The sequence below is a fragment of the Heterocephalus glaber genome, unplaced genomic scaffold (genome assembly GCF_053883595.1).
Source record: "Heterocephalus glaber isolate CG9 unplaced genomic scaffold, H.glaber_assembly_v1.0 deba00001532, whole genome shotgun sequence".
NCBI classification, from domain to species: Eukaryota; Metazoa; Chordata; class Mammalia; order Rodentia; family Bathyergidae; genus Heterocephalus; species Heterocephalus glaber.
Window position 1 is genome coordinate 1416191 of NW_028258330.1, and position 69799 is coordinate 1485989.

General features: G+C 52.5%; 2 protein-coding genes, 1 long non-coding RNA gene and 1 other non-coding gene across 8 annotated transcripts; 1 reads left to right on the plus strand and 3 right to left on the minus strand.

Annotated features, from left to right (window-relative positions):
• Positions 1-442: 442 nt before the first annotated feature.
• Positions 443-2535, minus strand: Nxt1 (nuclear transport factor 2 like export factor 1). 4 transcript variants are annotated; one of them, XM_004840909.4, is made up of 2 exons: positions 2382-2535; positions 443-1207 (listed from the first exon to the last, which is right to left on the minus strand). In XM_004840909.4, the coding sequence occupies exon 2, from the start codon at positions 1144-1146 to the stop codon at positions 724-726; it is 423 nt and encodes a 140-aa protein (XP_004840966.1). In that variant the 5' UTR covers positions 1147-1207; positions 2382-2535; the 3' UTR covers positions 443-723. The 4 variants fall into 4 exon arrangements, with proteins under 4 accessions (XP_004840966.1, XP_004840967.1, XP_021110787.1 ...); XM_004840910.4 differs by lacking the exon at positions 2382-2535 and adding an exon at positions 2048-2102; XM_021255128.2 differs by lacking the exon at positions 2382-2535 and adding an exon at positions 1883-2059.
• Positions 2536-2572: 37 nt separating this feature from the next.
• Positions 2573-45978, plus strand: LOC101701443 (uncharacterized). 2 transcript variants are annotated; one of them, XR_015441939.1, is made up of 5 exons: positions 2573-3956; positions 4704-4790; positions 12476-12568; positions 18768-18900; positions 28657-45978. It is a non-coding gene; the product is annotated as an uncharacterized LOC101701443 (long non-coding RNA). The 2 variants fall into 2 exon arrangements; XR_205068.4 differs by lacking the exon at positions 28657-45978 and having other exon boundaries at positions 18768-18963.
• A 21446-nt stretch (positions 45979-67424) lies between these two features.
• On the minus strand, positions 67425-68217 carry LOC147824614 (ribosomal protein uL16-like). The gene has a single exon (XM_087188567.1). It carries the CDS (start codon positions 68215-68217, stop codon positions 67885-67887), a length of 333 nt encoding a protein of 110 aa, XP_087044693.1. The 3' UTR covers positions 67425-67884.
• A 61-nt stretch (positions 68218-68278) lies between these two features.
• Positions 68279-68413, minus strand: LOC147824615 (small nucleolar RNA SNORA70). The gene has a single exon (XR_015442119.1). It is a non-coding gene; the product is annotated as a small nucleolar RNA SNORA70 (small nucleolar RNA).
• Between the last annotated feature and the right edge of the window lie 1386 nt (positions 68414-69799).

Genomic DNA, 69799 nt, shown 5'->3' on the forward strand with positions numbered 1-69799 from the left:
AGGTGTGACAGGCACTTCTCCAGGATTTTATGCAATCAGGGTTGGCCTGGGAGCTCCCTGAAGCAGCAGTCTCTTTCTCAGTTTAAGGCATCTGCTCTTGTAAAAGCAATTACTAGCTAACTCTGTAGTTCATCTGCTCTCATCATTCAACTCTGAGTTCAGATGCAAAGGGGGTGCCCAGCCACCTGCTCAATGATTCCCAGGTAAAGGAAAGTGATCCATGGATCAAGACAGCCAACCCTGCCCTAGGACTCTGGTGTACCAGGCTGGGGTGCTGCACAGGGTTCTAGTGTGCAGCGGGCTGTGATCCCCAGCTCCAGGTTACCGGAGTGCACACAGTGCTGGGGGGTAAGGACCCATGCCCCTGCAGGTGCCTCCGCCCTTTAACCCTCCTCCGGCTCAAGATCTAGTAGAGCACTTCAAGCACAGGGAGAGAAGCAACTTGTTAATTGACTTTTTATTTTCCAAATTTCCAGAATCAGATCTCTACTAGGCAAATAGAAAAATAGAAAACTTTTACTACTTTTAAAAGGCAACTATAATAAACAAGAGTATACTCAGGAAAGGGGTGCCTGGGATGAAAACAAACGTAGGGAGTTCGGCCTCAGCACAGTGTGATCTGTGGCATCGTGGCAACAACAGAAAACAGTGTCCCCACGTCCCTAGAGCTGAGACAGGGCTCTCCACAGAGCTGGGCCTGCAGCACAGGCCTTTCTCACCCCACTAGCTAGCCCAGTCTTGGAACCGGAAACAGTCACTTGCGATTTTCCACACCGTGTTGTTGGGAGAGGCCTGGGCAGTGAGGATGAAATTCTGGTTGAAGTCCCGCTGTTTGTTGCCCTCAAACTTCACTGACCCACAGATGACAACAAGGACCGTGGTCTGGCTCGGGGTGGCCTCATCATGGACGGGCTGGCAGTCAACCACATTGATCTGGAACTCACTGGAGGGCAGCATTTCAAAGAACTCACTCAAAGACTCCTGTCCGGAAACAGCGTTTCCATTCCACACCAAGGTGGCCGTGCCCATGTAGAGGCGGGACAGCAGGCGCCGGCGCTTATCCATGGTGGTGTAGTAGACGTTGACAAACTCCTCAGCTGCTCTGCAGGCCTGGTCCACGTAGGTCTTGAAGTCCACAGATGCCATTTCGGGGTGTGAGGAAGGAGACCTCTCTTGGGGCGTCGTCTCTGACCTGGGGAGCCAGGGTCTGTGGAGCAGAAAGGGCGGTAACTTGTGTGAACACTAACATTCCACCTGCCCTGACAGTGCATCTTACTGTGGCAAATGGCTGTGCAGCTGCAACACCCCATTTCCTTAAAAAAACAAAAAATCAAAACCCAAAGCACCAAGAAATATTGACATCTGGGCTTTCCATAATGGGTGAAACTGTTATGTTCTTTTTTCATGGTTAAAATATTTGAGTAACGTTTTCATTTCAAAGCGCCCTCCATTCAGACTGTAGCCTTAATATTAGAAAGTCTCAGTTTGCTCACTGAGGGCTGGGGAAATCAGCTTGTTGTTTTTGAGAGCGAGTGTTGCTCAGGCCGACCTTAAACTCACCATGTAACCCAGGCTGGATTTCCCATTTTTTCCGTTTCAGACGGGGGTCTCACTATGTAGTGCAGACTGCCCTTGAACTCCCGAGATCCTCCTGCCTCACCCTCCCAACGGCTGGGATTACAGATGTGCACCTGGCATAAGAGCGGGGAACTCTTAAGGCAAAAGGATGTGAGGGAGCAGGTCCTAGAAACGAGCAATCAAGAGCCAAGCTAAGACGTCGGTCCCTGCTCTCCAGCTCTGAACTGTTATTTGCTAGGTGCTCTACACTGCTGGCACCACACTGGGACAAGGGCCGTGCTGCCGCCTGAGAGGGGAAACTCACACATGCCTCCCTCAGCGCTGCCAGAGAGCAAGTCGGGAAAATTCTGCCAAGACTATGACGTTTTTCATCTGCTTCCGCGCCCCTGTACTTCCAGAATTAAGACCGCAAGAACACAGCTCCCCGGCGCTCGTCCCGCCACGCCCCCTCCCTGTCCGGTCCTGGTACCTGTTACCAATCCCGGTCCCCTTCTCAGCCAGGGTCTCCCCGGTCCCGCCCCCCCACCGTGCAGCCCCGCCCCAGCATCCCGACCACGCCCCCTACTGAGCACCCCGCCCCCGTCCCCCGCACGACTCGCTCAGGGCGGGGACGCGGTCCAGCTCCGTCAAGGAGACGCGGGTGGGACTGAAACAAAGCAAGAGGCCAGGCAACAGACCCCTCCTGCCCTTGGCATAGCGGGTCGCCGCACTGAATGCACCTCCCCCTGGGGGGCGGGAAGCGCCTCGCTCGGAAGCTGGCGCCACGCGTGGGAGACCGGCCTCCTCGACTCCACTGCCCCTACCTGTGTCGCGCCTGCCTGTCTCGCGAGGCCGCCCCGAAGATCGCCTGCCAGGCGCCGCTCTTCTCCGCCTCTTGCTTCGGTCGGGTGCCGACCGGCCGCCTCTTCCCCGCCGTTTCCTCCAGAGGCTCCGCCCGGCTCGCCGGTTTGGGGCGGAGAACGCGCCCGCACGCTCCGCGGTTCCCGCGCGCGACCCGCCCCTCCTAGTCCCGCCCCTTCGTGATGGACAGCCAGCTCAGCCAGTGGGAGGGCGCGTCGTAGGGCTGTGGCTTCTAGAGAGGCGCCTTCTAGAGAGGCGCCTTCCAGAGGACGCATCTTCCCAGAAGACCCCGGCAAATCCGAAGTCGAGTTTTTATTGGTTGAGTCGATTAGGTGGGATTTCTGATTGGATTAGGCCCGGGATCAGATCCCATCCCCGGAAGTGGGAGTGGTTCTGCTCTCAGTCTGGGTCTCGAGCAGCTGTGTGGTAGGACTGTGGAACGGGTAGCGGCCGCCAGCTAAGTCCTTTACACTCTCCGTGCCCTCCGCGCCCTCGGCTCTCCTGGGCCCAGGCGTTCTGTTGAGGTTTCCGGGGTCTCCACCGAGCCATACCCTCTGCGCTCACCTTCACGGCGTAAGCCACGTGGAGCTGACGTCCTGAGGGCGTCGGGCGGTGGACCAGGCGGTCCTAGGAGAGATAGGCTGGGGGCCGCTGCCCCGAGCCCAGCTACACCGCCTGGCGGTTGCGGTTCTTCTACTGTCAGCCGCGCTAGGGCACATCTGGAACCAAAGCTGCATTTCACTGAGTGTTAAGAGCAGCAGGGCCGGAGATTTAGCTCGGTGGTTCCGTCGCCTGCCTCTCAAGCGCAAGGTCCCGAGTTCGATACACGGTGCCAAAAAAGAACAGCAGGCTCCACAGACAGAACCATTCACTGCTGGGACCTGGAAAATGTAAAGTGTACATGAAAAACAAAACAAAAGCCTGTTTACAAAATCCCCAGCTTCATCTGCAGGTCGAAGCCGAACAGTTTAACCTGTCCCCTCTGGGCGTCCCGGGGCTCCCACCCCCTACCCGCCTTAGACCTCGGTGGTTGGGACGTTTTGGGGACGAGGGGGAAGGGCTATTCAGTATAGCCCACCTGGTTCTGGCAGGAAGGCGACAGCCTGTGTTAAGACACAGAGCTCGGTGGGCCGGGGATTTAGCTCAGTGGTTTCGCCGCCTGCTGCGCAAGCACAAGGACCCAAGTTCAATCCGGGGTACCAAAAAAAAAAAACAGAGCTCGAGGCGGGGATGGGCGTCTTGGCAGTAGTAGTCACCAGAATGTCTTTACTGTATGTATAATCGCCCCGGATAGTGCTGAGAGTTCACTTTACAGCATCTATACGCTGCCCAGGGATGGACATGGAACCGGAGCCGACCCACTTCCAGGCCTGGTAGGCTGGTGTAGAGCTGCTCCCCTTCCTTCTGGTGTCCTATCCCCTCTTCATTCCTGAGAACTCTGGGACGGATCGCTATTCCTGATTTTATGGATGAAGAAGTGAAGAGACAGAAATTAAACAGCCAGCCTGGAGTTACAGAGGCCTTTCAAGCCTAGAAGTGTAGGTTGGGGGAACTTTATCCAGCACTCAAGACTTGTGAGAACACAAGCCTCTACCCTGCGAGGCCCGAGCCAGGGCTGGGATAGGAGGACAGGAACCTTCAGGGTTCTGTCTCCAGCATCTGAGATGTGCCAGGCCAGTAGCAGCAGTAAATGCTGCTTGCACACAGAGGCCTGTTCTCTTCCCATTCCAGCAAAGAAGAGCCCTCCCAACAGCCACCCTCTTTCTTAGAAGCAACCCTGGTTTCTACTTCCTCTGAGTTTGAGTCTTGGGTTTGGAGAGGTGTTGGGTTGAAGCAGGACTTAAAGGTTGCTAACAGAGTCTTGTAACATGCTGGTTACTCAGGAATCCACCTGCCTTTAAGGCTGACCCCGCCCCTCCATACTGACAAGGTAAATAGTTACATTTCTGTAAATGAAGTTTTATACCCCTGAGGAGCTGTATGCTCTCAAAAGGTACAGATAAAATTGACAGCTATATTCTATAAACAAAGTTTATGACACCGTCCTCATATGATTCCTAAGATGTTGTCTTCTTAAAAGGCTAAATTACTAAACTGTCTGGCAAACTCACTTGCTATGTCACCAGAAAGACCAAACCCATGCACCCCTACCCCATGTTTAAAAACGAATTTTTCTTTGATTCAATGCTCTTCCTTTGGACAGGACTCTGTTAAGCCAGTGTTCACCTTAAATAAATCCTCCTGATTCCCATTGGTCTCTCCTGTCTCTTGGAATTCTGCAATAGGGTGAATTTCCTGGCAGGACCTAAGAGCAACAGCTGCTTCTGAACTGGGGCCCCAACAGTCCAGAGAACATGGATGAGCCCAACTTGGTGAGTATCTGAGTTCGCTCTTGCTTACAGAGTGGTGGGCAACATACTGTCTGCAATGCCACCTGTCATCACCCCTCCTGTGCTAGGCTACTGTTTTGCCAGGGCACTAATTAAAACAGCAGAAACAAGATCCAAAGCAAGAAAGATGACTGGGAGAAGTTGTGTGTGCTCTGCTCCAACTGGTCCTTACCAGGGCTCTCTGCCCCTCTCTACTGAGTGGTGACCTTATACACAGTTTCAGCACCTGGTGAGGCCCACTACAGGATGGGATGAGGTACCCGTGGCTATAAGGGACCAACTACTGGCAAGGTGGTCCCTGAGCCCAGCTGGGGGCTGTGGGAAGTCCAGTTAGGAACACTCAGCCTGGAGAAGGTGCTTGCTAGGAGATTCCAGGAAAGGAGCCTTTTCTCTCTCCTTTCTGGACCTGGGATGTGTGGATGGTACTGCTGCAGCTACTTGCCACCCACAGGGGCCCCCCACAATGAGGAGGCAGACAGGAAAGGTGAGACAAGGTCAAGCCCTTGGTAACTCTTGGGAACCAAGTCAGCCCTCATAGTCTCAAGAGCCAGTGTCGCAAGATGGACATAACCTTGGTTACCTGCAGCTCAGCTAGTGTAGCTGGAGCATTTGCAAGGCGACTGGCCAGTGAACTGAACTTCTGCCTCCTCTGTAGAGGGGGCAGTGATAGTATCTGTTTCCTAGGGCTGATGAGGATGGAGGAAACAGCTCACAGGAAGGGCTGAGCTCAGGAGCACTGGGGAAAGTTACGAAGGCAGAATTGAGCTTGACATTTTGAACAACAGCAGCCTCCTCATTTGGCAGCAATCCTTCTAACAACTGGCTTTTAAACTTGGGATGAGTGAACTGACAAATTGGTAGGATTTGTCATCAAATCACAGGGCACCTTCTGAAGATGAGCCTGGCTTAAGCAGCTGTGGCCGACTGGTGCAGTTTGCAGCAAGGCCATTGGGGAGGAAAGCGCATCTGGTAACAAGCTCCACCCAAGTCCCTGGCAGCTCCAAAGATGCCTGACTTAAGGATCTTTAAGTGTGTAAACACTAAGCTGAGCCTCTCCCCCAAGTTGTGTGGTTCTCCAGGGCAGGATCGAGATGGCGTTTGTTTGCAGCTGCGTGTCTTGGAGCCAGTCAATCTGCGGGACCAGCTGAGCAGTTGTGCCTCTGGTGTACAGGTGTGGAGCCCGCCTCTTGCTCTGTCTCTGCTTTAGTAGGACCATGTGAGTGACTGTAGGCCAGGGTAAGCCCGGGCAGCATTCCTCTGAGCTCAGTTGTGGCTCCACTTTTGGGAAGACCCCCAGGGGCCATGGAAGAAGCACACCCAGGGGCTAGATAGTGTGTTGTGAAATCCGAGCTCTGCCTTGTCTCCTGGCTTACTGCAGTGGGAAGTGGGGTGTGGGCTCTCAATGTCAGGTGGTGGCGCAGGGACAAGGCACCATTTGGAGCGTTTGTCCAGTCTGCGACAGCACCCTTGTCAGAGAATCTAGGAATTGCTGCTGATGGGGCTCAGGTGGTCTCTTGCCAGCTCAGCCACCAGCCTTCCAGAGTTGTGGGTGGGTCAGATACAGCTGCAGAGCCTTTGTATGGGGTCAGAAAGGAATGTGGATATTTATCAATATTTCCAAGTAACAAAACAATTCTGACCGATTTAAGCTGAAAGGTGTTTATGGGAAGACTGTGGGTGCTTGTAGAGCCAACAGCAGGCATTGGCAAGGCAGCTCCAGGGGTGTGGGAGCAAGAACTGGGCAACAGGTGCTTCAGGGGCTGGGGTGGGTGGACTGATGGAACTGTGAGCAGATCCCAGCACATGGGCACTCATGCATATATACCACTCACTCATGCACATTCGTGCATGCCCACACAGGGAACACGCATGCTGTCATACACATGTGCACCCACACACACCACTTGGCGCACACAAAGGAACATGCATGCTCTCATAGCTGTACACAGCTCATACATGCATCCACATACACACATGTGCACACGTGCATACCACTTACACTCAGGCACATGCATACCACATGCTCACACAAATATCCCCACATATGGGAATGTGCATGCTCTCACACACACACATGCACACTCATACGCATGCACACACATGGAGTGTGACTGCCTTAATTCCCAGTGGTTTCTTTTTCCTTATTGTGGTAGATCAGATTTACCAAAACGGATAACAAAACCTTTCCAGTCTCACACCCTCCTCCAAAATCTCACCCAATGAGGAGGCCATGTTGGGTCCTCCCATGGGCCAGGTAGGCCTGTGTGAGAGGCGAGTATAGAGGAAATGGCACTGGATGGTAGCTGCAGCTGGCCATGATGGGAGATGTAGCCTCAGTCCTGCTCTCAGTAGGCCTGTGCCTGGAGCTGAGCTTTGAGGAAGTGCTACTGCCTGGTGCCCTGCTGTATGACTGAGCTGCCTTGGAAGTGGACCAGCTGGGTGGCCCACACTGTTATGGCCTGAAGAGCACAGCCCAGAGAGTTGTTGAGTTTCACAGGCACATTTTCCCCAGTGACAGCCACAGCTCCCCTGCTGTGGTCCCCAAGGCTGCAGGAGAAGCTTGGTGCCAATGATGCCCCATTCCTAACATATGTCCCTGTGAACTGGGTTTGCCACTTGCTGGTAAATGGTCCCTCAGGACTTCTGGGGGTCTGCCACAACATGGAACTCACTGCTGTCCTGCGGCTGCCCCCCAAGTCCCTACTGTGGGTTATCAATTTGGGAGGAGAAATGGTTGATTTTGGCTGTGGTTTTAGACCAGGACTGTTCAGCACTGTTGTGGTTGGGCCTGTTGCCACCCAGTGCCTCAGCAGGAATGTGTGGCAGGGGAGGCTGCTCACCCTCATGGTGGCCAGGAAGCAAGGGGAGTGAGGAGGAGCCAGCGTCTCAGTGTTCCCTCAAGGACCCCGCTCCCAAAGGGTCTTCGACTCCCTGAAGTACCATGGGCTGGAGACCAAGCCTTCTGAACATGGGCCTTGGGGACATTACAGAGCCAGGCTGCAGCTCTACATGAGCACAGGTCAGGGACATAAAGGACATAAACCAGGCCAGGGCATCAAGTGGGCAGGGCCGGAAGGACCCATTTCCCAGGAAGGGAAGCATGGGTGCGGGAACTGGATGCTCCTGCCAAGTCCAGTTGCCCACAGCACTCTCCTTCCCCTCTTCATGTGTGTGTCTCCTGGTATCAAATGTCACACCATTGTCTTGTGGCTAGGAGCCTCCTTTGTCTGACGATGCCAATGTTTGCCTTGTTGGTGTCCTGCTGACCTTGCTCTCCAGGACGGTCTCGCTTCCCTACTCCTAAGTAGGTTCCTGAGTTTTTGTGTCTGAGACACCTGGTGAATGTCTTAGTTTGGATTCTCCCGGAAGCAGACCTGGAGCAAAGATTCCACTCATCATTGGTTTGGCTGTCTAGGAGAGTAGGGAATGGAGATGGAAAGGTCAGATTCTTCGGGCAGCCACTGCTGTGGGTGCCGGAAGCCCAGTCAGGCTATGGAACTCAGCAGAGAACAGCCTAGGACATGGGCTGAAGGGGGGGAAGTGGGCCACTGGGCGCCCACACCCCACTCCTGAGGGCATCGTTGCCTGGGGACTTCTGGCTCATCTGGCAGGAGGGGTGGACACACTTTCCTTCAGCATCCGAAGATAGCTGGAGCCCAGTGACATGGGAAACCCCAGGTCTGCTTGGCACTGGTGGGTCACAGGAGGAACTCTAAGCAGCTGGCAGGTGGGCCTGGGATGGCCCAGCACCTTAGTGTCCTGCAGAGGCAGCCCCAAGGTCACACTGAACATGGTCTTTGAGATGGCCCTTTCATCTGACACCCGGCCACACTGGCCAAACACAGGACTCGGTGGGGAGGGACTGTGTGACCTGTTAGCCAGGTGCTCGGTGCTGGGACGATGGAGGGAAAGTGAGATGTCGTGGCGTCTTGGCCCTCAGGGAGTGGCCCTGGGGTGAGCTCAGGACAGATGTACATGTGAGGGAGCTGCACGTGTGAATCAAAGCCCAGTGAGCTGTTACACACACCTGGGCTGGCAAGGGTCGAATGGTGGGAAATAAGTGTTGGTGAGGGGATGGGGAAGGGAAGGTGATGCATCCATTGTGGAAAATGGCCTACAATCCCACTGTGAGACAGTCACCAGTGACCTGCTGTCCTCCTGATGGGTGTGTGTCTCAGCGAGTGCTTGTACATGAATGTTCACTGTGGCCCAGAGTTGGAGATGGTCCAGATGTCCATCATGGTGAATGGATAAACAGTGTGGTTTTTCCATTCAATGGAGTTTAATTCAGCCATAAAGAATGAACGAATGCATGAGTAAATGAGGTCCTGACCCATGCTGCAATGTGGATGACCCTTGGAAGCAGGCGAAGTGAAAGAACCCAGAGAGACACAAAGGCCACCTGGCATATGAGTGCATGTATAGGAAGCACTGGGGTCAGTGACCCATAGATGGGTGTGACGGGTGTCCTCCAGGGGAGGGGGAAAGGGCAAGCAGAAGAGCAGCTGTGCTTAGAGGATGGAGGTGCTTTGGAGCTAGACAGAGGTGGGACAGCACTGTGAAGACACTACATGCCACTGTGTTAGTTACTTTATCGTCACTGGGACACAATACCTGACACCCACAAGTTAAGGAAGGAGACGTTTCAGTCCATAGTTGGCTGGTTCAAAGGCTGGAAGGCACGGCAGAGGGGCCTGGTGGAGGACAGTGGCTCAGGCATGGCGGCCAGGAAGCAGAGAGAGAAGGGAGGAGCTGGGGAGAGAGATGCACCTTTCCATCTCACACAGGAGTGACTGCCTCTTCCAATCAGACAACACCTCCTAACAAGTCAGTGGCAGCTCCCACGATCCAGTCACCTTCGTGCACCCCATCTTTGAATGCATGAGGCTTTGGGGGGACATGTAGATATAAACTGTAATAGCCACTGAATTCACTTTGAAACAGCTCATTTTGTATTACATGACCCTCATCTCAATAAATCATTAAACAGAGGAAAGACAAAGTGCTTCCCTCAGTGCTCTGCTGTGTGGTCCCTGCTCCCAGGTCCTTCCTCCAGTTCTGGCAGCCTCCAAGGCCAGCTTGGTGGGTCAACTTCTCAGGCTCCTGGGTGTCTGTCTCTGTGTGCTGTTTGTGGCCTCATTGAGTCACTCACACCCTACAGCTGCCTGTGGCCTGGGGCTTGGCCCGGTTGTCTTTCTGGAGGCCTTGGAGCAATCCATGTGTGGAGCAGAGAGAACGTAGGACCTTGAACCAACTGGGCCTGCAAGGGCTTGTGAGAACTGTCTCACCCTCCTGTGTGCCCACTCCCTGAGGCTGCACATGGGTAGATGGGTGAGGTCTGAGCAGTGGGTGCAGCTCTGGGCTGGGCCAGGCAGCCCCAAGCCTCCTGTCTTCTGTCCTGTCCTGTCTGGGAACTGGCTCTTCTAAACCTCGCTGCAACGTGCTGTCTCAGGGATGTGCACAGGGCCTAGCACGATAGTCCCGAGATAGAGACTTGATAGCCAAGGTGCCGACTCTTCAAGGGACCAGGAACTTCAGCCTGCCAGAGACCCCACAGGGGTGTTAGCTGGGGAGAGTTGGGGCTCCTTGCTCAGAGGCTTAGGCAGGGTGCCCAGTGCAGCTCCACTGCAATCATGGGAGAGATTCCCATGGGAAGGAGGACCAATGTTGGAGGTGGGAACTTCAGACAGGCAGGAAGGAGCTGGCACCGTCACCTGGCAGCTGGGCTCAGTCCTGGGGAGCTGAGATGGTGTGGGGCATGCTCAGAGGTGCTGCCTGGGTGCAAAGCTCTGTGTTTAGAACCAGCTCCCATCTGCCCTTGGCAAAGGTGCCTGCCAGGTGAGCCTGCAGCTGGAGCAGAGCAGTTCTCAGATTCGAGCCCACCAGATCCTCCGCACGAGGTACCTGATGCAGTACTGGTACAGATGTGGTTTGGGTTACCTCGGGCCTCAGAGTCCCTGAAGCGGCGGGTACACACCTGCCTGACAGGTCCAGGAACCCACTCAGAAGACCGCTGCTCTGGACCAGAGAGGGAAACTCCCAGGCACAGGTGCTCCCGGCTTATTTGATAAAAGGAAGATTTATTTTACACCCTGTGGCAGCACCAGCTTCACTGCTGGTTGTGGGTTTCCCATTTTGAAGCTGTTCGGATCGGGCCTGCTGGTCCATTCCGAGTTGCTGTTCAGAGTACTGGCCACATGAGAGTGCTCTTGCCTTTGCAAAGAGGCACTTGTTCCTTTTAGGACTTGGCTTTAGAACCCAGATATCCAAGGATTTTTTTTGTCTTTAAAAAAAATTACATCTTTATTTTTTAAAAAACATTTTTATTAGTACGTGTTTGCCATACATAATGATCACATTCATCATGGCAAATTTGTAGTAGCTGTACATAACATACCTTAATTCTTTTTTTCCAGTTCTTCCTTCTCTTCAATCCTTCTTCCCCTCCCCAATTAGAAAAGCCCTGTTTCCATTTTCCCCCTTCAATTCTCTCTCTTTTTAAATCCCTTTCCCCTCCTCCTGCCTTGTTCTCTTTCCCATTTGAACAAATTCTTCCTACTTTTCAATATCTATCCTCCGTTTTGTTCCTTACTTACCCTTTGGGTTTCTCACACAAGAGAAAAAATGCGGTATTTAAACTTGTGTATCTGATTTATTTTACTTAAGATTATGGTCTTGAGATGCATCCATTTACATACAAATAACTCAAGTTTATCCTTCTTTATGGCACAGTAGTACTCTGCTGTATATAAACACATTTTCTTTATTCATTCATCTGTTTATGGGCCTATGAGCCGTTTCCAAGATTTAGCTATTACAAACTGTTCTGCTATAAACATGGGTGTGCATAGATTACTGTGATATGATGACTTTTAACTCTTTTGGGAAGATTCCTAGAAGGGAAACAGCTGAGTCGAATGGAATGGGGCTTTCTGTTCATCCTTTCTCTCAGAGGAGGCTTTGCCAGCCTTTTGAGTTTGCCTCTTTGCCTTTCCAAAGAGCAGAGCTTGCACTGCTTGGTGCTATTTGCCATCTCTGGAGACTGCCTCGGAACACTGCTTGGTTGGCATTTTGAGCAAACAGCTGGTGTGCAGAACTCCGTCCCAGGCGTGGTTTGGAGGCGGTGGTGGAAGAGCATTCAGAGGGGCTGGCATGAGGAGTGGACAGGCTCTGGGTGCTGGCTTTTGTCCCCTGGATGGTCAGCACTTGTCAGCTGGCACCCACCGACTGTGGGCAGTCACAGAGGCCCCTGGGCACTGTCCTCGAGACAGCATTTCCCTCTTCTCCCTGTTTCCAGCCGAAGGCTCCTGGAGGGCTCAGAACAGCGAGGAGTCCCATCCTCTGGGGGCCACAGGGACACCTTGAGGAGAGCTAGCTGTGCCTCAGCTTGAGAAGTTGGCTGACTGTCTCATAAGCCAGCTGTCCTTGTCACAGAGGCCTTGAAGTTGTATGAGGTTGATATATCCAGCATTGAATCACACTCGTTACTTAGAATTTAGAGGGAGCCAGTGTTTGTGTTGGGACCTGGGCTGGAAGAGAAGCAAGTGTAGGAACAGGGGCATCTGATGCCCCTTAGAAACCTTTCTATACTCTGATAAGTGGACCATGAGCTAGAATTTTGGCTTGAATTCTAAATGAAATTAAAGACAGCCTGTGCTTCTGCTCAGGGTGGAGGACAGAAACCTTACTGGAAAGAGGACCTACACCCTAGCCGGCTGCTGACAGCTACCATCTCTACCCTGTGAAGCCAGATCCCTTAGGTGAGTGAGAACCATGAGTCTACCCTGTTTCCATCCTTTGGGCTTACGTCCTCCCCCAGAGCGCATGTACATACACACACACACATACACACACACACACACACACCTCTGCCTCACCTTAGTGGGGCCTGGGACTCCTTGGAACATGGAACTGGGCGGAGCTGGGCTCAGTGGGACACCCTCACCCCTTCACGAAACCTGGCTGTGATGGTTACACAGTTGTGCAGCTCTATCTTGCACAGACCCTGTCTTCATGGGGGGAAAGTGGACATGGGGCTCTGAGAACAGCGTGAGATGAATCTGAGCCAGTGTTTGGGCTCTCTTGAGCGCAGCTGCCCAGGAGTGTGGAACTCAGGGTTATACAAATCTGTAAGTTCCAAGGCGGGGGTGAGGGGTGGGGGGTAGGTAGGGGTGGCTTTAGAAGGAGTGGGGAAGCTTCTGTAGACAGAGGACTAACTGGGGAGCACGAATGCAGTGTGGGGAGCTGTGTGGGACTCCGTGCAGGATGGCAAGTGCAGGAGCCTGTGATTGCACGCAGAAGGCAAAGCCATGGGAACGGCTGGCCTGGTTGGCTTCGTTTCGGTCCCTTGGTACAGCAAGAGGTCTGAGTTAGAGGAGGTCTTACTGCAGGCAGCCCCATACTCAGAGCACAAGTTGTTCTAGGATCTTTGTGTTGTTCACATCAGCCAGTGGGTGAGCTGTTTGCTCTTCCCAGTCTCTTCATGTCTGTCAAATGTTAGAACTCACTATACTCCTGCAGGAGGCAGAATGGAGGACAAGCAACCTGGAGAAATAGAGCAGTTTTCAGGGCTACATTTAGCTCAGGAAGTGTGAAGGGTGCCTGTGAGCCACAGCCCACACAGTTACTGGGGATGCTTGGGGCAAACCTGTGGGTGGCTAGTGGAGGATGACCAGAAGGAGCAATCCGGGATATTTTGAGATTGAGGGTAGAGGGCTACAGCTGCAGTTCCAGAAAAGAGCAGTGGTCAGGATCTTTTCCACACTCCAAGAACCGAGGCCTGCAGCCTCTGCAAGCTGGGAGGAAGCATCATTGGAGTCAAAGAGAGGGAGCAGCCTGGTGGGACCACCCAGGTCTCCAGGTCTCCCTGGCCAGACGCGCTGTCGCCTCCCACCTCAGATTCTGCAGCCTTGGTGATTAACCATCGAGAGCTGCTCCAAAGCCTCTCTCTGCAGGCCCATCAGCTGGAGATTTCCTTAAGTGACTGCAAAGAAAGCAGCACTGAGTGGCTCATGGGCATAGAGCACCTTGAGGGCACACTTGGCCCCCAACCCCACATCAGAGGCTGGAGGGTGGTGTGTGGCAGGCCAGTCCCAGGCCAAGGCTCAGGAAGTCGCATTGCTAGTCGTGCTGTTATTCAGCCAGGGATTGGTGGGAAGCAGCAGAAGACTCCGGCTCCAGGAGGGGAGGACAAATGAAATGGGAGGCTGAATTATTCATCATTATTTACCTCTCTGGAGCAGGCTGGAAAGGCTTATTTAGCAGAGGAATGAAGACAAGAAAAATGGAACCCAGCTGGCACTGGAGAGGCAAAGACAAATGACAGCTGGGGTCTGAATTATTTATTTGTCTTTATTCATATATTTGGTTGTTCTTTATGGATCATAGATCTTATAGTTGAATCCATGTTAGATGGATCTGAAAAATATAGCAAAAATATGAAGTGGAACCCACGGGGTGTAAAATTCATGAATTCAAGAGAAAGTGCTGATTACCAGAGTGGGTATAATGAATACTTTTTAGAAAATTAACTGATTAATTTATTTATTTTGAGACAGGGTCTCAATCTGTAATTCAGACTGATCTTGAACTCACTATGCAGCTCAGGCTGGTCTTGAACTCATGGCAATCCTCCTGCCTCAACTTCCAGTGTACTGGGATTACAGGTGTGTGCCACCATGCCCGGCTAGTAGTTAATATTTTTAATGAAAACCCTGCAGGATTTGTTAGGGGATGGTGGAGCCACAGCTTGTGTGATTGTCTGTCAACTGCCACCACCTTGTTTGCAGATGGGACTTGGGAGGGAGGGTAGCTCCGAAATACAGCCCCAGCTCTGTGACGCTTTGGTTATTTCTCAGGGAGAGGAAGTCAGGTACACGAAGAGCTCTGCTGTTCTTCGGCCCCATTGTGGAGCCCCCAGCAGGCTGCAACTGGGCCTTCACCACCTGAAATAAGCACCTGCACCTTCCTACTGTGTACCTGCCTGGCTCCGGACAGAACGGGATGCCTGGATGGGAACCAGTGCAGGTGGTTGGCCCAGGGGGATGGTGCGGATGTTGACGAGGAAGGATTTTTTCTCCTGGGGCCTGGTGTTTCTTCAGAAATTAGTGATTTTCTGCCAAGTAAAGGTTTGTGCAGATGTCAACAAAATCTCACAATTACCCAGAGATGAAGCTAGAGGTCTGGACATTTCTGTGGCGAAACGAAGAGGCTGAATCTTTCGGTTTTAGGGTTTCTGGTGGAAAGCAATGGGATTCACTAGGATTCTGTAGTGATGGCTTTGAATGAAGCTGTTGGAGAGGAAAACGAGACGATGGTCCCAGAGAGGGTCCTGGGGAGACTGCGTTGGTCAGAAGTGGCACCAGGGGGCACTGGAGAAATAGGAAGGAGGAGAGGAGGTTGGCCTGTTTCCATTAATCCCTCCAGTATCTTCTGGTCAGTCAGGCCCAGAACAGCAGCCTTGGCCCCTCTGCCTCCTTCCTGTCCCCAGACTCCGCCATGGTTCTCCTGTAGGATTTTTCGGTAAACTTTGCTTAAGGAAAAACAAAGAAACCCATGCAAACCATTGCACCAGACCTCAGAGAAGCCATGTTGCTCCAGAGGACGATGCTGACAGTGGGGACTCTTGCCCCAGCCACCAAGCCCTCAGGCCACCCACATCTCTGCTTAAACCTCCTGGCCCTTTCCAGAGCTGCCGACTGTGCCATCTCAGTTCTAGCCCAGGTGGACGGGGCCTCTGGAAACACCCAGGGCCACATCCCATGTATGTGTGAGCCTTTGTCACCCTGCCCACCCCGCCCTTCCTGTGTCGGGCCCAGGTATCCAAGCATCTTCCATTCTTCTGCTGGAATGTGTGTGGCCCCTAGCAACCTGCACTCCAAAGAACGCAGGGCCTCTCTCTTCCACTGCCGGCCCCCCTGGATATGGGCGTCACCCTCCTAGGGCATCTGTACCTGCTTATGATGCTGTCAGTATCTGATGTCATGGAAGTGACCATCATGTTGCCCCCTCCAGGGACACCTGGCATGGGGAGATGCATGGAGCTGGGTGATCACTTGTGGTTGTGTCCTGGGCTGGGCCCCGGGGCCTGCATCCAGACTTACTGGACATGGACTGCATCTTTGGGGGCCACAGCCCTCCCTGGAGTATCATCTCCTCATCTTCATTGTGCATGTGTATACACTCATATACTTATTTATACACTACGGTATGTGTACACACGTGTGGTTGTAGTATGTGCAGATGTATATGGTGTATAAGCCTGCATGCTTATGGGTGTGTATACACAGGTGTATGTGCTCACATGGGTGTGTACACACATATAGAGATGCTATAGTATGTGCACATATATATGTGCTTGTTTGTGTGCATAAAGATTAAAGACAAAACCACCTCTGTTTAAGTGTACAAAGTCATGGTGCAGGCCATGGAGACCCCCTTTTCCCTCCATTTTCAGGATTTTAAGATGACAATAGTGGTATCAGCCAGACTGGGCCCTTGTAGGTGCCTGGAAGAGTGGGCCTGTGTTTCTCCTTCCTAGTCCTGTGTGTGGTACGGACACTGGGCCCAGGGCCCAGGTCCCCGGGTCCCTGGCCCACTGTCTCAGGATGCAGCTCCTGGCCAGAACTCAGTGCCTCACTCCGCCTCTCCTCACAGAGCTTGGGTGGCCATGATTGCAGATTCTGTGCTCTATAGAGACCGGCTGCTGTGGCTTAGATAGGGTGTGTGTTTAAGGCCTAAGCATTCTATGTGACTTAGGTGTCATTTTACATCAGGTACACGAGAGTCAGTTGGGACCAAGACTGGGCTCTTGCTGTGGAGATGTGTCTGAGAAAGTGTCCACACCTCTGTGAGCACAGAGAGCTGTGAGCACAGTGAGCTGGGAGATTTGTTTTCTCTGAGCTGGTGGAACCCAGTGCCTCAGGTGTGCCAGGCCAGGACTTTCCCGCTGAGCAACATCCCCAGTTCTGGAAGAGAGTTTTAATCCAGACAAATATAGTTGGCACAGCTTCTCTCAAAGTAAAAATACAACAGGACACCTATGTCCTCCAAGCTGCCCTGGGTGCTGGTTGGCATTGGAGATGATGCTCTGGAAGAACCCTGCGGCTGTTGTGGGGAGAGCAGGAGCCAGCCTTGAAAACCCAGAGTTTGCACTGGTCATGGGGACACTTGCACATGCGTGTTTGCTCACATGAGCATGTCTCCTGAGAGCACTGTGCACATGTGCGCTTCATGGACAAGGCTGGCTGTGCATTGTGACTCCCAGCAGCCCAGTGACTCCCAGTGGCCCGCCCATGCCCTTCGTGTCCACCGCCCTCCTTGAGTTCTGCATCACACTGAGACACACACGTCCCTCTCGAGGCATAGTTGGTAGTTTTCACTGCAGTTTGTCACTGTTACTTCTCCCCAGCATGAGCTTCTAGAGCCACCTGGTTGCCAGGGAGGAAGACACCATTTCCCTGAGTCTGGCTGGCCTCTGGACACTGTCACCGGTGGGTGCTCTAGTGCCAAGTGAGCTCACTGATGTCTGCAGCCCAGCATCTGGATCCTTCCTACACATCAAGGGTCTACCCCTTCCTGCCTGCGGCCTAGGAACCTGGGCTCTGGGTGGGGCCTGGTGACCAGTGCCCATGGGACAGTGAATGGCTGACCTCAGCACCTTGGTTCTGAGCTCTGTCCTTGCTTCCAAGATTCACATCCCTAGGACAAAGCACCCTTCCCTCTGTGCCATCACCACCTGGAGTCACCACACCCAGTGCCTGCCTGGGCAGGGACCACTGGGCTCTCACCCTGGGAATTATCAGAGGGCTCCATGCAGGGAGCTGGATGCCATGCAGCCCTAGCGCCATGTGGACCCCACCCAGGGGCTACTTTTTCCTGAGGAAAACCTAACTTTGGTGCAGACCCGCCAGGCTTCAGGGAGTGCCTGGAAAGAGCCCAGTGTGCTCTGGCCACAGTCTCCTGCCTGCTGTTGTGCCCAGTTTGGCAGGGAGATGCTGTGAGCTCCAGGCCACTGGGCTCCTGTGCCCTCAGCCCTCATCCCCAGCCCTGGCCAGCACTCTGAGCTTTCTGGTGCTTTCTCTGCTCCAGTGAAGTCAAAGCCACAGAGGTCTGGAACAACAGCTATGGGAGCAGAGGTGCTGAGGTCACCTGGGCCTGTCCTCACCTTCCCTTCACTACACAGGGTGAGTGGCCACTCAAACTTGCAGCTTTTCCATTTCATCCCCTGGCTCCCAAATGCCTCCTTTTCCACCATGAGAATCCCTCTGGGCTGGGGATTTTCTTGTTGAAAAAGCACTTGGCATCAAGGCTGAGGGCTCTGAGTCTGCTAGTCCTAAGGCTTCTGACCCAGGGCCAAGGATGGCGGGGGGGGGGGGGGGACTAGGGGGTCATGGAAATTGCCATGGTATCCTCTGGGCACAGCACTTAGGTCCCAAAATTTTTAGAGGCCTTTGAAAGCACTTCCAAAGACCACAGTGTCAATCAGCATATGAAGAGGGGCCCACTTTCCTTGGCTATCAGGGATGCCAATTAAAATCCCAATGAATGACCCTGCATGCCACTGAGACAGTTGGGTTGAAAGGGACCAGTCATGGCAGGCATGGAGAGGATCCCACTTGGCAAACCTTTAGTGGTTTCTAAGCAAGGTGAGCACATACCTACTCTAAATCGGTGATAGGTAGCTGTTGAGTCAATTTGAATAAGAAATGCCCAGCTAAATTGGATCAGTTTAGTTCTGGGTGTGGCTGAGAGGATTTACTGAAGACAGAAGATCCATCCTGGGTGTGGCACTAACCAATAGGCTTGTCACCTGAATGAAATAAAAGGGAAACAAAGAAGGAAGGCTCACTTCTGTTTCTTTCGAGGAGCTCCAGTCTACACCTTCACCTTGGACCTTGTCTCCAGGCTTACACTGCAGACTCCAGCTTTCAGCACTGACCCTTCACCCTTCCTTTGCAGACCTTCTGCCTCCTGATACGGACTCACACAAGACACTACAGTGAGCTCCAGGCCTTCGACTGGATCCTTCAGATCTCCAGCACAGAGACAGCCCTTTTGCACTTTTACACACCTGACACTGCAGGCAGCCACTGTAAGCCAATCTTGTAAATTCTCAGCTATTTGTATATCTTGCATTAAATCTATTTCTCTAGTATGCACTCATACAAGGACCAAACAATTTAGCTAAGAAAAATGAAAACACGCCCACAAAGGAGTTATACGTAAACGTTCATAGCAGATTCATTCCTCACAGCCCCAGACTGGGAACAGCTCACAGTCATGGAGTAGGGCATGGATGAAGAAAGGTGGGCTCTCTCCGTGAGCCACAGTTGTGTTTTCTGAGGTTCCAGTGACCTGCAGTCAACTGTGGCTGGAAATCCCAGAAGCTAACAGGCCATGAGTTTTAAGCTGTGCACCCTTCTGAGGGATGCCAGCTCTTCAGCCCCTGGATGAAATCCTTTTGAGCCACCAGCTTTTGTCTCCTGCAGGAACAGCAAATGCTCAGCATGACAAGGTGGGCCTGTGGCGTCTGCCACTATTAGGGGTGTCTGCTCCTCTTCTCCTTCGACTGCCTTGGTCTGGTGGATTCTTCATTTTTCTGCAAAGTCCCCTCTGAGGTCCCCTGTCATTGGATCAGCCAACACTGGATTCAGGCATCTCAAACAGAAACCAAAATGTAAATGGCACTGTGGGTAAAGAGGGTGCTGGATGTCAGCTCAAGTGGGTGCTGTTCTACCTGGCTATAGGGTTGGAGGCTTCAGGAAGACCTGTTGTCATGGGTGCATGGTCGTGGACAGGGCACCAGCAGGGACTCTTCCCACCTGTTGCCTGGAGGTGCCTTGCTTAGTCTTCCAATCCTCTCTCTGTGCTTTGGAAGTGAGGTCCACGGAGGAGAAATGTGGCAGAGATATAGCAGAGGACAGTGACAAGCACTTCTGTCCTGGGACTCAGGAGACAGGAAAGGGGGGGGGGCTGCCGAACACCTTTGCATTTCCATAGCGACTGGGGCTGGACAGCTGGTTTCCTTGCTGAACAATGGTGTGCCCTGGGGGTTAGCAAGCCACGCTGACTCTTGCCAAGGACTTCTTGGAAACTAGGTGACCTCTCATTCACTGAGGTCTTGTGTCACTGGCGCTCCCTTCCCAGCCCAAATGACATTCTGGGGAGGGACACTGCAGTGCAGGCTCCCTTCCCTCTCCTCCTCACCTCCTCTGAGCCCCTAGTGACACTCCCTGGATGCACCAGGACCCAGCATTTAAAGTAGCAAGTGCCTCAGCTTGTGTGCTTGAGGCACTACCTTATGGGAGGCAGGGACATGGTCCATCTCTCACAGAGGTCCACGCTGGCCAATGCTAGGGCTTTCCCTGTGGAGAGGCCTTGGAAAGGCTCCTTCGCATTTCACTCTTTGTGCAAAACTTGACCTAGAATCTCACGGAACTGGAAGTAGGATTCTGCAGTGAAATACGTCTGTGACATCCAAGAGGGACAGGTACAGGGTGCAGGCTGGGTGTCTTCCCTTTGCACGTGTCAGAGAGGGGCTCTAGTCCCAGAGGTGTCCAGAGGCCAGCAGGGACTTGAGGGCAGAAGGAGTCTTGTTGCTAGGTCTTATATCTAACATATTTCCCAGGATCCCCAGTGATCAGAGGTGGGCTTTGGGAAGGGGATCAGTTCAAGAGGCCACTAAGTTCCCCCTGGGGTGAGGGGTGTTAATCCTTTGGTGAGTTGATGCCGTGATGGCCAAGATGGGAGGTGACAGAAACAGGAGGTGGGGCCCAAGTGGGGGGAGTAGATCATAGGGGTGACCTTGGGAACCACACAGTTGTCCAGGGCCAGTCTACATAATTTTGGGGAGAAATCATTTCATAATTAAAGTATGACTATAACTGTCTTCTTGCCCGAGGGGCAGGTGTGGCATGGGGAAACATAACTTGGTTTTGCCTCCGGTCACAAGTTGACACTCAAGGGCAAGATTACATCAGTTGAAGACATCTTGGTTCTTTGAGAACTGAGTGGTAATACAAAAAAAGAGAAAGGTTTTACCTCGGGGAAGGACAGATTCTTCTTTAGCCTGCTCTCTTGTGCCACCTACTATTGTAAGAATGCTCTCCTTACTGCCCTCATCAACATAAGATCCTCATCAACAAAGGATTACTACCACCCCCTAAGTCACCTGATACTCCCTCCAATTATTGTGTGCACCCAATAAATAGTGTCCAGCTCGGAGTGTCTTTGTCTTTGCCCACTCTGAGGCACTGACCTCCCAGTCCCCCATGTATTATGAAATTACACAAGTCTCTGTTCTTTGTTTCTTTAGCCCTCACTGTCCCCTTTTCTAGGCAGATGGGAGGATTGATTGCCCTCTGATTACAGTAAACCTCCAAGGTACTTGGTCCCAGTGCTATGGAGCCGACCAGCACATCTGCCCAGTGGAGTCCACGGGGTCTCGGGCTGCCCAGTAGGAGGAGAGTGCTTGTGGCTGAGTAGCAGGCATGTGGGAGGCTGACTTTCTCTGCACAGAGCCCCTGACCTTGGCCGGAGAGGGCACAAAGGGACAGGGGCATTCCTGAGGCTGGAGTGGGCGAGGGGCCAGTGGGGAAAGCTCGGGTGGGAGTAACCCCCACAAGAGCCCTTTCTTCAGGGATAGGACTTTGATGCAGTTTAAAGGTCACTTTGGCATCCTCTTAATGAATGCAGATTAATTCCTTTCTCTTTACTTAACATCCTGATCCTTGTTATCAAGTACTTTTAACATTTGCTAAGATCAATTGAGTTTCTAAACTTTTTAAGGAAGTAATGAGGACTTCAAAGGGGTCTCCAGAGACGGATGTAGTGCAATATTCTCTTTTCTCCCTCTGCACCAACACTTCAACAGAGCTTGGCTCCTGCAGTGCAGAGGGTGCTGTTTGAAGTCCTCGATGGGCTGACCTCATCCGCTCTGCTGTCATTTCAAAAATGCTGCAGGTCAGGCTCAGAGCTGTGGCATCTGAAGAAGTTCCAGGCTGCTCTTGTCCCTGGGTGCTGTCTCAGCCAGGGGCCCCGAGCTTTGCTGGTCTGCCCTGAACATGGACAGTGGGGTGGCCCTGGACTGGGCTACTGGACTGAGCCCCTGCTGTAGAGACAAAGGCTGAGGCTGGGCCCTCCAAGAGGGGCGAAAAGAGGGGCATGAGGGCTCCCACTTTGGGGTCACAGTGGAGAAGCACCCAATTTGAGGATCTTTGTAAGGCTTTATTTGGGGAACCTAGTCTTCCGAGGTGCAACAGACCTCGAAAGTGCTCCGATAATCCGTGATCAGACTCTCCTTCCTGGGGGTGTGCTTTGCCTATGGCTCATCCCCACTAAGCTCGTGCTGGAATTTGATTCCCAATGTAATGGTGTTAAGGGGTGATGGGACTTTTAAGAGCTAATGAGGTTGTGTGTGTAGCTCCGCTTGGGAGGGAATCCTTGTACTTCTCAGGAGACTGGGCTGGGTCTCCCGGGTTAGGTACCCGAAGGTTGGTGTTATAGACCAGGGCTGCCCTGGTATTGAGCTTCTGTGAGGATCCGCCTGTGTGATGCCAGCCCTCAAGGTGATTTAACACCAGGTCTTCACCAGAGGGGAGCAGACACTGAGCTATGTCCTTGGGCCTCCAGAACTGGGAACCAAACAACCCCCTTCTCTTCATAAAGTAGCAAGTGCTGGGTATTCAGGCAACTCAGTGACTGTCACACATGGAGTGCAGCTGTTACAAGGGCTCCATGCCATCTCTTCTCCTTTCCTTCCTGGGCACAGGGAAACCTGCACTGCCCTTGGGTGAACAAGGTGGCTATGGGGAGCCATGGAGAGGCAGCGAGACCCTGTGTGACCCTCCCTGCCACTTTCCCAGCCACAGCAGTCACAGAGGATACCTCATGTGGAGACAGCAGAGCCACCAAACACTGCCCGAGGGCTGCCGGTCACTGCAAGGACAAGTGCCCCACGGAGGCACCTGAGGGAGCAGGAAGCCCCCACGCCCCTGTGTGATCCCCAGGTGACGTTGATTGCTTCTACCACACAGTGGAACCAGTTCCCACTATGAGCACTGGTGAAAGCAGCTCAGTCCTGCCCAGCTCTAGGGCTGTGATGTCCACCCATCCTTTCCATGTGCAGAGCTTTGCTGTTCTTTGGTTATAAACTGGAGACAGCCAGGCTGTGTGGGTGACAGGAGGTGCTGATAGAGGGATAGAACAAAAGACCTAGAAGACCTTTTGATGCCCGGTGTGTGATGGGCTCAGTCCTAGCCAAAGACGTTTGGGGTGTGAAGCCAGGGCAAGGGGTCTGTGAGGGGACCGTAACTGGGAGCCTGGGCCATGCAGTGGCCGGCAGCGGGGCTGGGAGGCTGGGAAGGGAGACCAGTGGGTGGCAGCTCTCTACTGGGGTCCCAGAGGCAAGCGACTTGGACCCATGGTGCCAGTGACCCAGGGCATCTAAGCTGATACACTGTGTTCTCTCTGAGCCCCAGGGGACAAGGACTAGGATCAAAAATGTAACAGCCTCCTGTGGGCTAGAGGCTGCCTGCCCATGAGTTGCCATCTGCTACACAGGGTTGTCACCTCTATTTTGGTCACAAGAGACCTGCTGTGTGGGAGGTTGGACCCCAAGGCCCCTGCTCTCCTGCTTGCCAGCTGCTTTTCCAAGGAAAGACCCCAGCAGGACTGAAGATGGATCCTGTTGGGAAGGTAGACGGAGCATGAGCTCTTTCCTCCTTGGCACCCTGGCTGGGCTTCAGGGAGGGACTGAGGCTGGGGCTGCCTTCATCTTAGTCTGCCTCCTACTGACCGGGAGTGCAGCTCGGGGAGCAGTGGCTCACTGTCCTGATCCACCAAAACTCCCAGGGCCAAGGTCTGCACTGAGCCAGCTGCTGAGTTGCGGACCTTGCTGCATGGGCTCAGCCAGGTGCTGTGGATTCCCTGAACCATTCTGTCCAGCTGCTGCCACTTGTGTGGATACTCATCCTGTTCCTGAGGTTGCAGAGCTGCCTGCCTGCAGCCCTGGGGTCAGGCCAGGGCAGCATGTGGGTCCCTGTTCCCACTGCTGCAGTCCCAGGATGCCGGACATGCAGTGGGAGGCCAGCCCTGGGCTCTCATCCTGATCCTGAGACCCTTCTGTGGCCTTCCTCATCCACAGGCTGAAGCTGGGGCTCCATGACACCCCCTGAAATGGCCTGTCTGGCTCTCTGGGGGCCTCTTCTGGGGAATCAGTGCTCACCAGTGTCTCTGGGGTGGCTCTAGGGGACCTGACCCAGGCAAGCATTACCTCACTCACTCCCTTTGTTCTGTCGCTATAACTTCCCTGGCACTGGTGGTTTATGAAGAGATTTATTTTGGCTCATGGTTCTGCTGCCTGGGAAGTCCAAGACCAGGGCTGATCTGGCGAGGCCTTGCCCTGCTTCAACTCATGTGGGACATGGGGGATCATGAGGCCAGGAGGAAGCCAGGCAGAGGCTAGGGAACAAGACTCACTTGTACAACCTGCTCTCCAGGTAGTCACCAGGCACTGGAGCAGGGCTCTGCCCCTGACCCAACTCCCCCCACCAGGCCTGAGCCCCACCAGGGCTGCACCAAGGAATCGAGGTTCCAACCCATGAGCCTTGAGGATCACACTAGCCATAGCACCGTGCTGCCCTATGCTGTCCTCTTGACATGAAAACCATTGTTTCAATGGAAGAATTGAGGTATGCCACGTCCTGGTAGGGAGGGGTGAGAAAGGAGGATAATTTTGAGCTCCCCCTTTTTTCCTCTATGAAATTTTATTTTATTTTATCCCATTTGTCCCTTTAAAATTACTTTTGCTCTTTCTTTTCCTCCCTTCCCTTCTGAGTCTTGGCCTTGTCCTCTCTGCGACCCATATTCCTCTGTGTCCTGGCTGTGGCCCCTCCAAGTCCTGCCCTATCCTCTCCACATCCCGATGGAGTCCCCTCCGTGTCTGGCCCGTGGCCGCCTACTTTTGTACCCTCGAGGATGAGCCATCTCTGGGCTTCATGTGTCTGTTGTAAGTGGGGGAGCTAAAGGCACCTTCTTCAAAAGGCTGCTGCTGAGTGTGCATAACCCAAGTCAAGAAGTGTGCAGAGTGCCTCACAGACTATGGAGGCAAGGTGAGTTGGCTGCTCTACGAGGTTCTTCCTATAATGATGATGAGGATGACCAAAAAGAACAGTCATTTTGGAAATTTGCCCTGGCACACTGCAGAATTAAATGTGCTTAGAGAAATAAATTTAGTTACAAAGAGGCTTTGAAATTTGTTTGGAACATTTGCCTACAGAAGGTTTTTTGGCAAAGATCAATTTCTGGTATTTTCTTCCCTCCTACAGACAAGTTTCTTTTGTTACGTTGAGCAGTGGTGAACATCCATTAGGATGAAGTAGTCACTGAAAACTAGAAAAGGATAAAAAGCCACTTGAAGCCTGCTGAGACTACAGTTGCAATATTTTTATACATGTATTTCTTTTTTTTGTCTTTCAAATGAGCTTTTACATGTATGATTTATTTTAATTAAATTTCCTGTGCACTTTGCTTGAAAGCTAAATTCCTCTGCAGGGTGTGCGTGATCCCAGGCAGCTCTCCCCTCTCCTGCTGGCCCCATTCCTTGTTTTGAGTGAATCTTTGTTTCCCTTACTCATCTGTGCTCTAGCCTTAGACACAGTCTGTTGTCTTCATGTGGATGGGAGTTTGGTCTGATACTTCACAAGAAAGCAGTTGTGAAGCTGACGCTCAGCCTCTAGGACCCCAGGCCTTTTCCTTGTCCCAGCTGGGCTCCTCCTGGGATGTGGGACAGGAAGACAGGGTCCCCATGTCACCTCTCAGAAGTTCCCAGCTTCCTCCATAGAGGGCACAGGTGCACAAGGAAGAGCCACAGGGAATGGGGCCCCTGGACATAGTGGCCACAGCCTTGGTTTCTACCTTCTTGGTATCACAGGCCCCAGGCCATGGGCCAGCACACAGCCTCCCTCTCAGGCAGGACAAGAAATCAAGGACCCTCTTAACTGTACATCTGTGGGCTCCAGGCAGTAGCACTATGTGAGGACAGTCTCAGGTGAGTCTGGGTTGGCCCATGCTTGCTAGTTACCTGATGCTCTTGCCCATGTGTTTCCTTTGCCTCCAAAACAGGCATGTGCACCCACATAGAGGCACATGCAGCCACTTCCTCCTTTCCTCTCTGCATAGCCACCTGGAAGTTTGGGTGACCACCCTCCTCAGAGTTTGCATTTTGTGGCTGTGTCACCAACACTGACAAGTGAGCCTTGTCCTATGCCATGATTGCTTTTCTCCAATGTGACTTTCTGTTTTCCCTAGAGTTCATGATTGCTTTTGTTTTTATTTGTACTTTTCAAATACAATCAGTGCTCTTCTCTGAACTTCTCCTAAGGCTTCCTAAGAAGCTCCTTCAGTGTCTACCTCTTGATGAAGCTTCTCCTATGCATGCCCCGGGTCTAGACCTGCTATCATCCTGGCCTCTTCACGGGGTTCCCTCAGGAGCTCCCACCCTCTGGTGCTGGATTCTCTAATTCTTGGATTCCACATATCCTCATTCTTTTATCTCAGTGTGATAGAGCACAAACTCTAGTAGCTTCTTGAGAAAGAGAGAAGGGAAATGTCTGAGATCTTGCACATTTGAAAATTCTTTAGTCGTCCTTCATGCTTCACTGATTGGTTCATCCTGTGGTCTCAGTGTTTGTCTACTAATTCATATGTTGAAAAAATATTCCTAGTGCAATGGTAGTAAGAGGTTGGACCTTTGAGGGCAGTAGGTCCTGGGGTCCCTGCCCTCATGAATGAGGTCACTGCTCTTATGAAGCAGCTGGAGGGGCTCACTCACCTCTCCTGCCAGGATAGACCAGGGAGGAGGTGGCTGTCACCTTTGAATCTGTAGGTGCTTTGATCTTGTACTCCCAGCTCCCAGACAGTGGCAAATACATTTCTGCCATCTATAAATTCTCAGTCTAAGACACTGGTTACAGCAGCCTTCAAGGAGTGAGACAGCAGGTGCAGCATGCTGGGTGGGAGATTGTTTATTTCTGGACTTGGGAAGACACTGGTTTATGTGTCATAGCTTCCAGTGTGGCTGTGGAGAAGGGAGACTTGGTCTTTGGGGCATGCATTGATGTTTCTCTCAGAGGACCCTGCTGGCTCTTGAAGGGGTCCTCACCATGGAACTCCTCCTGGGTGTCTCAGTCAGAGCCACCATCACACTCTAGATGGTGAGAATTGCAGTACAGCTGGCTGGCTCCCTGACCTTGGCAGGTTTTTCTTCCTAGCTGAGACTGCAGGGCATGGAGGAAGGTGAGTCACTTCCCAATTCAAATCACAAACTCAAAACACTGTGCTCACAGGTGAATGAGCCCTGAGTCTACAGAATGAAGAGTTCTACAGAGTTTCCCAGCACCCCAGCCTCACTGGAATTTACCTATAGGGCTTAGAGAGTGGTGTCTGGCCATGTGGGCTAGTGGGCTCTTCCCATCCTGCTCTGGGTCACCAGGTCTCAGTGGCCTAAGCATGAGCAGAGTGTTGTGGGAAGGCAGGCTGGCTGCAAGGGGCCCCTCAGGGGGTGTTTGGGGCCCATAAGGCACTGAGCCTTCTCACCAACATGGTCTGCTTAAACTCAGGCCAGCCTCTTACCCTTGATGAAGTCTTTGTCCCCCAAGGAAGACTTTGGGTGCTGATAGGGTGGTAATGCTGCTGGTTATGAGGCTCACTGTGGGAAGACGGTAGCGGCAGCAGTGATTCTCCCCAGGAACATGAGTAAGCCCAGACAGTACCCAGGGGAGCTCACCCAGGAGCTCACCAGGTCAGCAGGGCTAGCCCACAGCCTGGTCTCTGCTCCTGTTCTCTTCACTGGGAAGCCCTGCCCTTTGGCCCTCAGTTGCTGACCAAGAAAAGTTAGGGCAACCTGAGCATGAAGACAGAACCCTACTGGGGATAGGGACCGTGCTCCTCAAGGGCCCACCCAGCAAGATGAGAACCTTGACCAGGTAGTGCTGGACCCTTACTGGGTCTGAGCTGGGTCATAGTCTGGCTCCAACCTTGGCTGGGACCTGAGGCTCAGTTGCTGAGCTGCCCAAGCTGGGCTCTTTACAATCATGAGGCTCCCTGGTGTCTGCTGAGCAGTGCAGAAACCTGACATCCTGTGCCTTTGTTCTCACCTCCACTGTGACTCCTCCAGGTCCCCCATGTGGTTGTGAGGAAGAGTTGTCCCCACAGAGGCCACTGTGCATCTGAGTAGCTGGAATTGGTGCCTCTTGCCCTCTTTGAGCTGGACACGAGCACAGGGACCCCAGCACCTCACCGCCCAGGCTGTAGGAAGCAAGGGCCTCCCTGACTCAGTGCCCTGGGGGCTGGAAGTCACCACTAATGCACTCAATAACTAAATTATGAGAAATCTCATGATTTCAGAAAAGAGCTCAAACCCCTGACTACTGCATCTTCCACATAGACAGCTATGGTAGGAATTTGGTGCCAGCACATGAGCAATACATCTGCTTTTTAAAAAATTATTTCTAGTATTCAAAGTGTTTTTCATTCAGAGTTACTTTTTTTAAAAAAATTTTATTTCGGAATTACTCTTTTTAGTTGAGTGTATTTGTGGGGTATGGTGTGATCCTGCACATGCATACGGCAAGTGATGGCAAATCAGGATGGGGTGCAGCTTGGAGGCTCTGCACCTGATCCTCAACACTGTAGACAAATGGATGAATAAAAGGTCAAATCAAGATAGTCAGCTCTTCCAGCCTCTTAAACAGTTACCACTTCTTTGTCTTGGGAAGCTTCAAACTTCTCTCTGCTGGTCTTTATAAAATGTAGTTTTGTGAACTTGAATCATCCTTCTGCTCTGTAGGGCACAGAAATTATCCTCCTGCTGGCGCACTTTCCAGATCAAGGTGTATAGGGAGCCAGACCTGAGCAGGACTGAGCACTGGATTCCAGTTCTGGGTCACAGAACCTCGCTCTGCACCATAAGGAATTCAGGCGTTGGTGCAAACCCACAAGAATGGCCAAGGAAGCACTTTACTCACACACACTCGAAGATTAGAAGAAGATTAGAAGAAAACCCCGTGAGTGGATTAACTGTGTACGCAAGTTCTGGAAATGAGACCAAATGTGTGGTGGACATGGACCAAGCCCTGCCAGCCTGAGGAGCCGCACAGGCCACTTCCTGGTCCCTTGTTGAAGGGCGGAGCCCAAACGTTCCCGCCAAGTTTAGGGTCCTGTCCTGGGACTAATTTTGCAAGCATTAACCAGCACTTCATAAGAATGGAGCTGGAGGGAGAGCAGGAGGGGAGGTGGGGGAGGTAGAGCACGCAGTGGGCTGCAGCACAGGGAATGGGCAGGATCTGCTTGTGTGGAGCCAGTGGGCTGGTAGCACGGAGCATATCACTCCTGCACCCTAGGGTTGCAGGCACCGGGGACCCATGTCCAGCTCTCGCAGGCCCCTGGGGCAGCTCTGAGGACACAAAGCAGCCACAGAGAGAAACGCAATCTGTGCTGTGAGCTCAGGCCCCCTGGGAAACTCAGACATGTAGAAGAGACAGCCCACCACCAGGGGCCACCTCTTGACACCCGAATTTGAGTTCATTTGCATCTCTGGCCCCAGGGTGGCCCCTGACAGGCTGGGTGCTTCTGTTGGGGTGGGGCAGGAGGGTCTGGATGGATGCCTGGAACGGGATGGGGCGAGGTGCCCTGACCGCCTGTTCTGCATGGCGAGCTGGCAAGGAGAAGAGGGTGTGGAGCAAATGCAGAGCAGGGGCTCAGCCAGGGAGGGTGTGGGCCGTGGGCTCTAAAAAAGGTTTTCTAAAAGCACACATCAGGGGTCAAGGGGGAGCTTGTCAGGGCAGGGTGGGGCATCTCCTGACAGCCTGTGCCAAGCCCCGGTCCAGATGACCTTGAGGTTCGGGGAGGGAAGAGAAGGATGGGAGGAGAGGGGCTGTGGATGGTTCCAGGGGTCAGATAACAAGCAGTCTTGGAGGTCATGGAGAAGAGACTGGCAGTGTACCCTAAATCCAGTAGGAAAGACACCTCAGGAACCTTTAACCAGAGGGATGACACGGTGTAATCTACGTTTGTAAAAGATCCCTGAGGGTAAAGAAAGGGTCATAGACCGTATTAGGAAAGACAGGACCACTAGAAGCGATCAGACCAGTCCTGGGATGAAGGAGAGGGCTGCGGGTATGGAGGTGGGCTGTGGGCTGGATTCTGGGCACTGAGTCAGCACTGTCACCTATCTACCAGGTGGTGTTTCTGGCTCCTTCAGAGCCCCAACCCCCTGCCCCCATGCCCATCATCCTTCCCATTGATCAAATGCGAGGATTTCACATTCATTGTGTCGTTTAAGCCTCATGGTTTTGCAGCCGGTTCAGGATGCTGTAATGAACCACTGAAGACTGTGTTCCTCAGCAACAGTTATTTTTCACAGTTCTGAGGTGGGGTATCCCGTGGTCAAGAAGTGGGTTCCGTCTCAGGGGAGGGTCACTTCCTGGTTTTCAGAGGGCCGCCTTCTTGCTATGTCCTCTGTGCTAGTCAGCTCTTCACAGCTGTGACCAAATCTTTGAGAGAAACAGCTTAAAGGAAGAAAGGTTTGTTTTGGCTCCCAGCTCAGAGGTTTCAGTCCAGGACCAGCCAGCTCCATTGCTTTCAGGCCTGTGGTGAGGCAGAAACATCATGGCGGAAGGAAATGTTGGAAAGCCGAGAAGAAGACAGAGAAGGAGCCAGAGACAGAGAGAAGAAGGGGCCTGGACAAGATACACCCTTCAAAGTGTGTCATTATTCACAAAAGAGAACCCAGAGAGCTCCCTGCAAAGGTGTGCTTCCTCCCCAGGGACCTCTTCCCTCCCGCAGTGGGCCACCCCTTCATAGCCCATTCATCTGCCAGCTCATAACGCTGCTAGTGCCTTCACGATCCAGGCACCTCTGGAAGTTGCTGCCCTGGAACAGAATGGCAGGGAGCTCTCTGGGGTCTCTTTTGTAGTTAATGGACCTAATTCCACTCATAAGGGTTCTATCTTTTTGACCTAATCACCCCCTCCAAAAGCCCACATCCCAATACTATCACATTTGGGGGTGTTGTGGTTGAGTTCCAGAATGTCCCCCAAAACTCATGCACTCACAGGTGGGGCTTTTCACAGGTAACTGGATCATGGGGTGGGGGGCTAATGCTTGTCAGTGGGTTAACCCACGGATGCACTTACAGCTGAATATGCTGTTGGGAGGTGGGGCCTGGTGGGAAGAGGTGGGGCCCTGGGGTGCACCCTGGAAGTTTGTGTTCCCTTCCTCCCTTTTCTCTCTGCTTCCAGCTGACATGAGGTGAGCAACCATTTCTCTGGTGAAGCCTGCTGACCATGCATGGACTGAGACCTCTAAGCCTGAGCCAACATAAACCTCTCCTTTAAATTGTGGGTATTGTGTCTCAGTGATGAGGAAAGTGACTAAATGGGGCTTATGGTTTAAACATATGGATTTAGAAAATCCAAACATTCATTCCGTATCAGTCCACTCTTGCTCCCATTTAAGTCCTTTTTGCATGGAAAGTGCATATTCATTTCACCCTATGCCTCTCCACAGTCATAACTCATTCCGGCATCAGCTCTAAGCACTGAAGATCATCTAAATCAGATATGAATGACACATAAGGCAGGATTTGTCTGAAGACAGAACTCCTCTCTCTCCATTTGTGAAACTATGGAACCAAACAAGTTATGTGCTTTCCAAATCCGGTGGTGGGACAGACAGACAGAAGGGAAGATAGGAAGGAGAAAAGAGGGTCCAGTGCTATCAGGCAAGTCTCACAAGACCTTAGGGCTGGAGAATGACCCTCACTTTACCTCCAGACCCCAGGGCCTTTGGTCCTGGCCCCAGAGCTCTGCCAAGCAGGAGAACAGCCCATGGCTTGGGGCAAAGTTTGCCTGCCTATTGAAAGTGAGTCGTTGGCCTCCCTGCAAGGAGGCTGCCCTGATGACCTCTGAGTCTCCTTCAAGGTCAGTTTCTGCTTGTCTGGAAGGAGAGTGCTTTGAGAGCTCTGAGGTCTTGTCCTGTGAAACCTACAGGTCAGAGAGCTGCTTCCTGGCCCCCACATCCCAGTGCCCAGAAGGTGGGAGTAGCCCATCAGGTCTGAGGTTCACATTCGTGGTAATCTCTTTACTAAGAGTCACTTGGGTACACTCTTAATGTTCTCTTCTGATTATACATTTGATACATTTCAATTATACCTTTTTTTCAATATGGATAGATGAGAATTTTCTGGATTTTGAAGTTTTAGTTCCTTCTTTTTGCTTAATAATTTTGTCCTCAAGCCGGTCTTTCCTTGCATTCAATATCAGCAGTCAGGAGGAATCAAGCCATTCTTCCAACAGTTGGCTTAGAAATCTCCTCCACTAAAACCCCAGTTTCATCAGGGCTCACAAATCCACCTTCCAGGAAGCACTCAGGAACACAACTCCGGCAAGCTCTCTGCCACTTTGTATCAAGGATGTCTTTCTTGCTGTTTCCAGAAACACTTCCTTCTTTCTCTCCAATACTTCACCAGAGGGTCTGTATCATCCAGACTGCCACCGACTGTCTGCACCTGGTTACTTGGACATTCTCGGAGAAGACCAAGGCCTTCCTGTATCCCTCTATTCTTCACTAGAATCACCTCAAAACCCTCTTTGCCCTCTTAAAGCTCAGCTTCTTCTAGCGTGCACCTCCAATCTCCATGAGCACCTTCCATGCCACAGGTGTATTTTCCCAGCACCACTCCTGCTACTGGCTGGAGTGGTGGCCAGTGGCCCTTTTCACGCTCTTGCTCTCTTGTTCAAGGAATTGGATGAAATAACCAATGAACATAAAAGTTTAACATTTATTTAAAGGCAAACAAAAGAAAGGTAAAAGAAGAAGAAAAAGAAGTGCTCAAGAAGAAGTGCTCTGGAGAGAAGACATACCCTGCATGCAGGCCAGGCCACAGCAAGAACAAGGGGGCAGTGGTGGCAAGGTCCGTCTGCTGTCTTTGATGTCTTTTGATGTCAGGTCCAGACAGTCAGTGCGAAGCCGCATCTCCACGGAGATTTGCCAACTCTCTGTGATTGATGGGTCATGCCGGGTTGTCCAGGCTCTTGGCCATGCCCTAGTCTCCTGCTTCACTCTTGCCTCCTAGTAGGTTCCCTGTCATAGCCAGGCTACCATGACAAATGACCACTGACCAGGTGGCGTTAATGACAAACACTTGCTTCTTATGGTTCTGGAGTCCAAGAAGTCCAAGTCAAGGTGCTGGTAGAACCACTGTCTGCTGAAGGCTTTTCCGGTCCACAGATGGCTGCGTTCTCACTGCACCCTGATGCTGTGGAGACTGACCGCTCCCTGGGGTCCTTTTGATAACACCACTTATCCCATACATGAGGGCCCCAGCTCCACTGCCTAAGGTCAGTGGGTGGGATCAGCACATGAACTCTGGCAGGACACAAACCCTCGTCCTGTATGCACTGTACCCATGATGCACCATGATGGTTCTCTCACTGGTCAGAACACCAAGCCCCTTCTCCACTGGTGTCACCTAACACTGCTGGAAATGCACATTCTCAGGGTTTCAGGGTCTACTGAGTGTGTGTGTGGGTGCTCTGGGAGCCTCTGGGAGGTGGATCCATGCTCAGGTTCTGAACCCCTTCTTAGAGCACCCCCCCACTTCACAGATGAGACAACCATGGGCCAGGGGCAGTGCTGGGGTCAGGACCCAGAACTCACACACAGATGCAAAAAAGCTAAGAGCAAGACTGGCACAGATAGCAAAGCAACCCTAGTACTTTAGTGAGCTCACTAGTAAGGAGCTCAGGATGCTGCAAACTCTGACTTAAAAAGTAGAGGAATGGTGCCCCGGTCACATTGAAATAAGTTTGGGGACAGAGATATGATGGGTTGGTTAAGATCCTTAAGGACAATAATTTTCCTACAGGACATCTGCATCTTGGGGTAGACAGATTCTCTAAACTACCATGCAACGTCAGTGACTCACCTCACAGAACAGTCAGTGGCAAGTAGAAAGTGAGTCCCTGAGGTTGTGTAGTGATCCCGAGGAGTCTGGTTAAAGGGTGCCCTGCATGGCAGTCCATGGTTACACCAGCACCTCAGGCCCAATTCTGCATTTACATGCTTCTTCCCAACACCTCCCGCTGTAGACAGCCTGCCTGTGAGCGCCTGACCAGGGCACATCTGGGCCCCAGCTGTGTTCCTGAGGGCACCATGGCCCAGGGGCAAAGTTGGGGGTCAGAATCCTAGAGCCACTGCAGGAGAGAGGCTATAACCTTATTTTGTTGTTTGATTCTCCTAGATTTTCCACAGGGACCATTTGGGAAACTTTAAAGTATTAAGGAGGGGGGGAGCCTGTTTCTATTAACATTGCCCCCAGAGCAATAACAGCTCTGCAAGTTTCAAAACAAAAATATTTTTCTGAGTGCTGAACAATGCAGCCATCAGAGGACGATGTGTCACGGCTGGGCAGCAGGCTCCGCAAACAGGCTATTATTAGTTCTCCCACGACCCAGAGCCCTGGTTTACACACCCTGACTGGGCCACACTTCCTGAAACTAGCAAAACCCTCTCTAATTAGTCTGTTAATAGAAACCGGTTGGGAGCCCACTTATTTCTGTGTCCAGTTTTTCCTTCCAATCTCTTAGATCCATTAAACATCATATAGCTGGAGGAATCCAATGATTTTGTTAACAACAATAACAACAAAAAAACTGACCAGGTTTTAACAACCAGAGTGAAAAACAGCAATCACTTAGCAATCTTTCCAACTCAAGTATGAAAAATATTATGGTGTTTATTCTTGGTAAACCCTTTGGTGCTGTAAACAGTTTGAGGGGCTGCGTTGATTATGGAGAAGATGTGGTTTTTTTATTAGTACCTGTTTACTGTATGTATTGAATACTTTCATTGGGGTAGTTGGTACATGTATGTGACACATCTTAATCCTTTTTAAGTCCCTTTCCCTCCCTTTTCTCCCTTCCCCTAATCTCTTGGTCTCTTTCTCATTTGCAAAAGAGGCATTGTCTATGTTTTACTTTGCTTTTCACTTTATTTATACTTTGGGTTTCTTATGTAAGAAATCACGTATCTCACATATCTCATGTGATATTTAAGCTTGAGTGTCTGATTTATTTCACTTAACATTATGGTCTCCATAAGAGTGCGTCCATTCTCCTACAGATGACTTATTTATCCTTCTTTACAGCAGAGTAGTACTCCATTCTGTATAAACACATTTTTTTATCCAGTCATCTGTTGATGAACATAGGCTGAGAAGATGGTGGGATGATTTTGAAGTGAGACATTTTATGCTTGAGAAGTTGGGCTCGGCATTCCATTCGGAGGTGTGAAGGAGGCGTACGTGGGTCACATCACCTGGGGAATAAAGGAGGCAGCGCCGGGCAGTCTGCATGGGGGAGGTTGACCAGCACGGGATGGAGCAGGGAAGGGTGCTCACTGGGTGCACTCGTTTTCTTCAGATGTTTTCCTGCCCTCAGTGCAGTGTGAGGTGCTGCCTTTGCGCCCCACTGCCGGATGAACTCCCTGAGTGAGGACCCTGGTATCGTTTCGTTAATTCTGCTGCAGCCGAGCCCGGTGGATGGTGGGTGTAAAAAGCACTGGTGGGATCATAAAGGTAGGAATGGGGGCTGGCGGGAGGGAGGACACGCACCTGCATGATGGAGGGCATGGGTGCCCGACCGCAGGCGGAGCCCAGCCCATCCGTGCCCGAAGCTTCAATGTGGGCAGGCACAGGCCCAGCCGGCAGCTTGTGTGAAGCCACCACCTGCAGGGTGGGGTGCAGCTGCTGCTCCTTCCTCTCCAGGGCGACCGGACTCTCGGGAACCACAGGCTGGCCTCAGCTGCCCACAGACAGAACTGGGGCTGCTGCGCTGGGACCTCTGGGTGCCAGCCTGACCCTGACTGGCCCCCATCCTCCACCCTGTGAGGCCATGGAGCCAAGGCACCCTGTGTGGTCAGGGTTTGGACGGAGACCGTAGATAGGGCTGGGCAGTGGGAAGGGTTACCCTCGGGCCCTGTGCAAGCCTTTGACCTCACGGTGACCTGGCTGAGCCCACACAAGGCAGATGCTTATGTCTAGAGATGCTGCAAGTGGTTTACCCACAAGGGGGTGGCAGTGTTTGCAGAGCACGTCATCTCCCCCTCTGGCCCATCCCATCCCCTCCACTGGTGGCTCGGCTGTGGGCTGCGTCTATTCCCTGGGCCCCCAGAGTGTGTGCACAACTCTGTGTGTCCCTCATTCCCCTGGGACCCTGCTCTTCCTGCTGTCGGGGTGGGAGTGGGGCACTGTGCTTGGTGTATTCTCGGTGGCCAATCAGGCTCCAGCTGTCATCCTTGTGCTGTGAATTGTGCTCCACATGGAATTAATGCTTCTTCTGGGAGGGCTGAGCTCATCATTGTCACCATCCACAATGGCCCAGGCTGAAGAGTAGATGTGCACAAACTGGCCCAGCTCTGGGGATGGTGCTGGGAGAGCCTTCCTGGTAGAGCTGGGTTTTGAGGGATGAGTAGGAGTTTGGGGGGGGCGCACAGGAGGGCATGGGAGGGGAAAAAGATACTCCAGGCAGGTCACACAGCTTGCTCAGTGATAGGCCAGCATGTTAGGGCAGGGGCAGCTCAGCTGTGGGAGGGCACAGGTGGTTCAAGCGGGTACCTGTGGGACTGCTCCAACCCCTGTTCCGTGGGTGCACTCAGCCTCACTTGGCTTAGGTTCCTCAAGTCCCTTTGTCCGGCCAACTCTTGCTCCTGTACTCCAGCCAGCTCAGCCTCCCTCCCTCTCCTGTCCCTCCGGGTTGCCTAACCATCAGCATCACCAAGTCACAGTGCGCTCTGCACTGCGGGTTCCCAGTCAGCCCAAGCTTGAAGGAGGTGTCAGGACGTCTCTCCTCATCATCACACTTGCCCCTGAGACATGGGGACACTGAGCCCCACATCCAGGTGAGAAACTCATGAGATTCTTATTCAGAGCCAGACGCCAGGAAGTTGGAGGGAGCTTCGCACCGATTCCTGGACAAAGCCCTCCATTTCCCCAGCGTGCACATGCTCTAGGAGCTTCCTGTCAACAGCAGCCCCCGTGGATGGGGGGTTGTCACAGGCCCTGCAGGCCTGGGTCAAAGGGCAGCGGTGGTGGTGCCCACGCCCAGTATTTTTGAGGGCAACACTGTGAGGTTCTGTGATTTACTCCCCATAAGCCGAGGACAGGGGTGGCTTTGTTTCCCCCTCTTCTGGAGGGATTGCCAAGGGTGGTGACTCTCCCAGGTGTCTGTGAGCCTGGTGTCTGCAGAGAGGACAGCAGGGCAAAGCTAACTGAGGGCCTTGCAGTCCCCCAGGATCCAGATGCCAAAGTCGCCAAGATAAGCAACTGGATCCTGCCATTGTTTCCTGGAAGGCGGAGGAAGGGGAAGCCTGCAGCCCAGGCTCCCTGCTCAGCGCCCCGGCGTCCTGGGCAGTCTGCCCTCTGCTAGGGTCTCGGCTGGCGTTTGTGTCAGGAAAGTAAACCGTAAACGTGGACGGCCACACACTGTTGCTAAGGAAGGCCCTGCTTATAGCTGGGGGTGCTGGAGGACTTGCACATCTCCTCTGTCTTTAACTCTTCTCCTTCAGGGAAGGCTGTCCCCATCCCCTGAACACTCTAGGTCACTTCCTGGACAATCCGGGTACAGCAACCGACACAGCCCCCACCCCAGGTGACCTCAACACCGCGTCTCACTGAGTGCTACTTCTCAGGGTCTGCGGGGCTTCCCTCTGCTTTCTGTCACTGACTGGTCCTGATGATGGCTGTCAACAGCAGGGGTGACCGTAACTCCTTCAGGTCCCCAGGTCATCAGGACTCCTACCTCAGCCTCCCCCATGACTGGCAGGTGGGTCCCAGGAGGCCCCAGCCCCATGGCTGAACCCCCTCAAGTGACACTGACAGTAGATGTAAGAAGGGGTGGGCTCCATTCTGCTGACGATGCCACTTCAGGCATGAGGCCTCTCTGCTCCCTGTGCGTTGAAGTGATTTCTAGCTTTAGGAACAGAAGGGAACAAGGATATGGCCACCTGCGTCCAGGGTCAAAGGGGCCAAAGAGTCCTCCTCCACAGGGAGGAGCTCTCCAAGGGGCACTGTCAGCAGGGAAGGGAGCAGTCCCAGGGCAGAAACCCTCTGTGTATGCTCTACCGGATGCATCACGTGTCCTCTGGGCTGAGCTTGTCTCGTCTGCACTTCACCCATCTGGGCTCAACTTAGACCCTTCATCCTTCTTTGGTCAGATGTGGGCTTGAACTCTAGTTCCCTCATCAGAGCTGTCTGTACGGCCTCTGTTTCCACATCTGTAAGATGGGCATTCATGCTGTTACTGTGAAGATACACTGAAAGCCTGCCACACAAGATGGGGCATGGACTATGTAAGGGAATTCACCCGAATAAAATAATAAAGTCTTTCTGTACAAGATGCTCCGTGAGCTGTGGCTCATCAGGGGTAATAACTGAGAACAACCCGTGTGCTTGGCACCAGGGGAACTCTGACAGCAGCTCACATTGTGGGGCACCAGTATGTGGTCCCCCCAAGTGATCACTGAGGCAGGCAGATCTTCAGTCACATGGATGAGCGCTCATGGGTTTAATTCCTAGGAAGCAGATTACAGGATTTCTTTAGCAGATGCTTGTAGCTCAACACTGCTTTCCTGCTGTGACCTCACAGGGGTCTCCTCCTGCCTGCACCCGGGGCCAGGCTTCAGTCATAGCCCCTGTGGAGCCATCTGGGGAGACCAGGAGGGCACAGCTATGTGGGGCTGCACTGGCAGAGTCTTCGAGGATAGAAACAGTCCTGGAGCTCAGACAGTGCTGGGCACGGCTGCCACTGGCCTCTGGGACTGAGGGAGGGAGATGTGAGAGGCTGTGGACCAACAGGGGACAGCGTAATAGAGCAGGGAGAGAGAAAGGCCACAGAATGAAGACAGACACCAAGGCCCATGGCCCTGAGGGTTTCTGGGCTCTTCCAGCAGCCTCCTGGGCCCTGGAACAGGTCTTGGCTGGCCTCTGGTGGTCATGGTGGATCTGCACCCCTTGGGGTTCCCTGCAGCTCTGCCCCCGAGCCCTGTAGGGCTCGCAGCTCCAGGTTACCAGCTTTTACTATAGCCCACTCAGTGCACTCTGCCGAGGCAGGAATCACACACGAGCAATAGCACCACACCAGCGACTTGGGGACTGGGGAGGGGTGTGAGGGAGCCTCTGTGTGATGGGAATACTGCATATCTTTCTTTTAATGATTCATTTACTTTAGCTGATACATAAAGCATAAACATTGCCCATGTAAAGTTTTGACATATGTACATATTCCATATCTTAATTGGGGTGGGGTTACATTAGGGTCCAGGTTTGTCAGAACCCACTGAACTGTATGCTCAATGGTATCTTTTATTGTGTGTTAATAATATCTCCATAGAGCTGACAAGCTAAATTGCAAAATAAAGTGAAGTACAGAAAGGATGTTCTGTCACTGTCAGCCACTAAAGTGTCTCTGCCCAGGTTAGCTGGACACAGATGAGCATGTGGGTTGCATATGAGCTGGGACAGGTGAGCCATGACTATGACAGAGGTGGGGCTGGGGGGCCGGAGTATAGGTGTGTGGAAGTGTGGCCATCCTCATGGGGGTCTTGGGCCAACCGAGGCCAAGAAGGGCCAACCCCTCCTGTAAGTGTGGGGAGAAGCCCCTAACCTTCACATTCCACGCAGGGGGGAGCCTGTGTTCCTCACCCTTACTCACTGGGGCTGACCCCCTGTGCCTCAGTTGGCCTGTGACTTGCTGTGTCCAGGGTCAGCTCTTCCAGCAATGACTGGTGCGCCAGGGCTCACCGAAACCCCTAGCTCCCTGGCTCCTCAGAGATGGGCAGCTCCAAGTTAAATGTTTAACTGGCTCCCTGTGCTCCTTGGGGCACTGAGCCTACTGCCCCAGTGGAACTGGCTTGCCAGTGCACCCACTACCAGCTCCTGGGGTCAGACAATCCATTTGTGCCCACATGCTTGTCCTGGGTCTGATTTGGTGACCCAGCATGGTACACATCCCTCTTCCCTTCCTGGTGGCTCCAGAGTGCGACCTTGTGTGGCTGGGTTGAGAATTTGCCCTCAGTCTTCCAGGGTGTTGCTGACTCACCCAACAGCACCCCCATCTTCTATGTGATACCAGCTCAAGGACTCCAAGTCTCAGGTTCTCAGTGGTCAGAAAGTGCCCTGTCAATGCACCCTGCTCAGTGGTCCAAAGATTGGCACCTCCTCAGGGAAGCTCCTGCCCACAGGAATGCCCCTTCCTATGCTCAGGTAAAAGTTAGTTTCATCAGGTGCTAGCCTGAAGAGCTACAGAAAGTGGGGAAGGGCTGACAGGCAGTAGCCAGGGCCCTGGGCTAAGTCTGTTTGTATGGGATTGCAGAGATTGTTTGCAGGATTCAGCAAGCTCGAGAATGTAAACCCCAAACAAAACTTCCTTCGAGCTGCTGCCCCTGTCCTTTGAGAGAATTCTGTGGGTGGCAATGGACCTAGGGTCAATTCTGTCTGTGTGTACTCAAAGTCAATGTCAAGATCCCGTGGGCTTTGTCTTTGGTGGGAGAGGCTTGATTAGTGTTTCCTAAAATAGAAACATCTCCAAAGGAAAAGCAGGAGAGCTGCAGCCCTAGCACAGTCACATGTGAGTGGTCTTGCATAGGTTTTCCTGTGTGTCCCTTCTCCCTGCAGCCAACCTGGGTGTCTCCTGTCCTCTGTGGCCCTGCCCAGCCTCCTGAGTCTGGGCTGGTTATTCTGCTTCTGAGGGTTCCACACTTCTGCACCCAGCCCTTCACAGGATTGGGTGCCGCTGCTGTGTCCTAAGGGGGGCGCACTGAGTTGCACACAGAAGCAGAACCCTTGAGGGGCTTCTTGCTGCTCCTGGGAAAAGGAGCTGACCCTTCCCTGAGGCTGAGACCTGGCACCACCTGCCCCCAAGCTTCCCTCAAGTGACTTCCCCTTGCCACTTGCCCAGTGCCCCATACCCTGTGGCATTGAGGGACCCCCACACGTCACCCCCACATCCTGTCCACAAAGTGGGCCTCTTGGGCTGGATCCCCAGGAGCTCCTGGTGGCCTCTTCTGACCCCTGCCTGGTCCCAGGTGTCCTGAGGCGCCTGCTCCACTACATGGGCTGCATGTGTGGTTCTAGGTCAGGGGCACATGTGTGAGTCCCCATGGGGAACACTCTGTCCATCAGGATGGGTTCCCCTCCTTCACAGCCTCTGGGCATCACTAAAAAGGGCTGACAATCATGTTTTTGTTTAAGGACAAGTAAGCGAATGGATGCACTTGTGTCCTTTTATCATCCACTCTGTCATCCTTTGGCTGCTGGGACAAATACCTGGGAAAACAACATTGGCCCACATACTCAGAGATGACAAGGAGCAGGCCAACAAGCCCTCCACACTGGGGTCACCACATCCGGCATCCTCAGGTTATATGGGGCATTTTTCACAATGCTGATGTTGAGAAACATAAGTGCATTGGCAAAGGGAAAGTGCCTCCTGAAGACACTATGCTGACAGATATTGAACTGGTATCTTGTGCTGCTGGACGGCTGTGGGTGGCTGGTGTGTTTCCTCCAATCTCTTGAACTTCTGCCACCAGACAGGCTCCAGGAGTCCACAGATCCCAAGCACCCTGGGGGTGGACTGCTGGGCCCTGGGGTCCCCAGTGTCCCAGGGGCCCTAACCCTGGTCCTGGGCTGGCTGTCCCTGCTGGTGCCCTCTCAGCCCAGGTCAGAAGACTTTTAAGGTGTCCCTGGCAGTGCTCTTCAAGCCTTACTGCACATGGGAATTGTCAGGATTAAATCTGTACCCCAGGCCTGAGAAAGAGACCTGGCTTCAGCCTCTAATGGACTTGGGCTGGTGATTCTGGGGTATAGATAGGGGTAGCTCATATAGCTTTCTGGGGTACAAACAGGGCTAGCTTGCAAAGCTTTGTGGGATACCCAAAGCCACCAAACACCATGTCCAGGACCCAACTTACATGGTGGACCCTTTCGGGTCACCCCAGGGCCAGCCACCTCCCCCCAGCTGCAGTGGGACTCCCTGGGGATTTGCTGTCCCCTCTGCCTGCCCCATGGTCCTTCCATCTTGTGCCCATACTTGGGGGACAGTGGTGGTCTGACAACATCACCACCATTTGTTGAAAGAAGACTAGGATGAGGTGCTGACCCTGTGCAGAGTTGGTCACCAGGGTCCCACTGGCCCTAGCCCTGGCCCCCTTAGGTCTCTCTGGACAGCTCAGACCGGACCCATCCTGACTCTGGGTCTGGGGGCACGCATCTCTAATCTCCTCTGTCTCCTCAAGCTGCTGACCTTATAGCTCCCTCAGTGAGCATGCTGCCTGCTCCACACAGCCAGGCTTGAGTCTATGAGCACCAACTCTCACCGGATCATCCTCACCCTGGAAGGCCATGTCACCGAGACAATGGTGTCACAGGTTAGGGGATAAGGGAAGGCACCTGCTGGGAAGTACTGCTTTGGGAAAAGGCTGGTGATGGGCGTAAAGGATCTGTGTGCTTTTCCTTTGGGGCTTGTAAATGGACACAAGACTGTTCCAAGTTAGAAGACGTGACAGGTGTGGCTGGCAGGCCTTGCTGTGGAGGAAGCTAGCTGGCTTGGCCGGCATGGCCACTGCACCCTGGGCACCTGGCGGCTGCCCTTTCATGTTCCTGGCAGGGGGACACCTGTCCAGCTGGCCAACCCTGCTCTCCACAGACCACACTGTCCTTGCCTGGCCTGGATTCAGGGCTGCAGCCAATGGACACTTCCTGGACAGAACAAGGCCTGGCCAGCAGGGGGCAGGGTTGGCTTCCCTCTGCCCCCAGGGGGTTTTCGTTGGGCCAGGAGCCCACCCAGGACAGCTCTCAGCAGGGGCCTCCTCCTGAGGAAAGTTAGGGGTCTCCCTGCAGGCCCCCTCTCTCTGCTGGGCTTGCAGCCCTGCAATGACGCTGTCTTGCCACGGGGTGGCCCTGACCATCTGCATGGCTCAGGATCCCAGGTGTGTCCATGGGCAGAGGCTGAGGAGAAGCTCTCCACTGCCCATGTCTGTGGTGAGCAGGGGCGAGAATACCCGGGCTGTGGCATCTGAAACACCCTGGTCGGTCCCAGGCGCTTGGCCAACTCGAGGGCAAAGCCTGTCCCTGGCATAGTGCATGCCTGGTAGGGGCCAGAGCATGGCACTGAGCCACAGTGTGAGGGACGGCACCTGAGCTCCCACCTGCCCCGTGATGGCCCCTCCTCGGTGTGGGGTGCCTCATCCATCAGCCTATGGGCCATGGCATCTTGACCTCACCTTTTCCAACAGAGACATGCACCCACTGTGGGCACCAAGCTAGGACCTATGCCCCACACTCGAGGCCACCCCAGCTCCAGGGCCTTGGAACTCGAATCTGGAGCTCAGCGGGTCCCTCTGCCCCTGCACACTGACCTGAGGTCCCCAGGCTGAGTGAGCAGGATGCTCAGTCACCAGTGTACCTCTTCCTGGGCTTACAGGCAACATGTTACTGTGGTTGAGTCCTGAGTGTCCCCAGTCCTGTAGTCCCCAGGGTGGCACTGTGGGGAGAAGAGGATTCCTTGGGCCCTTGGGGCCCTGGGAAGGGACAGTGGGGTGAGCCCACCTCTTCTTTGCCTTTGCTCTCAGGGCCCGTGGTGAGCAGTTTGGTCCATGCCTGTCCCTACCCCAGGCCTGATGACTTCTGACCAGTCTGCGGCCAAACAACCCTCTCCTGCAGTGAGCCCTTACAGTGAGTTGTAGTGACGGTGACTGCACAGATGACAAAGTGGACAAATGCGCAGGATTTTATAGTAGCCACGGCCTTGAGGGAGGATGGGGACAGGGTGGTTGGCAGCTGTCATCCCAGCTTGGGCACCAGGCTCCTGTCTGGATGGAACCCGGCAATGCACACAGAGGGTTCTGGCATGTACAAGGCCCCATGCCCCTTCCAGCTCTGTCATGTGCCCCATCCCTCCTTCCTACACCTGTCACTTTGAGGTGATGGGATGCAGGTTGGCAGGAAGGCTCCCCGGGACCTGAGTGTCCCCAGTGTCCACACACTGTGGCCTGTGAGAAAGCATAGGGACCCTGGAGAGGGTGACATGCACCTGGGGACAAGGGAGGCCTCATGGGCTTCGCTTGGTCCCCAAGGGCAGGCTGGCTGGAGAAGTGGGGTGCTGATTTCGTGACAAGAGAACTAAGATTCCCATCCATCGCCTTGGGTTCTCCTGCCGCAAAGCCTGGCCAGGGACACCGTGAAGGCCTCCCTTGCTCCTGAGGTTGGCATTGGGTGTCTGGCTAGGGACACGAGAATAGTGAGGGGTGCAGAGCAGATAAGCAGGATCCACTCAGCCCCCGACTTTGTTTTGCTTTGGAGAATCTGGGTAATGGAACTGGGCACCTATAATCCCGGGACACAGGATACCAAGGCAGGAGGATCACTGCAGGTTCAAGGCAAGCCTAGCTACCTGGGGAAGCCTTGTCTCAAGCCTCACCGCCGAGAAGAGAGTACAGGTAGTGGACATAGAGGGGGAAAATTTTCCATTCTGTGTAAATTGTTAATAGAAGACAGTCTATCAACAGCAAAGTTGGAGAGATTGGAAGTAGTGTGACTTTTGTCATTTCAAGGGAGAGGCTGTGGGGTTGGAAGAAAAAGAGAATCAAATAAGAAGTAATTTAGTGAGTGCTGTTCTGGGTTATCCATACAGCTGCCTTTAGCCGTCTCCAGACACCTGAGTGGAAACTGGGAGACACTTACACAGTCTGTCTTGAGGCAGTGTTTGATGGACTCTGTGTAGATGCTGAAGCACATGAGGCTCTGTCTTGTATTGGGGCTGTGCACATCCATGTGCACTAGAGCTATTTCTCAGATGGGCGGGGCTGCAGCTCAGCAGGAGGGAGTGTGCTTAGGATGCACAAGGCCCTGGGTGCAATCTTCAGTGCAAAAACCAAAAACCAAACAAACAGAAAGGAAAAAAAGAAGAGAAGAAAGGAAGGAGCTATGCTAGAAATGTCCTTCCAGGTGAGCAGCTGGGCACTGTGCGAAGGCAGCCATGGTACCTGCATCTGGGCAGGTACCATGCCGTGTCGACAGCGGATGGATCCCAGTGCAGTTCTATTACACCTACCGGCTCACTTTCTCCTTCCTCCTGGGGAAGGAGCTACAGTCCACGGTCTTCAAGAGGTGTCCTTCCAGGCCAAGAAAGGAAGCCTTTCTGGTGGGTGTTTCACAGTGAACTCTGCTGCAGAAATACAGGGTCAAGGAGCCACTCCACCCTCTGTTGAGAACAGCCCAAGCGCGTCCAGCTGTCTATGGGGACCAGGCCAGCCCAGGGGCCAGGATAGGCAGGCACTGCTGGATGCCCTGGGGTCTATGTCCAGCAGCTGCTGGGGTAAGAGCTGAGGTGCTGGGGGGGAGAACCCAGCAGCAAGAGGGATGGGACTCCTGGCTTCCCGCTTTGTCTTAACTGCCCAAAGGAAAGGCCCACAATGGATTCTGTAAATTGTCCTTTGCAAACAATCCCGGGAGTGGCTCCCTTGTGCCCTGGCCCTGGCCACTTCCTCCCACACAGCCCCTTCAAGGGGCCAGTGCCGCCCCTCACTGCTCTGTTTGAGCTTCCTCTGCATTTCCCTTCTCTAAACAAGGCCTCACCCCCTTCCTGTTTTCCCGAGAGCGGGTGTCACTGTGTCACGAGAAGCCCCTTCCTCTCTGTCTTCACCCTCAGCCTGTGGCTGGGCATCAGGTCCAGAGTACGAGAATGGAGGGGGCAGCATACAGTGGCTCACTCTGGTGCCTGTCCTGGGAGTCCCACCGTGTAAGGGGACCCTCATCTCCACAACCGGCTGGCACACGAGGCAGGAGCAGAGAGTGCAGGATGGTAAATCACCCACAGGCACCTTGATGAGACCTCAGTTTAATAGCTGCCAGCCACTGCTAGCAGGATGGAGCACTGTGGAACAGTGTCATCAAGGAACATGATTCCTCTTTTCCTGGCTGCGATTCCATTCCATTCTATTCCATAGACACTGTCGCCCCAGAGCTTGCACACTGTCTGCCGTGTTTGTTCTGACTGCCTGGACTCTTCTGCCACGTGCCTGTGCCAAATGTCACTGCCAGCACAGCTCAAGGTTCCCCAAACTGCTTTCATGTCTGCCAAGAATGACCATGGCCCATTTCTTCCCTATGACACTCAGCAGTGCTGAGCTTGGGTCACGGGAATTCTGGCCCAACAGTGGAGTCTCCTCCATTGGTTCTGGTGCAGGGAGGTGAGATCCTCTCGGGTAGGTGGCCCAGTGCCACTCAGCAGGCCCAGGTGGCTTTGGTCTTTCTACTGATCTTCCCTTCTCCAAGTGAGAAATGGCTGCAGGAGGCTCAGCGAGCGAGGAAACCTAACTCACACAGGGAAACGCAGGCCCAGGGCAAGGGCACTGTTCTGGCCACCAGCTGTCCTCTTTGAGATGAATAACAAAGGGTCAGGGCCATGTGTCCTTTCCTGGGTCATGCACACTGCAAAGCGTCTTCCTGTCTCCAGGTTGCTGTGGACCCCCTTGAAGGAAGGGGTTCACCTCCATGTTTTGTCGAAATCCAGGCTCACAGAAGTTCATCTGGCAGACACCATTGCCACCTCAAATGCCCATGAAGCCCAGTGCTGCAGGCAGTTTGAGGACTGCCCCAAAGACCCTCGTGGCACTGGGTCTCCTCCCTGCCCTTGCTGCCCATGTTCACACTGGAACAGGCTTTGCCGGTGGCAGAGAACCTGGTCCCCACCACTCTCAGCAGTTAGATAAGGGTAGAGGGCTGTCACCTCCAGAGCACCATGACTTCTGTCGGGCTCAGCCTGACTAAAACAACACTCAGATGGATAACCAGCCAGGGTCAGTGTGACAAGTACAGTCCCAATGCATGCCCTCACGGCCAAGTGTGCACTGTTTCTGTGCTGCCTGGCGGAAGCCCTGTCTGTCTCCAGCCATAGCGATGGCCCTCCATGGACTCCTCCACTGCTACCCTGGGGCCTGTGGGAACATGATGTACTCTGCCGGCCCACACCACTGGTCCACACCACTGGCCCATGGCCTTGAGGTCCAGGCAGGAGGATAAGAACTGCTGGCATGGCAGGTCCTTCCAAGGAAGCTGTCCTCACCACACCGTGGCTAGGTGTCCATGGGAAGAGCATCTTCTCCCCCCGTCTAATGGGCAGGAGAGAGCAGAGGACCTTGGCTTTGATGTGAACTTGATTTTCTTTCCTGGATGTGTTTCTTTTTTTTTTTTTGGTACTGGGGATTGAACTCGGGCCCTTGCGCTTGCAAGGCAGGCGGCGAAACCACTGAGCTAAATCCCCGGCCCTCCTGGACGTGTTTCTAACCTGATGGAGCCTGTGGTCAGACCAAAGCCTTGGGTACTCAGGATGGCAGAGAACATTAATCTCCTCCCCTCTTCTTCCTTCTTTGCTATAACAGATTGCTTCTCTCGGGCCCTGGCTGCTCCTCTACACACCCATAGCCTTGCAGTCCTGGCTGGGATGGGATGGGACATCCTCCATCACAGACTGAATGACACCCCCTCAACCAGCGTGATGAGACCCAGGCCCTTGCACCATGGAAGCAGCTTACTTCAGAGACAGACTTGCCAGAGGTAGCTGGGGCAGGATGAGGTCCTGGTGTCTTTAGCAGGAAGAGGAGATTAGGACAAAGGTGCACGGAGGAGACCAAGTGAGGATGCGGGGAGAGAACAGCGTCTGAAACCCAAGAGAGCCCCAGGGATACTGGCCCTGCCCATACGATTGCCACCAGCCTGTCCAGCACAACCTCTTGGTGCTGAGATGGCCCCTGGGGTGCCGGCCTCTCTGGTGTAGGCTTTGGAAGAGGTCTCTCTGCCCAGGGGGTTCTTAGGACCAAGCTGTCCGCCTGCTGTTCAGGCAGGATGGCTGGGCCCTACCATGCAGTAAGGAGCTGCTGGGTGTGAGGTGAGGGAGTCAAGTAAGAATGACAGGAGGCCGAGGTATGGGACCAAGTTCCTGTATAAAGCCCTGCAGACCAGGATAAAAACAAAAACTGAGTCACCTGTGCTGAGATTCCAGGCCCCTGGGCTGAAATGGAGTCATTTATCTTCGGTTCCAGAGCCGAGGATTAGGGGCGCTTAGGGGCACTTGTCTGCCTTAACTATTCACACAGAAGTGCTGGAAGTGTCTGAGGTTCACCAGTCAGCTGGGCCCTTCTGTCCCCTGTCCCCTCTGTCTTACAGGAAAGCACCTTTGAGGTGACCAATCCTCTCTGGGCTCCATTTGCTTCCTTCAGCCATCTCCGTCCTTGAGCCGCCCTTCTCTGCTTGGCCCACATCAGCCCTTTATCAGTTTCATGGCTTTCACAAAACGAAGTGTCTCTGATTCTAGAATAAAAATAAAGCCAGTGAGGATCTTTAAATTGTGGTGATTTAAAATCTCAGTTGCTAAGGGATATAGTGCATTTTTAGTTCGGGGTGAACAAATAAAACTCTGAAAGGGATGTAGTCTGGGTTGCAGGAAGGAAAAGGAGTTGTGTCTCAGCTCCTCTCAAAAGAGGGGAACTTCTAACTTGGCCAACACAGCTGTGGAGGAGGACGTCACAGAACCTGCCCAGAGCCGAGGACAGTGCCACTCCAGCCGCCAGCTGTGAGCTCAGTGCCTTCGCCCTTGTCCTAGCAGAGTGTCTCCTGACCCAAATGGTCTCCTTGGGGTAATTTTATTTAAACGACTGCTTAATAGGGAGCTCATACGTTTCTATTTAAAAATAATTGCTAAAGTCAATATATTCACTATTTTAGTAATGAGTTACATTTAATATTTTGAAGATAATAAAAAGAAATTTATGATGCTACATTTTTTTCAGGCCATAGACTGCATGCTTGAGGCAGTCTGTAAGAAATGATGGTGGGTCAAGGTGGAATCTGTACAATTAAGTGTAAAAATCAGTAATACACCTTTGTAATTTTCCTAAGTAAAGAAAATTGTGATTTTGTCCTTTGATGGGGATCTGTGAGAAGCTGAGTGGGAGAAGAGGTGGGATCTGGACCACAGAGGCTTCTGCCTCCCTGTTGGATGGGGACAGAACGAGGGCATCTGACGTGCACACTGGGCCACTGCCACCTTCTACCCCTGAGTCAGCCAGCACTGGCCTAGGCTGGATGGTGCACAAGCTGCAGTAGGCAGCTTCTGTCCTTGGTTTTCATGTCCCACAATTCAAGAAAAATAAACACAGATTCTAGTAGGTAGTTATCTTTACCTAGGTAGTTATCTTTACTTAGGTCATCCATGGTTTAATAGGATTCTAATCCTAATATAGTGCTGCAGACAATGTCCATGTCTGGGCAAATAGAAATAATAAAGCAATGCAGAACAGCAGTGTGGCCGACAGCCATGATTTTTCTTTTGTCCCTGCGAGGCTGGGACGCCATCCTCAGAGGCATCCCTAGGCATCCAGCACAGAGGCCTGGGGAAACCTCCTCACCCCATCCCACCCCTGCAGCACAGCTCCGAGACACAGCTCCTCTCCATGTCACCTTCCCGGGAGGACCTGGACACAGCTCTCCAGCTCTGAGTGAGGGCCAAGTGTGTGTCCCTCTCTTCTTGTCCCCAGTGATACTTTATTTAGTGTTCACGGAACACTATGTCCCAAATGCTGTCATTTAATTCCTAACTGAAAAAAACAATTGGCCTGGCCATTACGTAAGAGACCACGATTAATGCTTTTTAGCCAAATCGCGTCCCAAAAGCTGCTTCCAAAGCCTTTAGTCACAGTCCTAGGTGCTGTGCTGGGGAGGCGAGGGGGATCACCCTTGCAGTCATCCCTCATCGAGGCTCAGACGTCAGGATGAGGCTGGCGACACTCAGCCGGAGCTTCTGATTAAGACTTACTATTTTTATCTGGTCTTAGCTAAGTGATCTGCGTGAGCCGAATGGCCACCAGCTTATAGCAAGAGGGCTCCCCCGCCCATCAGCTGCAAGACTATGTCAGTGTAACACAAACAGGGGCCACCATGGCAAAGCTCAGCGGGTACCCAGGGCAAGTGCTTCCTGCCAGGGAGTCATCAGCTGGGTGACATGTTTGTATGACATGTTTTCCAAAGATAAAACCTTCCCCGCAGTCATCATGAATACAACACCCTAACCCAGTTGTTCAGGAGTCAAGATGGAAAACCCCTTTCCCTAGTTCTCAGTCCCTTGGGGTGTGCAGCCATGAGGAGAGGCCTGCTGAGAACTGTGTCATCATCTCCCTCAGTGTCAGCTGGGTGGCTTAGGGTTTGAGGTGTTGACAACAAAATGACCAAAGATGCCTCCAGCAACTGAGGCTCTTGGGCTGTCCCCTCTCACACCAGGTCTTACTCTGCAACATGGCAGAAAGTATGGTCAGCACTGGCCCAAGGCTCTGCAAGGCCGGTGGCTTCCTCGTGTTACAGAGATAGGCTGTGGTTGGAGGTCCCACAAGGAGGTCACACAGGGAGGCCACACAGGGAGGCTAAAGGTCCAGGTCCACAGTGGGAGTCCTAGCTGAGCCTTTGAGCAGGCCATCATGGATGTGGCACCTGGGAGGGCTGACTCAGAGCAGGAGGTCCAGGACGGCTGCTCACATGAGGAGGGTAATGTGCTATTGTTGCTTTGGGATGGTTTGCTTCTCAGGAAGAGATACAGAGAAGTCTAGGGCCATGCCATAGTGCATGGTCACTGCCTTGCCTGCATGTCCTTGCTGGCTCAGGGGATGTGGCTTCTAGCCTGTGGCCAAGTGATGGCCAGGTGGTGAGTAGCCCGGCTGTCCAGAGCTTTTGGGAGGGGGCCGAACTGCTGTCAGCTGCCAGTTGCAGAGGAAACAAGCCCACCAAGTAGGGTCCACTGAAGTCACCTATTTGACTGCTGGATATTTTAGCAAACATTTACTGAGCAGCATCACCAAGTACCTTCAAGGGGGCAAGGACAAGGAAATGTGGCAGACCTCACATGCCCAGGGACCCTAAGCCAGCAGCTCCTCTTCATGTGTTTCCAACTGCTGTGCTCTGCTGTGACTACTGAACACTGACCAGGCTCTGTGCCTGTGCTGTTGTCACAGCCTGCCCCATGATATGTCCCCACAAACCACCCCTTTCTGCTCACCCTGAGTCACACAACAGAGCAGGAGGTGGAGAAAGCAGCCTGCGACCCCACTGCCCAATCACGCTTGGAACCCTGACCAGGGCGCTGTGGCAACTTCCTGCACCTTGGTCATGATACTACTTTCTTTGCCCTCTGAGTCACGCCCTGTCACCCAGTGCATTAATCACTCTGCGAGGCTCACACTCCAGCACCAGGACCCCAGCAGCTGTGTGGGGACAGGGCCAAGTGTGTCACTGTGAGGTGGTTCTGTTGGATGGCCTGTCTCAGGGCGTGGAGGTTCCAGATGACGTTGGCCAGCACTCGAATCAGATACGAAATGTGGACTGTGGTTATTTCCCTTTATTTGGAAAAACTTTACGCAAGTGAGGCACAGTTGCTAGAGGAAAATTAACCCAGTCAGTAAGTGACCCTGAACAGCATTAACCTGGGGTGACCACTGTGAACATGGTGGAGTTGCTTCCTGCCAAGCTATCCCAGATATGTGAGTGTGCATCTGTGTGCAATTGTGTACATGTTGTGTTGGTTTTAGAGTACCGTATTCTCTAACAAGCCTCTTATTTCCAGTCTGCGGTCAAAAAACTGACCCGATGGGTGTTAATGCTATGGAGCACCCCATCAGCAGATGAGAATTTTTCTACAACTGTAATTATAGCGTCTTTCTAACAGCTATCGAACTCGCTGGCACCTCCTCCTCTCTGGTCTTGGTCCAAGGTAGGGGCTGGGATCACTTGTCTCTGAGAGCCTTGGGGCTCTTCTTGTGCAAATCCAGCTGTGGAGTTTCAAGGAGTCTGCAGCTTGGCGGAAAGGAGGGATCCTGGGTGGAAGTTGGTTCTGGATCCCTGCAGGCCAGCTGGGGTTCCAGGCATGTTACATAAACACACTGGTGCTGTTCTCTGATTCTGTAAGAGGCAGGGCTCACAGGGTGCCAGAGGCTCCCATGATGTGCAGCACCCTTCCCTCACCATTGCAGGATGGGCCCATGGCAGGGTTTCATAAATCCCTAAATCCCGCCACAGCACCCAGCTTCCCAGGCTGATTCAGCTTCTGCAAACCGAGGCTCTGGCAACACATTTTTCAGTAGCGCCCTGAGTTCCACCAAAGGAAGTGAAGCTCACCACACCATTCCTGAAATGTGGTTCTCCTGAGATTTTGGAATGGTTTGCACATGGTTTGCTTGCATTATTGACTGGTTGCTGGATTCTTGGCCTGGAGCAAGCATAGGCCACAGAGAAGCAGAGAAATGATCGGCAATGATATTTTTCTCCCAATGTTCCACAAAAGAATTCCTCCTCAGTGTTTCTTTCTGGCCTCTGCAGTTGGACCCTTGCTTTGCTCTTCAGAACGCCTTCTCCTGCCCCCATGCTCATGGAGTGTAGAACTTCATCCACTCCCAGGCCAGATCCTGACGAGCCCTGACAGGCCCTTTCCCAGAGGTGACCTGGCTCTGGTAAGGGTCCATTGCTGAGCTATTCTGATCTCTGGGAAGCTGGCAGAACTGCTGTAGTCAGCTGGATTCTCCAGGAGCACAAAGCCCGCATCTTGTCTGTGGGATCTTGGAGTAAGCGCTGGTATTCATCAAGTAGCATTTACTTATTAATTAAGCATCTCTTAAAGCCCCGAAGGATGCCAGGCACCATCAGAGTGGCTGTCTGTTAGAATTGGTCAACAGTGGGTGCACTGTGGGTGGCCTTTGTCACTCTTTGGAGAATTATAGCTGTCATTCAAAACTTTCCCAAGGAAAGGCAATCAGTTTATATGTGCTGCTGTGAGACCTGAGAGAACAGATAAGCTGATGGTATTTGTGATTCACAGGAGTTCTGGTTTTCATAAGCATGATTTTCATTCAAATCAGGCCTCCCTATCTCTACAGGAGCTATTTTCACTGAAAACTTCCACAAGGACCTTGCACAATTCTCTCCTTTCTTTCATAGGGAGGCTTTGCTTGGATTTTAATTTAGTTATCGGCTGCAGCCTGAGCTTTGTTGGGTACAAGGAACCATACAGCTCTTCCCCATGGCCCTGCCCAGCTGGGCTTCAAGGCGCCGACTGCGTGTTCCCGAAGTGCCTGTCTGTCTGCGGTCGCCTGTCCTGGGAAGTGCATGTTCTCTGTCTGCTTCATGTCCTCCGCACCTGCAAACACTTTCTGTTTCTGCTGGGATTGTGGTTAGGTCTCCATCATCATCTCCACTGGCCCTGCTGCTTTAGCCTCTGCGGAGCCCTCCCTGCCTCCAGTAGCTGCCACCCACACTCTTCCTCCCCAGAGCCAGCAAGCTCTTTCTTCTAAACTGTTGTCAGATCATTCTGTTTTCCCGATGGAGAGGCTGTGTCAGTCATTTTCCTGCTACTCTAACAAATGTCTTTGGCCTTCAGCCTTAAGAAAGATCGGGTTTGTTTGGGTAGTGGGTTTGGAAGTTTCAACTATGTTGGGGGTCTGGGGCCCCTTGCTATGGCCCCCTTGCTGTGGTGGGAGCATGTAGCCGAGGAAGCTGCTCACCCTGAGGAAGTCAGGAGGCAAAAGGGAGGAAGAAAGCAGAGGCCCATGGTACTTGACAGTCATTGTGTCCAGGCTTTGGGGTTTGCTGCAGGGCTGAATCTTGAGACCCCACAAAGCCTACCCTGGGGTGCACAGCACTGAAATAAGGATGGAGGCCACTCGAGGAGGGACAACAGGTGGAGAGAGTGGAGGTCTCCTGTGAGCCACCCACTCCCAGCTCTCTCCATGCCACAGCAGCCTGGCCAGTGCCCTGCATGAGAAAAGGGCAGTCAGGAGTGGGACTGCCTGAGGCCAGAACAGGTCTCAAAGGTACACACATGCACACAAGCACACACAGAGACCTCATACAAATACACAGAGATACGTGCACATGCACAAACGCATGACAGAACACATACACATAGTCCATCTACCTTCCTGTCTTTTTCTTGCTTCCCTTCCTTCTTGAAAATGGGAATTTCCCCAGCATCCTAGCTGCTGTGATCAAACCCCTCAATTTTTATTGCTTATCTGTCCTCTGATTGAGGTAGACTCTTTCATGCTCCCATTAAACATATACTTTCTATAAAAATGTACAAGCTGCACATCAAAACTTGTTTCTGTACTTTATGAAAGAAAACGTGTTAAATAGATTTTCTTTGTTCTTTTACCAAACAATAGAATCCAAGGACAACTGATGCTTTTTGATGTTTCCAAATGGTTTTATTTCAAGGTAACTATTTTAAGGTTGCCCACAAAATCCCGTGAGTTACTGGCATTCCTGCCCTTTCATCTGGACTACGGTGTCCCTCACAGGAAGACAGCGGCCACAGAGTCCCTTCCGTGAGCAGAGTCCGTCACGACATGAGGATGTTGAGGCCAGCAGAGTCTGTGACATAGAGAAAGTGGTCTGCTTTCAATAGTGCCAAACAGTCTAGATTTTCCTGATTATCAGTACAGGGAAGACCACTACTCTGGGTATGAGATTTGCTTTATAAAAACCAGGAATATTAGCATTTGGGAAAAGAATTTCCCTTTTAAATGATACATGCCTAAATTAAAATATCACACACTATGGAAAAAACAAACAAGAAAGTGTAACTATCAGACATCCTGCTATGTGAAAGGACATTATCACTTATGAACTACATAGACAGAGCTGGGACTTCCAATTAGTGCTAACTGACACCAGAGACTTCTGTTACCTTCAGAGTGGTAACATTTTATTGGCTAGTTGGAGAATTTCTGGGGAGCCAGCTGCCAGCCCCTCAGGTGAGCACCTGGAGACCCTGCTGCCCGCACCCTCAGCCTGGCTCCTGGAGAACCTGCCACCTGCACCCTGAGCCTGGGACTGGTGGCTGCCCTGGCCAAACCAGACAGTGACACCTTCTGACCCGGAGTCTCTCCAGGGCATTGCTGCAGCACGTTTTCTGGACTGGCACCTGGTGACCTCGCACCCCCTCTCCTAGAGTCTCTCGGTTCTAGGTCCCTTCTATCTGTGACCAGAAATTACCCATGCACTGAGTTGATGAATCTGGAACTTAGTTCTTTCAGTAACTTTACTGCTTTCTCTAAAAAGTTCTGAATGGGGCCACTGTATGTGGCTGAGCCTTCAAGGGCGCTCCAGCCCACTGGACATGGTGTCATCCTGAGTCCAACTCCCAGGCCTTCCTCAGAGCCCTACCCAGAACCTCAACTCTTGTTCCCTTTGAGCCCCTGACCTTCTTCCTTTGTGTTCACAGAATTTATCTACCTGACTCCACACCCATGCCTAATTGGAGCTGCTGCCAGGCCACCAGAAGGCAAGCCCCTGTAAGAAAGGGGGTGTGGTCTTGCAGGAGAAGGGGTAGCTCTGCTGAGGACAGGGTGAGCCCCTCCAGTGTTCGGTTCTCATGTCCCTAGCACACTAAAGCAGGAGCTTGACAAATGTACCATGACTGAATTCATGCACGCATGAATGCGCCATTCCAGACAGGGCTCCCTCCTTTCCTCCTAGCTCTCCTGAGTTGCAGCAGAGGCCATGGACTTTGAGCCCCAGAGTGTTGGAGTCCTCCTGGGGGATATGAGCTGACCTGAGCCACTTGAGGGCTCTCATGTCATTACCCTGTTTCAGACTCCAACAGGAGGCACTGGAAAGTGGGACCACTGGGGTCCTGGGACAGTGGGCAAGGGATAGGGGAGCAGCCTCTCCCCTAATACCTAGTCAGCTGGCCCCATAGCTTAGCTCAGACTCTCTTCACTTCCTCAAGCAGAGCTGGCCTCTCTGAGTTGCTGTCCTCCTCAGACCCCTGTTGTGGGTCTCTGGGGTTTTGCCTTCTTGCCACTTACTTAAGACCCTGTTCTCAAAGCACCATGGACCTGGGAAGCCAGGGTTACACATCAATTGTCTCTGCAAACTGGATGCTGGCACATAGATGCTCAGCGACACCCGAGGGCCTCACTGTCCTTGGAGAAGACCTTGGGGGCCCATGCCCAGGAGGGAGCAGGGGTAGGGCCTCCCCAGGGTGCTTATTCTAGGAGTACTTTGCAGCCTGTGCCTCCTTCACAAAACACAGTCTTCTCCAAGGGCAGGGCCTGGTTCCTGAAGTGTTCTTGCATCCTCCATCTGCTGTAGCTCCGTGGCCACCAAACAGCTCCACAACAAGCTGCCCAGGAGTGATTCAAAGCTGCAAGACTGAATGCCAAGTGGTCAACAGACAGATATGCCAGGGTGGCACCAGCCTTAGTGTATCCCCACACAGTGACTCTCCACTGAGGCTGCCCAGGGTGGGGTGCTGACACCCCCCTCAGTCACCTTGTCAAGGACAGGGGAGGCAGGTCAGCTCTGTGTCATGGAAAATTTGACCCTGAGTACCCCTCCCTCCCTTTAGCTAATAACATGAGGTCATTGCGTTTATGACATAATGTCTCATGCCTCCCAACGAAACGACTTTTAAAAACTATTTTGGATTTTTCCTTCAAATAAACAATCCTAAGAGGTCATGGCTCCAAGCTGAACACCTCCAATGTGGTGTTCCCACTGGGGGTGTCCAGGAGGAATTGCTTCAAGCTGATAAGAACAAGCCACGGTTAAAGAACAAAAGTAAGCACCAGAGCAAGTCTTGACCTGGTGTAATGAGCTACGATCTCATGCAGGAGGAAAGTGGACAAAATGTAGGGCTTGCGGGGAGCAACAGAGCCCTCTTAAGTCAGGGGCATGTTATCTCCCAGCTCAGCAGCTGCAAAAGCAACAGTAAGATGAGCAGGAGGTGAACTCAAAACATCTCAATAATCAGAAAGAACATGGGAGCCAAAACAACCCAGATGCTGGGAGAGAAAGCGTGTACAAAGAGGGAGGACAGAGCTAGGGCTCACAGGTCTAGATTTGACTGGGGTGAATCAAGCATTTAAATGTAAAATGTAACCCCTAAGAATTAAACCGTGAAACTACCAGAAGGAAATGTGGGGAGTTGGAAAAATCAATGTATCTGGAATGGAGAAGTATAAAGAAGGCCCAAGAGGTCACAAAGCAAAAGATGAATATGTTATCCTTACCTAGAATACATGTGTTACAAAAAGGAAAAATGTGAATAAAATTTAAGAAGAACAACCAAGTGTGAAATATGTTTGTAATACATATCAAATGCAAAGGAAGTGGTATCTTTATTTCATATTTTATCATTAGAAATCAATGATTAAGAGAACAAGTCCATAGAGAAATGGGTAAGGAATAGAAATAGAAACAGAAAAATAATGGCCTCTTATGCTCAGAAAAAGATGAGGAAATGGCATCAAAACCACCATGAAATGCTCCTACTTCACCTGGCAGTTGGATTGTCCCAGAGCACCCGGCCCTCACCATGCAGCCAAAATGAGCCTTGTGGAATGAGTTTACACAGAGCAATTGGTGGCATCACTCAAAATAAAACACACAGGGACATGTCCTGTACGTGTCCACACATGCATGCAGGTTCGTGTGTTTATCATAGCAAACCCTTTATTCTATGACAGGGCCAGAGCTCATGAATGCAGCACAGTCACACAAAGACAGCCTCGGTGTTGAGTCTGACATGCTTGTCCATCTGTTCCTTTGCTCATGGACACTTGGGAGTTTCCACAGTTTCACTATTCTGAGTGATGCTGCTGTGCTGATCAGGGATAAATGTCCCCTCAAGACTTTGAGTTCAGTGCTTCTGAGTATAGACCCACAAGCGACGTTGCAAGATTAGATGGTAATGCTATTTTTATTCTAATGCATTTTTAAAAAGGAATTACTATATTGTCTCCCATGGTAGCTACACCATTCTGTCTTTCCATTAACAGTGCTTGAGTTTCACCTTCTCCTATGTGTACCAGCACACATTTGCTGGGTTTTGCCCATTTTTAAAAAATGGTATCCATCCTCATGGGTTTGAGGTGGTATCTACTGTTGTTTTGAACTGCACTTCTCTGAACGTGAGTGAGGCTGAATATCTCTCAGGCTATTGGCCATTTTCATGTCTTCTTTACAAGAATTTCTTTGGCTGCTTTTTAACGGGGTTGTTTTGTTTGTTATTGGTGTTCACTTGTTGGAATTCTTTATCTATTCTGAATCCTAACCCCTCATCTGATATAGGATTTGTAAATATTTTATCTCATTCATTTGGTTATCTTTCACTCTATTGTTTATGTCCTGCAATACACAAAAAAGGTTTCCTTTTAATGCAGTTTGATTTGCCTATATTTATTTCTGTTTTTAATGTTTGGGGTGTTATATCATTGCCAAGTCCAAGGCCATAAAGATTCTCCTCTGCATTTTCTTCTAAGAGAGTCTTATAGCATCAGATCGTATGTTTGGGTCTTTGACCCACTGTAAGTTTATCTGTGTCTATGGTGTGAGGTAAGGGTCCAGGTTTCTTCTTTCCCAGTTGGATATCCAGTTTCTCCAGCACCATGTGTCGAAGAGACACTGAATGGCCTTGGCTTCTCTGTGAGACATCAGCTGACTATGTGTTTGAGGGTTTATTGCTGGGCCTCTCATTCTGATCCATTGGCCTTAATATCTATCTCTAGGCCAGCACCTGTTTAGATTCTTGTAGCTTTGTGGAACATTGTGAAATCAGGAAGTGTGAGACCTCCAGCTTTGTTCTTATTTTTTTCAAGACTGTTTTGGCTATTCAGGGCCCTTTAGATTCTGTATGGATTTTAGGATAGATTTTCCTATTCCTGCAAAAGGATCCCATTAGAGTTTTGATAGGATCGCATTAAATCTATAGATCATTCTGGGCTATACTAACACATTAACAATATTACATCTTCCAATTCATGAACATGTGATATCTTCCCTCACTTATTCCTTAAGTTCCTCCATCAGTGTTGTATATTTTTCAGTGCACAAGTCTTTAGCTCCTTGATTAGGTTTATTCCTCTGTTCTTGTGATGCTATTGTAATGCAATTGTTTTCTAATTTCCTTTCCAGCGGGGTTGGCCATTGTTGGAGACTCTGCCTTGATGGGTGTGGGTGGTTATGCAGCTGTCTGTGTGGCCTTGACCCCTCCTCTGCTCAGCTGAGGAGCTCTGGAGCTCTGGCCAGCCTTAGTCTAGAGAGGCCAGCTGCTCCCAGGGCCCCAGGGACAAACAGCACCTCCAGTGCAGGTCCAGCTCTCATTCCCAGAGGGTTTGTGCCTTACTGGTGATGTGGTCCTGATACTTTTAGAGTCCTGGAGAGCCTCTTTCTGGGCTCAGGCTGAATAAATTGAACCCCTAGATAAACAGACATAAAAAAAAACCTTAGGAGTCACAAACACCAGCCCCTCCCCCGGGCCTCCAAAGCTGATGGATTCTGGACTCTGCTGCTCAGACATCTGGGCGTTGCATCAGTGAAAGTGTTTGGGCTGAACCCCACCCTAGATGGAGGCAACTGTTGGATGGTCACCCACACTCTATTGTCCCTGGTGTCCTTTCTCTTTTAAACTCTGCAGCCCCAAGGGAAGCCGCATGGGTGTGGGGGGCTGGCGAGCCCCTGCCCCAAGGTGCCTTATCTTTGGCCACACTACTGGAGCTGGGCCAGGGCTCACCCCACCCATGCACTTCCCATTGACTTTGGAGTTCCTGGAATTGTTAGGAAGACTCCGTCCTCTTGGAGCTGCTGCTGGTGTGTTGAGAAAGGAAGAGGCTGGATTGGCTATGGGGTGCTGTGACCCTGGAATCCCTGCCTCTGGACCCTGAGGTCAGACTACCTTCTTCTGGACCACAGCTCTAGCTCGTGGGAGCAAGGCCAGCCCTGTGGATGCAGGAGGCTGATGTTCTCGGCCCCCAGCCCTCCAGAGGGAAACCCTTACATCAAGCAGGATGTGCCTCTGTAGAAACAGCACCATAACTCCAATAGAAAACTCAGAATTTGGATGAGAGGAAGGAAGATGAGGTATTAAATGCCTGTGCTCCCAGCTTCCACCTGGGCTGAGGTGTACTGACACCTGAAGCAGGCCCCTCCTTCTGTCGCGATACTGATCTCAGCCATGACAGGGGCTGCCCAAGTGGGGGTGCTACACCTCTCAGCTGTGACAGCGTTTGTCCAGAAACAAATGAAAGGATTGTGCTCACAATGTAACATGACAAGAAATGAGGACTCACTAGATCAAAGGAAAGGGGCTGAGGTCACCCTTTGTTGGCCTGGGGCAGTGGTGGCTTGGGCCTTCCTGCTGGAAGGAACATGGAGGAGCCTATGCAGAAGGACCTGCTGCCCAAGAGTGGGATAGCATGGGGTCCTTGTGATTTAAGGTCAATGCAAGCTCACAACGCCCGTAGCCCTTGTGAAGGTGATAGCTGGCCACTGCGGGAGACACAGGCGATGGTCCTGGGGCTGAATCTTTCATTTACAACAGAAATAACTACAACTGGGCTGCTCTCCGGTGGACTTCGGGGCTGCCTGAGAGCAGGAACTGGGCTTTCCCAGCACAGACTGGATCTGGCTTCTCCATGCCCTTCAGCTGCTGGGCATGGGTCAGGTGATGGCTGGGCAAGCTGGGGGCGCTCACAGACAGCTTCGGGTGCAGAGGGGCTGTGCAATCACACCCAGCATGTGGCTGGCCCCAAGTATGCTGATCAAATCCACAGCAGCACGCTGAAGTCCAGCATCCACAAACTGCCCTTCTGGGAACAAAAGTGTCCTGTAGATGGGAGCACGGGCTACTTACACACATGAATGAAGATCCCAGGAGTTAACATCACTGCAAAGTGAAACAGTGTTTCCATCTCCAAGCTGCCAGCCCCTTCCACCTTCACGTTGTGTTTTAGTGACCACGGGGTGTGTAGAGCAGCGCTTGAGTCTACTTTGTCCCTCTTTGGATTTTATAGATTATCTATGGACTTATCATGGAAAATCCATGATCCAGAAACAGCAGCTTGCCAGCCACAGCCTGCAGAGGACAAAGCAGGTGATGGAGTGATGGAGTAGCTGATACTTAGGTGTGCCCTTTGGATGTCTGGTTTATTTTGGTCCCTTCAAGTCCTTGGCAGGGAAATGGAGTGGAAGGGACTTCTGCTAGGACCTAACATCTTCCGACTCCTCCAACCCCTATGCGTTGCATCTCGAAAGCTACGTGCCTTCAGCCTGTGAGGCGTGGGCCTGGGTGCTGGGCACCTGGATAGAACCTCTTTGGATTCAGTCCTTGGCTCTTTCACTGCCTTAGGAACCAAAAGCAATGAGTGAACAGAGGAGCGGTAGACTTTAGCTGTTTTGTGTAGAGACAGGTGCTACCACTGCGCTGAGCCACAGGGCATCACAGCCTGGACCAGCACAGCCACCCCGACATCTGTGCCCCTGGCCTCTGCTGGGCTGGCTCAGGAGCTGACCTTCAGACAAAGGGTGATTCTGGTGGGGCCACAGATGGCTGAGACAAGGAATGGGTGAAAGCCGATCTGGAAGCACCTTTGGGAAGTGGGATCCTTTGGGACGGGTGAGGGGGGATCAGGGCTGGTCCACAGAGCCCGGAGAACAGGAGTCTGAGGAGGTCATCCTCCCAGACCCCTGCCCCCTGGCCCTGTGGGCACCTGCCAGAGAAAGGCTATGAGTTTGCTGCAGGAAGCAGGCAGAGCCCAGGCTAAGGAGGGGCCCAGGGTCACATGGGTGATATCCCCCTTGTGACTTAAACCCAGCAGTCTAGGCCTCTTGCCTGTGAGTGCTGTCAGCCTCATGCATTCCTTCATCCATACCCAGTTCCAGCATTACCCAATAATTCCATGCCTTCCACTCCAGGGTGCTGGGCTCCCTGCTCCCACCCGCCTAGCAGCCCAGCTCCCTGCCCTCCCACCCACCTTCAGAGAGCCCCCTGCACCTTTACCTGGCACCTGGTCCCCGCTCAGTGACACACAGGTGTGTGTCCCCAGTACTGCTGGGAATCCTGAAGAACAGATCCAGTCCCTCAGCCTCTGTCTTCACCATGTGCCACCTCCTGGACCGAGTGTGAGTCAGGGAAGGCACAGCTGCCTCCAGGGTGCTGGATGAGGAGAAAGCAGATCCAGCTTCAGATGTGCCAGCTCCCTGAGGACCCAGCAGGCTGCACTATTGCCTGGGATGTGGTGGAGACCTAAGAGGCTATGTCCCCAGCCACAGGTCAAGCTGACTCCTAAGTCCAGGGTCCTCCACATAGCCTTGCTGCCTGGCTGTGGGGTCTTGCTCTGCAAAGTGACACAGTTGGGTGAGACCTGTAGTTTTAAGCTTTTTTATGTATTATTTTTGGCACTGGAAACTGCAGATGCCCCCCACAAAAACACATCCCCGTAAAACTGAGAGGCTCCCAGGTCCCCTGTGGGATCCCAGCCACAGACTTGTACATCCTAGCTGGCCAGTCTCAATGTTGTCCTCACCCCAATGGTGCCAGTCCATTTTCCAAGCTCACTCCAAAAGCCCCTTCCTGGGCTGTCTGCTTCCCTTCAAATTAGAGAGGTAGGGGACATCCTCACCCATGCCCCAGATGATATGGAAGGAAATCTGGGCCTCTAACTGGAGCCCATGTCACTTTTGAGGCAAAGCACCATTTAAAAACTTTTTCCTTTATCTGTATTTTACTAAAGTAGATGAGGAAAAGCCCCACGAGAGCTCAGAATTCTGAGGAGAACCACAAGGGGAGGAGCTTGAGGCAGATGGCTGCTGCTCTGCACTGCAGAAGACCACTGAGACTTCTTGGGGGACACAGACCTTTTCCTGGGGGGCAGCTGGAGGGCTTGTCTCCTGGAATCTCCCCCTGCCTCCATCCTCTGTCTTTGGATGATCCTATGTCCCATTTCCCAGGGAGATCACAGGGAGACCACAGTGAGCCATGGGCCTTGGACCAGTAGCCTGAACCCCGGCCCTCCTATCCTCCGAGAGCCTCCCCACACCTTTACCTGGAGCCTGGGCTGTCACTTTTGCCCATGGTGAGATGAAGGTTTTCTTGTGCACGTTTTGGGGGTGTCATGTGGCACCGAGCATCACCCTGCTTCTGGCACCAGGCATTAGGTGAGGATTCTGTGGAGGGGTGAACACTGTGGCACCCAGGTTCCCTGGCGGGAAAAGCCTGGGGTTCATTTTCTCTCTGCCTGCTCTACTGCTTGGGGTGCTGAGATCAGAGCCCCTTAGGTCACCATCCACCCCACACAGCAGTGTGAGCTGCTGGCAGCTTCCAGGGCTGGGAGGGTCTGGATCTCTGCATCCACAGCAGCAGTTGTGTGCTCTGGAAGGCGTGAAAGGCAGCACTGCCTAACTGTGATAAAGTCAAATGACCACGTGTAGCTGGGGCCTGGTGTGGGCAGCACAGGTCTTGAGCTCTTGTGGGCTTTCTGGAGGAGGCTCCCCTGGCTTGAGGTCCTTCCCAGTGTCTGCAGCTCGAAGCCTTCGCCCTCACAGGTTCATAGCCTTGCTGAGAGCCTCCTGTCCACTGCCTGGCACAGTCCTAGTCCCTCTTCAGCCCCTTGGATGAGCCTTGATCCCCAAGGCTGGATCACAGTGCACTTATCTTCCTCCCCTCCAAACCCTCTCAGGACATACTGGCCTCTTTCTCAGCAGAGCGCCCTTCTGATTTGTGAAGTTGCCTCTTCATGTCCCTCCCATAGGACCTTCTTTTCCTCCCCCTAGCATCCTTGGTGTTATGTTTCTTTCTCCATCCCTACCCTTGAGGGCCCTTTTGAAACAGGCCTTTTTGAGACACCTCCCCAGGGGTGCTTTGTAGAAAATGTATCATTTTTCTTTCATCTTTGGCAGTTGTAACCATCCCAGATCCCTCCAGGTGGCTCCATCACAGCCCTTCCCGGAGACTTTGCTTCGGTTGTGACAAGCTTCAGTAAAGGACTCACCCCAGTTGGCCACCCTGCAGCCTCTGTAAATGACTCTGCCCTCTGCAGCCAGACCCAGCTGAGTCTGTGAGAAGCCTGTGTGCTTCCTGTGACTAAGACACTCTGCATCTAAGCAGCAGGATGGTGAGCATGTGAGCCAACCCTTTCCATGCTCCATCAGGTCAGGCTGTACAGTCCCCATTGTTTCAGGGATAGCACCTTTGCCTACTCATGATTTTTATCTAGGGTAGACCAGGGTGAGCTGCTGCACTAGGAGCAGCAACACCAAAGGCTAATTACTGAGAGCCAGCTGGTGTTCAAAGTTCTGAGCTCTGAACACAAATGGAGTTGTGCTTTGCCTCTTCGTGATTTCTTTCTGAACTGAGCAAAAGGACCCTCAGGTGGTTGGCAACACTCCAATCCCTCACTTTTCCTCAGCCCGTTCTCTCTCTACAGCTTTCTTTTTTAAATCTTCCTCTCCCTTCTTTGTGTCTTTTGTTCCTGATCCTGGGTTTTTTCTGGTCATTCTTTCTGATCTGGGGTCCTCTCTCATTGTTTCTCCTTCCCTGTTTCCTACCTGTATCACTTCAATAAGGAGTCTAGAAGCCACTTGCCCCACTCAGGGCACCAGCTTTCCCTTGAATTTGCCTTTTCCTGCCCAGTCAGAAAGGACCTGGACTTCTGGGGTAAGTGAGGGGACCTAGGACATCTGTGTGTCTCAGCCTCAGTGTTTCTTGTCTCCAACACAGGAGGCAAAGGTCCAGTCAGGAAGGTTAGACAGGGCCCCAGTGCATCCAGTGCCCAGGGATAGGGAGGCTGGCCAGCCGGGCAGGCACCTCTGCATCCTATGTGGGTCACACCAGATGGTGTCCCTGTGGTGAGCAATGTGTGCCACCTGTCAGGAGGTCCAGGTCTTGGATTCAAGTCTCTCACCAATAAATGTCAGTGATGGCAAACCTCTCTCATGCCAGCCCAGGTTGACTGTGCAGTGTGGGGGGACATGCCAGCCTGTTACTCCCAGCCCCAGGGAACCAGGGATCCCTCTCGCCAGGCTCACACTTCCGGGCCACACAGGCAGTGAAGAAAACCTTTGGGAGTCATGTCTTTCAGCAGGGGCTCTGACCATCAGCAGCACACAGGGACCAAGGGAGCTGGAGCTGCTGGGCCTGGATGCCCTCCCAGGAGCCTCCTGGCATAGTGGCAGGACCCAAGGCCAGAGGAGTTGTGGGCTCTGCTGAGAAACCCGAAGGACCCTGTGGTTTTGCTGGGTGCATGTTCCAGAGCTCTGCTCTCTTAGCTAGTGTCTCACCTGCCCACTCCAAGCAGAGCCTGGGGCAAGGATTCAGTATAAGCTGAGTATTTGGGAGGTGGCCTGGGAGGCCATGGTGAGGGAGCAGTAGGGAGTGGGACTGGCAGAGGAGGAAGCAGTGAAAGTGTGTGGCTCTCAGGGTCTGTTGGTGCTGTCTCAGGACAGAGAAGTCTCCCCTGGGCTGTCTTCAGTGCTCAGAACCAGTTCTGTGACCAGCCCCACCACATGGGCCCTGCAGCCCAAGGAGAGGCCCCATACCTCTGGTAGCTGCCAGTGGTGCCAGAGGGTAAGGACATCAGGTGGGCCTGGCTGTTGGCATCAGGGTCACAATGCATCCTGGCTGGGAGGGTTTGTCCTCGAGCTCCTAGTGGCTGAGCCTGTGGGCAGCATGCGGGTGACAGGAGACCTAGGCTCTGCTCCTTAACAGAAGCTCCTTGATGTCCCCACTCACCTGGCATTCGTTTCCCTCGAGGATGGATCTGGGTGCTGGCATTGAGGTGGGGGCAGGGCCCTGTCTCCTGGGGTCTTTCCTCTAGGGCAGGATGGGCATGAAGTAGGGAAAGAGTGTCTGAGAGGGGACAGAGGTAGGGACAGAAAGGGCTGGATGGGAACCAGCATGAACCTTGGGATCTGGAGGGACAAAGCCTCTCGAGCCCTAGGGACAGGGAGGGGACTGCCATGCAGTGCAGGGAGATGGCCCATTCTGATGTCAGATCTAGGGCATCCTGTCTAAAGCTGATTGGCCCCAAGTGCAGGGCTTGAAGCTGTTCTGTGCCTGTGTCCTGGATCTCCATGATTGACAGGTCACACCCACTGGCCCAGCCAGTTTGCAACACCCTGATCTCCTGCTTCAGTGCCACTCAGGGCAGAGTGGGGACCTCATGGGACCACACCTTAGTGTCCAAGGGACACCAGCAGGGTTCTCGTACTGATGGATGGTAGAGCAGGATGAACTTTGTCATCATGTGCAGAGCTGTGGGACGCATGAGAATAGGCCCCTGGCCCACCCCTGACCTCAGTCTTGGGTAGGGTCTGCGGCTGTGGGCATCCTGGCCAGGCAGGAGTCACAGGACAGTGAGCTCCATCCTCAGCACTGAGTGGAAGGGTCTCCCCTGATGTTGCCAGGCTGGGCATGCTGCTCATACTTGGCTTGGTAGCTGGCCTGTTGAGTGTGCCCAGTGCGGGGCAGCCTTTGTACCAGGCCAGGAAGGAAGGCGCTTGCTTACCCACTGGGCCTGCTGCCCATGTCTCCTTGTTTATTTATCTGCCCTGTGGTCTTCTCCTCCCAGCTCACAGCCCTCTCTGGGCTGGTGTGTCTGATTCACTTCCTGTTTCTAACTTTGACTCCTCCTGATATGGGCAGATTTACCGCAAAGGCATGTCAGCTAGGTTTCCAGGGACCCTATGTTTGTACCTGCTAGCACAGATGGCAGTCGGGAGCAGGAGTGGGCCAGGTGGGGGAGGGAGGGGTGGCTCCTCCCACCTTCCCCAATTCCCCGTCTGCCCCAGGCTATGGAGAGCCCAGGGCTGGGACAGCCAACAGTTCTGTCCCTTCCTCAGAGGTCCACGTAGGGACAAAAACAGAGAAGAAGGGACTTTTCCCTGACTGGGGTGAAGCTGGCCAGTTCAAAGAGCTGCGTCCTCCCTGATAGATCACAGAGTCTCGAACACTGGAAGCCTGGGGAAACATGACAGTTTCCACACACTTGTGCCTCCGTAGGGGAGGACTGTTCAGCAGACAGATGGCTCCACAGCAGACTCCCTTCCTGGGGATCACACAGCTCTGCCTCATTCTGCTTTCTCCAACCACATGTCCCTTGGACCCCAGGGTATGGTGCCCATGGGGTTCCCATTCTGCCCTGAGTGGCACTGAAACAGAAGATCAAGGTGTTGCAAACAGGCTGGGCCAATGGGCATGACCTGTCAATCACCGAGATCCAGGACACAGGTGCAGAACAGCTTCCAAGCCTTATATGTGGGGCCAATCAGAGAATGGTTTAGTTTTTCTGGCATTAGATCAAGCAGGCTTTTGACAGGATGGCCTAGATCTGAAGTCCAAATGGGATATAAAGGATGGTGGCCACTGCCTTCTTTCTTTTTCTCTCAGTGGCCCACTGTGTTCTCCACTTTAACTCTACATTCACTCTGCAGAGTACTTCTTTCGGAACACTGTTTCTCCCTTTTCTTACCTTTAATAAATGTAAAACCTAGCTGCTTCATTTCCTAGCCAATTCTTTGTTCAGGAGAGCAAGAGCCTGGACAGGAGAAGTCCACAGCACTCCAGTACCGCTCTATCAGTACCAGTCAGGGATGCTCCCTGGGGTGTCCAGGGTCAGGGTAGAGGAGAGGCTGGGAAGGGTGTTGTTTCCCCACCTTCTTGCAAAGTCTCATCCCTGTCCCTTTTGCTGCACTTGCTTGGGTTTGGGCTTTCTAGCCCTACTGGTATCTGTTAGAGAACACCCTGGCTGGAGAACCCCTGGGTGTCATCCACCATGGAGCTGTTTTCATTTCACTCCTATTGTTTGCATTTGCACTGTGTCCTCCTCCCCTCCTCCTCTTCAGTCACACAGGGATCAACCCTAGAACCTCAGGAACTCACATGTGCTAGGCAAGTGCTCTACAAGCGAGCCACACCATCAGCCTAAGGTGGATCGTTTTTGCATTGTTTTTGGTACTTCTTCAGTGGGCACATTATGGTAGTTCAATACCTGTAAACAGCAAGTAATAATCAAGCCAAGGTAACGATAGCTAGCAACCATGTTTATGAGTGTGTTGGGGTTTGCACTCTTCTAGCCATTCTGAAATACACTACGGGCTGGTTTAGCCAATTTGGGCTGGGCAGAATAAGATTTATTGATGAACTTGTTAGGGGGGAGGGGTGGCACAGTGGAAGCCTTCAGGAGTGTAAGGCCACCACTTGTCCAGGGGACCGTAGTTCGGGATGTATTTCATCCCACAGCCATCAGGGATAAGGCACTTCTCGGTAGCCATGTCTTTAAATTCATTTGCATTGAACTTGGTGAAGCCCCACTTCTTGGAGATGTGAATCTTCTGGTGGCCAGGGAACTTGAACTTGGCCCTATGTAAGGACTTGATCACATGTTCCTTGTTCTGCAGCTTGGTGGGAATGGACATGATCACCTGTCCTTCGTGAACCCTTGCCACTGTGCCCTGGGGCTTCTCAAAGGCACCTTGCATGCCTGTCTGTAGCCTGGTTTGGGGACAGCAGGAGGTCAGATAATGAACATCCTCCTGGAAGCAGTGTCTCCAAGGTCCCTTAGGGCAGCCCATACAAGCAACAGGCCACATACACTACCGAGGAGATTGCTGTTTGCAGTCACTGCACACTGGGCACCTACCAGCAGAGGAACCCAGTTGGCTTAAATGACTGCAGTGTTTTAGCCAATTGTTACCCTGCTGTGCTAGGGAAGAACCGGCAGTCACCCAGCCACTCTGCATTTCTGGCACCTGTTACTGAACTTCTTTCTGTTCCCCATCTCCCCCTAGTCCCCAGTGACCCCTACTCTACTCCATTCTTCCTAAAGTTGGCCTACTGGTTTCCACAGATGAGTGAGAGCACGTGGCATTTGTCATTCAATTTCTGGCTTGTTCTGACTTCCTGTGTCTTCCTGTTATGCAAATGATAGGATTTCATTTTTTTTATAGCTGACTGTAATCCTATTGCATATTCCACTCTTTCTTTACCCACTCACCCACTGGAAGGCACCTGGGCTGATTCCCTATTTAGCATTTGTGAGTAGGACTACAACAAACCGGGGAGTAGGTTGTTTTTGGGCTGATGATTTCATTTTGGTATATGTGGCCAGTGGGAGAATTGCAAGACCATGCGGCCATTGCACTTTTAGGTTACTAAGGTTTCACAGTTTTACTTACGTAAAGGCTACACTAATTTACATTCCCACTCACAGTGTGTAAAACCCCCTCTTTCTTCACATCCTCACCCAAAAGTGAGTCTTAAAGCAGATGTATGTAGTTAATAGCATAAAATCTCCTCCATTATTTTCTTCCTTGAAAATGGCTGTATTCTTGATACAGGATCATCTAGAGGGTCTTGGAGTAAGAAAGACCTAGTGGCACTCTTAACAGCTGAGCATCAGGACTTGTCCCTGTCCTTGGTATGGGATGGTGGCCAGCTGGGGTCCTGCAGTGTAGTGTTGTGCACTGCACTGGCCACCGGACAACACTGTCCATAAAAGAGCAATGCACATCCATTTCTACCAGCTGGGCTCCACATTTGGAAGCCTTAGTCTAAGCAGCTTAGCTTCTTTTTTAATTCACTGTAAAAGGAATTAAGATGAGTTATGCACACACAGCAACTCCCCACCATGTATGTGACTAGCACTCTGGAGGCTGAGGCGCGAGGATTGCCGAGAGTTAGAGACCAGCCTGAACTATATAGTGAGATACTGTCTCAAACAAAACAAAAACAAAAACAACAAAAAAAGAGAAACATTGGAAAAACCAATTCATGTGGCAAGAAAGTGGCAACTTAGTCTCTGGGGTGATAGACTTGGCAGGTGGCCAGGCTGAGCTGCAAGAGAGGCGCGTGATAGAGGGCAGTGCTGCTGTCTTCCCCACCGTGGCCTGCGTTTGCCATTGAGAGCGTGGTGACCAGAGCTGGAGGCGTATGCTTGTATTTGGATCCCTGAAGCCCGAAGTCCTTTTTCCCGTGGTTGAGAGAAGCAGAAAGTTCAGACCCACCCTTGAGATGCCCCAAAGAAACCAAAGTGCTGCTGAAGGGTGCTGGCTCATCCTCTGC

Excerpts from the sequence above, each read along its gene's own strand:
- LOC147824614 (XM_087188567.1), bottom strand. The coding sequence starts at position 68,217 with ATGCAAGGTGCCTTTGAGAAGCCCCAGGGCACAGTGGCAAGGGTTCAC.
- Nxt1 (XM_004840909.4), bottom strand. The coding sequence starts at position 1,146 with ATGGCATCTGTGGACTTCAAGACCTACGTGGACCAGGCCTGCAGAGCA.